Genomic DNA, 72,089 nt, shown 5'->3' on the forward strand with positions numbered 1-72,089 from the left:
GAGTTTGAGGAAATTAGAGGTGAACCAGGATTTGATTTCTGTGACGCAGAGTGTAAGGGAGGAGGTGGGAGAGTTGAGTTGGGCTTAATGGAAATGTAGAGCTGGGTGTCATCTGCAAAGCTGTGAAACTGGATATTGAATTTGCGGAAGATGTTGCCGATAGGGAGGAGATATACTATGAAGAGGAGGGGCCCCAGGTCAGAGCCCTGGGGCACACCTGACTTGACTGGGGAGGGTTCTGAGGTAAAGGATTTTAACTGGATGAACTGAGTGCGGCCAGTAAGGTAAGATTGAAACCAGTGGAGGGGGGTGTGAGTGATGCCTAACGCCGGGGACACACCGGCCGCGGAAGCGCCGCGAAGCGCCGAGAAGCGAATCGCTCACGAAATTCGGCCGCTGCTCGCCGCTCCTCAGTTCAGATCAGACGCGCCCCAGTCGAGGCGCGCCTCGGCTCAGCTGTAGTTTTTCTTTTAAACACTTGGTGTCCTCCATTTCCTCTCTGCCTTTTCTCAGCTCTTTTCCTACGTTTGAGTGTTTGTGCGCGTGCGCGCGCGAGCGTGTGTGTGTGTGTGTGTGTGTGTGTGTGTGTGAACCTATGGTATGAGTTGTTTCTGCCAGTTGAATCTCTTGGAACCCGCTCCAATTCTGCAGCTGTATCCTAGCAGTTTCTTCCGACATGGGTACGTAAACAATCATGTTTTTCGGGGGTCGTACAGCTCCTTGTGTTTCTCAACTTCCATAATTAATTTAAAGTCATCCATCCTAACTGCTTGCCTCAGACTTTCTGCCTCTCTGTCCTGTTTGCTCCGGTGAAAAGACACCCAAAACCACTCCCCCCTTCACGTGGTCACACACGCACACAAGTTCGATGTGTGTGTATGTGTGTGCGTGTTCGTGTGGTTTTTCTGCAGTGTCTGTTTACGAACACATTTGACTATTGCGGAATTTTATTTTGAAATGCTTTATTTTGTTAACTTTACCGGCCTGCCTCTTATGTCTATGTTTGACTTCCTGCCAGAATTGACGCGATTCACCCGCGGCTCGCGAAAAAAATAGAGCCAACGCCGAAATGATCGCTGCACGGCGCGGGCTGGAGCGCCGGCGCGCGCCGGCGCGAGGCGATTCGCGGCGCTTCGGCGGCCCATGTGGTCTATAGAATAGCTTAACAAGGGCGCCGAATGAAGGCGGTCCCATTTTCGCGGCGCTTCCGCGGCCAGTGTGTCCCCGGCCTAAGGAAGAGAGTCTATTGAGGAGGATGGGATGAGAAATGGTGTCAAAGGCCGCACTCAGATCGAGGAGAATGAGAATAGAGATTAAACCAGAATCAGCAGCAATGAGTAGGTCGTTAGTGAAAGGCAGACACTTTAGCCACAAAACTAAAAAGCCCAATGCAATGACTGAACTGCCTAATTTCATGCCGGAAGCATCGGCGGCGCGAAACGGCAGTGGAGCGGTTTACTCGTGAACTTTAAAGTGGTCCTATTATTTCCTTTTCACACCGGGAGGGTCTTGGCAGCGGAACAGCTTCACTGGACTCGCGAGATCACACGACCCCTCGATTTGATTTGCCTTTGATTTGTTAATGCGATCCACCATTAAACCAAAAGGAAGGAAATCACGTTTGATATCCCTGTTTGATGTCATATATGATGTTGTTCCTCTCTACTGCCAGGATTAAAGCCATGAAAACACACCGCTGCACTGCTGGAACGATGCTGTGACTGTTAGGCCACACCTTCGCTTCATATATATGAAATAGCATTGCTGCAGTACTTTTATTTTGAAATATACTGGTCATTTTACACTGAAACCGTGCGTGATTTCCTGTCTAGCCCTATGTTACCTGCAGAAATTGACACACCCCAAAAGTGTCACACAGCAAAAATAGATCCTGATCCTGTCTTTAGCGGCATGGCGTGGCGTGCTGCTTCTGGGACGCACCTGGAAATTGCTGCGTCGCTGCTGTTTTGAAACACTCCATAGATAATGGATTCTATTTGAAGCAGTGACCTTCCGCTGCAGTTCCCCGCCGCTGATGATTTTAGTGTGAAACCGGGTTTAGACGCTGTTGTAGGCACATTTTGTTGGAGCGGGCATGGGCGGAGCTTCACTGAATCAAACTATTTTATTCCCAGGTACAAATTCAAGCTGAGAAAAATGAACAAAAGTTACTCAAACACATTTTCCTGTTTACTCTTACTTTATAACACCACCTGCGCGCAGACCATTTAGCCTCCATAAGTTTGCCGTGACTGTGGATGGGGTGGGGGGCTGCTGGGGGGGTGGGGGGGATCTTTAGCATGGTACTAGAGGTGTGGCGTGAGATCTTGTGAACAAGCGTGTATCTCACGCTCAGTGCGTGAGAGTTGGCAGCCCCGTTTTAGCGTCCAGGAAACAACAAAAAATGTCTCGCTAGTAGAAGCTAATCGTTACCATTAGCAACTCCACCACACAGCAGAACTCCTCCAGCCTTGTGTTATTTGTGGAGCTTAAACATCAACGTTGCAGAGCAAACAAAGTCAGTGGTAGGGTCACGTTGCTGTTAGCCAGTCAGAGGTAAGATGTCCAAATATCAGGAAATAAGACTCCAAATCATCTTCAGCTCAACTCTGATCTTGCTCACTTCTAGTTCCTGAAACAGGCACCCTAGATTTTCTTCCCAGAGTATGACTTACATACAAGGCATTCATTCCTACTAGAGACCACTGCAAATGTATTACTAACATAAAGATTTCAAGTAAATGATAATTAATACACTATAACTTTTAAATATTGAATTTACTTAATCAAGATAGTCAACTGGGTCCACTTAATTGTTTGAAATTTAAAGTGTAAAATACAATTATTTACATTGGTATGTTAAAAGTAATTTTGTATAGTGCTTTACGTTTATGCATCTAGGTTAAGTGGAGCCAGTTAACATAACATAAAGTAAATTCAACATGTATTTGTTACAGTGTAGCCTTGTAGGCTGCTGTCAGTGTTGTATCCAGGCATCCACAAACAATAAATAACCATTTAATATCATTTATTTTACACTACTGCATTTTAAGTTTTTTTCCTATCACTGTCACTTTTGTTAAACATGTATATTTCCATAGCAATCATTATTATTTGCAAATGCAAACAGTCACAGCAACCAACTGTGGCACTCCTACTGCAGCCAGTGGCATTTAACGTGGAAATGTTATGCGTCATACATGGTTTAGAGCAGTTTTTACACCAGATTTGATCCTCTGTATAATGAAGCAGCGTTTGTTATTTCCTCAGTTTGTCCATTTGTTTAGTCAGCAGTAAACTTTGGTCTGGTTCATGTATTCAGACTAGCTTCTAATCTAAAGAGCTATCTACAACAGGTATAATACCGATCATTCATCAAAACTCACAGAGTCCCACTTAGAAGAAGGTGAGCTCTCCCTTTAACAGTTAATCATAAAATCCCAGCGTGATTTCGCTTGTAACAGGTCGTATCTATGTGCCTGGGCCTCCTACCTCCAAGAGTTTAATAAAACATTTCCTCAAGAAGTCCAGTTTTTCCTAGTTGCCACAGTGATTCTTGGATAAATCAGTAAGCATGCCAGCGGCGAGACGTACACAAAGCATTAAAAAGCAACTTTCTCTGAACGTATTTGATGAAAAAAATAATGTAGAAATGGGAGATTCTATTACAGATTCAAGAGGTTTTCCTATTTTCTTATGATGGTGAATAACAGCCCGAGGACTGCTGGAGAGTGAATCATCAACAAGTAATCATTGTGCGTGATGGGGTGTGCAGTTTTGGTCAGGAACAGCACGATGTGTGATAAGTGTTAGATCGGTCTTTATTGGCCTGTTGCTGCCAGACCCCCCCTCCTCCCCCTCCTCTCTTACATGGTGATTGATCCGGGCGGCACGGCTTATTCCGGCATTCTGGGGCAGCTCTTTGGATCATCAGCCTCTGTTACGCTAAGACCCAGTGATGAGAAAGTGTGGAGAGATTTTTTTCTTCCTCTCTTTCAGATGCAACGGAGAGCTAATATTGTATCCTGCGCTTTGTTCTGTTGTTTCCCTGAGAAAGGGTTTTCATTGACTCCGTGTCATCTCCTGCTCAGCTCCTTGGATTTTGAGAAGCAATTTTGACTCCTATTGACTCACAAAGCTCTGTGTTTATGTCTTGAATAAGAAGAAAGGAAAATTCTATATTAGGATTTCTACTGATGTGTTCTTTTTATTTTGCAAAGAAGATTATTCACAAATAGTGACAGCTATGTAAAGATATTTCGGTGGAAAAAATGAGTTCTTATTAGAAAATGTTCAACGATTGAATAAAATGTAGGTCATGTGATGTTCCAAAAACGTCTATCACCTTTTATTTCTACTCCTATATTTCATAATGATTCATGTTTGAAACATTTCAACGTACGGTGCTGCCCCCTACAGGTTTCTTTTGTTTTGTTGTATTTTCTATTGAGTATCAGTTGATCAAACTCATTAAATAATAATTGCAGGACCCCTGAGCATGAAAGTGCTGGCCACTGCTGCACAGCGCGTCAACCATGACTAGGACAGAAATTACCAGAGAATTAGTTAGATTTCTTTGGTTTCGCCACTTTGAGGATGATATGGGGCCGTGTGATGCAGTTGCCTGCACATCTCCCAAAAATGTCCCGGTACACTGAGAGTCAGTGGCGGCTGGCCAGTAGAGGGCGATAGGGCGCCACCCTCCCAGTTTCCCCACTGTTTTTAATTTTTATTTAAAAAAATAAATAAATAAAATTAACAATAATCACATATTCTACGTTAATTGTGTGTTTTGTAACAAAAATAAATGATATATATATATATCTATATTGGTCTCTGCCGATCTCTGCCGGTCTCTGCCGAGCGGTGGAGGCTGTGTGCTGTTTTTCAATCGCCCAAACAGGACGGGACCAGCTGTCCAATTGCTGACAAGAAAATCAAAGGGTAGGAATGGGAATGTATCCAATCAGCGTCGACGTTGTTTCAGAACGTTTCAGAAGCATGATGGGCGATAGAGCTACCGCCAAGGCTTTCGTTGGTGTTCGGTAGAACTCGGAGAGTCTCGACTCCAGCACGTTTTTGGTCATGACTCGTGACGCACATGGAGCAGACGCAGACATGGATGCCAGTGAGCCTACAACATGGACACCGGATCTCAGCAGCCACTGAATTCAGTTCGGTCTCTTCTCCAGTATCCGTTCGAGAGGAGAACTATGGTGGAAAAACTTAATGTCAAAGAGCTTGGACCAGATCAGCCCGACGTAAAGATAAGCCAGCAGGACAAGGAGAGAGGTAAACTGTACACACGTCGCTTCTCCCAAAATTGGTACACCAGGAAGCCGTGGCTAGCTGGATGCAATCACGCTAATGCGTTATTTTGCTTTCTGTGTTTGTTATTCAAAACGACTGGGATCCACAGAAGGTGGATGTGGAACTTGTGTCTCATTGGGGACTCCATTCATTCTCTGACTGAGGAATGCAGCGCATCAGTGCAGCAGCCAACAAAGAAACGGAGGACGTTTGGACAGGGAGAACAGCAGCTGGGTGCAGAGGTAAGCTGTACATTACATTTCTGTAAACAAGACAATCAGAATCAGAAATCCTTGGTTGTCCCACAAACTGGGACATTTGTTTAATAACATGTTTAATGTGCAATAACTGTAAAAACTCATTTCAACACACATACTTATTATCAGTGTTGGGAACGTTACTTTAAAAAAGTAATTAGTTATAGTTACTGATTACTTTGTCAAAAAAGTAACTCAGTTACTAACTGAGTTACAAGATCATAAAAGTAACTAATTACCAACAAAAGTAACTACTTAGTTACTTTTTTCATTAAAGAATGCAAGAATTACTACAATAGTGAAATATAAATGACTAATGACTGGAACATAATAAAATGTTTGTCCAAATGTTTTTTATAAACCTGAATAATTTCAATAAATAAGCACTTAACAGGAGGAACTACTAATAGGAACATTACACTAATCTAGACTATTAAAAGGTCACTGTGTGATATTTAACAAGACCCCAATCAGCTAACATTTAAAATTGCAAATAGAAACACCTGTAAAGGTTCCCAAGCCTTTAAATGGTCTCTCAGTCTAGTTAAATTACAGAAAGAAATGTAATTTTGCACAGTATTCAAATTTTTCCAGCTTCACATAATTTTGTGTTTTTAGCAGCATTTCTGTTGCTGGTAATCTAGTATCGGTTAAATAAATAAATAAAATCCTTTAAAATGACACTAGAAGAGGCACAAGCCTGATGGAGGACTTAAATGTACTAACTTGGGTCAGACCCACAGAAGAGCTGAAGCTGGGTGGTAAACACACACAGGTAGTTCTAATAACACCTGAGCTCAAGGCCGGATTAACCATATGGGCAACTGGGCAATTGCCCAGGGCCCTCAAACTCTAAAGGGCCCAGGGCAGCAAGGGCACGAGCAAATTACTGTATCGGTAATCTCCCGCTTTATATTAAACTAGCGTGACCGTACGTCCTGTTTTCCCCGGACATGTCCGCTTTTCACTCTGTCCGGGATGTCCGGGTTCTTGTATTGATGAAAATGTCCGGCTTTTCCTCCAGGAGCAGGGATGGGGGAGTATATCCTACACATATTACTATATTATCATTCATGGACTCTTTTCAGCAGAGAGCGGCAGAGCGATGATCGGTGCGCAGCGCTCCAGGCTGCTGCGTCCAGTGCACGGTCCATTCTCAAAGTGGCGCAACCAAAAAACTATAATTAACACACGATCGTTCATATCCGCACATGTTCTCTACTTTCTGTCTTATTTGTGCCTGAAGCGCTCTGCCGCTGCGGAGCTCATCACCTGTGCTGCGGTGATTTCACCTCACTGACGCACTGAAACGCGCTCTCCGCTTTGCGGTCAGGAGATTCCTTTGATCTGCTCAAAAGTAACTGATGAGGTGAAAAAGTAAGAATCCAGGCAGCAGATTTTTCTGGAGAGTTTAGAGGAGATGCAGGAAGATGAGAGACAGACAGGACAGGAAATAGTTAAATAAAAACAAGAAAACAAAAAGTGTTGAAAAGTAAAATGTAGGTAGATTTATCTCCACGACACGTTTTTACCTGTAAAACAATAAGTTATACACATGTAATATTTATACATCTGATACAATTCAGATCACCTTCAAAACTCAGTCACACACCCAGGGCCGTTTCAAGACATTTTGGGGGCCAAGGCAAAATGCCCCCCACCACCACCACCACCCCCACCACCCCACCCCCATAGCTGGGCTCCCCAGAAGCCTCTGTGTAATCCATACCCTCTCCAGTAGTATTAGTTATACAGTGTTTATAAAAGCCCCTCAGACATTACTGACATGTTCTAATATTATCAGATGAAAAACTAAATTATCAGACATGCTGTCTCATCTGCTGCTTTTCTAAACCTGCTAAAAGTAACAAAACCATCTGAAAGCCACTATTTGTGGATTCTCTGAAAGTTTCGATTGTGACAACTTATTTTTTCACTGATCCTATCGTCTAATCTCACAGCTGAAACAAGCATCCTTGATAATCTGTGCACAGGAAGCGTACCGATGCTGTAGTAAAACAAAAGTTATAATTTATTATTAATAAAACCTTGTTGCAGCACTAAAGCAGAAAAATGAGATTTTGCAGTAAATATGCTAAGTATTTATTGTTTTAGAGCCCTTTTATTGGCAGAATCTGATATTAATTTAGTTCTTACAAAAAATGGGTCCCAACATGGTTTGTGTGGTGTTGCCATAGTGTGACGTCATAGGCACAGATCCCCTGTCCTCTTGTTTGGAAATGGAAATATGGTCACCCTATATTAAACAAACTGTCCACCCGGGCTTTAGCGCTGCACAGAGACACTTCGCTGCCTACGACTGAACGTCAGTTGAGAGTCAGTCTCATGCAGACTGACCAATGAAGAGAGGGCCTCAAGTTAAGACCCTCTCCTCATTGGTCAGTCCACACGAGGTGGGTCAAAGGTTACCTTGAGCGGGTTACGTGCTGTCAGGCATTCAAGTATTGAGTATATTTACTGCATATTACAGTAAAATATTCTGTATGTGACCACATTATGGTGATCCTTGGGTCGTGATGATGGAGCCCTTGAATATTGTAGCCCAGGGTACAACAAAGTCTTAATCTGGCCCTGCCTGAGCTCCATGTCGTTTGAGACAGATGCATCAGTGTTACAGCGGGACTAAAGACATGATCAGGAACAGGTTACAGCTGGATGATCTAGGAAGGCAAAAGATCAGGACGTCTGAGCGGTGAACAGGTGAGCGGACCTTCGGGACATCCCGCTGTCACGCTAAGAAGGGCACGGCTGCACACCCGCAGATTCCCACCTGCAGCAGCGAATCTGCGGGGGGTCTGCAGCCGTATATTCATCACGTCTTCCTCGTTCTTCACGGGCCGTGATGCTCTTGGATGAAAACATCTACCTCTAGCTCCTGATCAGCTGATGACAGCTTCTACACACCGCGCTGCTTAACGCACGCATTTCCTTATCAGTAACAGAAACGATCGTTTTGACGTGGGCCGCTGCTGTAAAAAGTGAGGCGCGAACCGGAAAAGCTTCTGCCGATCACAATTCAACAACGGATTATGAAAGAACGGATAACGTTCGAAACACGCAGATTCTTCCTGATGTGCGAGGTGAGTCTCCACTTTGTTTTGGTTGTTTTGGCGTCGACATCATCCTAGCGCGCCGACACCTCTCATCACTCCCTGCTGCAGCTGAAGTGTGGTGGTCGGAAAGCCTGTTGCTCAACGTTCGACAAGCACATAGTAACGCACAACCTTCCGTCCCCAGTAACGGTAACGGCGTTGTAACGGCGGGAAAAGTAATTAATTAGATTATTCCGTTACCTATAAAAGAACGCCGTTAGAAACGCCGTTATACTTAAACGGCGTTACTCCCAACACTGCTTATTATACATATTTAATCATGTAAATGTGTATTTCAAGTAAATTTGTACATCAGTCTGATTCCATTTTACTTGTTACACTTCTGCTGCAGCAAACACATTTCCCAGCTTTTGGGACAATTAAACATTTCTGATTCTCAATGAGATGTTTTTACATTTGAAGTAAAAACATCTGATTGAGAACCAGAAATGTTTTATTGTCCCAAAAAGTGGGAAATATGACATTTGTAAGAGGATACTGATGACATTATTTCCTATGAAAGTGTTTCCACTTTCCATAAGTCCTAACAGTGTAAATTTCTGGCATTTTGTCTAAGTAGTGTTTACTACCATTACTGTAACAGTGACCTGCTCATAATTTTTCGTGTTCAATCAAATGTTGAAATTAAACAAAATGTTTTTGTTACTTGCCTCTTGCATTGCCTATTTACCATATATGGTCATGTTATTTTATGTGCAATTTAATGCAGTATTTTTCAACCTTGGTCCGCAAGGCAGCGTGCCAATAGTCAGACACACCTGGATGAATCAGTTTGTCCAATGATGTAAGACAGGAAATAAAAGAGCTGTGCTTAATTCAGGAAATAGTGAAGTTGTGCACAAAGCTCAGAAAGCACAAGTTTGTTAAAAAAAAAAATAGCACAGCCCCACCAAAAATATTTTTCACCAGCCGCCACTGCTGAGAGTCCATATAAATAATTAAAAACACTCTTACCCATGCTGTGGACACCTTGCTGTGGAGATATACCTACAGAAGATTTGTGCATGCACCACTCCCACCCCTCACACATCTCACGCACACCTTCCCCTTGACAGTTTTCCCGCAAGGGGGAGCAAAACATAAGATGCATCCTAGACGGGGCTTCATAGAAAGCTATTGAGAAACACTGATATAAATAATGTGATATCTGCTGAAATTGTATACTTTTCTGGGCTCCTCCTGGGTGTGTCAGTTCAGAGCTTCTAGGGGAGCCCAACACCCTTTCAGGGGAGCAGAGCTCCCCTTAGCACCCTCTTAATTCAAACCCTGGTAAAACACACTAGCCACAGGCATACCTAGTCACTGTCATACCTGTAAAATTAGGAATTCACTTCCAGAAAAATTGTCTGGCAACATAAGGTAAGATCAAATAAAAAAAAAAGCAACATAGGATTTACTGGATTTCAGCATCATAACAATGGTGAAGCATGGTGGTGGTAGCGTGATGGTCTGTGGCGATATTTGCTGCCGACTTACTGATGGACCCATGAATTCTGCTCCTCACCATTAAATCCTAGGAGAAGGCTGGACCTTTGACCTTAAACAGGTCATTTATGTAGGAAAACCCTCAAACGAGTTAGAATTAAAAAACAAAAATCTAAAATATTTCTCGCTGTAACTTTTTTAAACTGTCATGTTCTGTGTCCCTCTGGTCCCCAGCCCCCTCCTGTTCTCACTCCAGGTTCTGCCCTTGTTTCTCATTATGATCCCCAGCTCTCTCTAGGCTTCCCTCAGGTGTCCTCCTAATCACTCCCTGGTAATTCCCAGTTGGTTTTATATTAGTCCTCCTCATCCCTTTAGTTATTAGTTGTTTATATTTGCCCTCAGTCTTTAGGTTTGGTTTATCCGTGTTTTATACGTAAAGGTTTATCTGTACTCCTGCTTAGTTCTTTCCCCCATTTAGGTTATTGTACGCACCTGCCTTCCCTCCAGACTGCACTCCTCACACCTGTCACCTGTTCCCCTGATCACCTTCCTCTGTGTTTAAAAACCCTGTCTTGTCCTTCAGTGTTTGTCCGTCCTTTGTTTGTGTCTACATTGTTCTGTTCCCTCCCGAGTTTTGCCCGAGTCCGTGCTCAGTTGTGAGCTTCTGTTTTGTTTGTGGACCGCTGGATCAAGCCTACTCCTGTAAATAAAGGATTTACTTATTACATCCGCTCTTGTCTCGAGTGTTCTGCGTTTTTGGGTCCAAACCTCCCGCTCAGCGAGACATAAACAGCGTTTTACAATTACTCGACACAACTTTGTCTCGATGATTTTGAAATTTGTTTCCTAAAATGAAACCTTTAGGAGACCAAAAGACAACATAAAATCCATCTTTATGTTTCACATGTGAACAGATCCAGTGTAAGAAATGCCACCACTCGGGTCACGAGAGGTTTACTCCTGGTTCCATTTATCAAGCAGACAGAAAGAGATACCTCCCCTCATGCCGCAAGAAACCATAATTAATTTTTCATTTTAGTTACTTTTTAAATCTAACTCCAGCCTACAGGCCCTGGGCGATGCTTTGAATGTGCACATTAATGTATTTTTTTTCCTTTTTTGCTCTCCCTCACCACTGGCTATGATTTAATAACATCTTCCAGAGTGCTGTGTCCAAATCTTCATTCTCTTCTTTTTCTTCTTCTTTTTTTTAGCAACCCTTAATTAGTTGCAGCACAGAGCCTCCCGTCTTTATCTCTCCAGCCGCACCCTCTCTGGATACGTTTCTCCCAGCCTGGAGACACTGTCTGTCACACCCTTCCCTCTCTGTCCTCGTTTCCTGTTCACAACTTGTTTTTTTAGTCCTCCTCACACCCTCTAGTTACTCATAAGAAGTGACACCTCCCTGCCACGAGGTATTAAAGTCACACACTTTCATGTTTGTCTGTGTTGGAGTTAGTGTGTGTGTCGTTTTGCATAACCAATCTGATTTTCACACGTCCTTCCTTTACACCGTAGCACTCTTACTGCTGCACACACAAAAACCCACGTGATGCATCTGGTAAACAGAACGAGAGGCATTCATGGTCCACAGCAGCAAGATGTAAACAGGTGAGACATATTGTCCTCCAGCTCTTGTTCTTATCACAGGATGTGCTGAGCCTGCACCTTTTTATACACCTCATATTCAGGTAAGGGGTGTGTGTGTGTGTGTGTGTGTGTGTGTGTGTGTGTGTGTGTGTGTGTGTGTGTGTGTGTGTGTGTGTGTGTGTGGCGCAGCTGCAGATTAGAGTTAGTAATGGCACCATATTGTCGCTACAGAGGGAGTAAAGCTTTAAAGCAATATCGGCCTTGGAATGGAAAACAGAGCATTACACGTAGGTGTGAACGTGTGTGTGAGAGCAATGTACTAGTGTGTGTTTCCGTTGTCCACCCCATACACACATGATTCATTCATCACATGTTAAATAACCCTCCATCGACCCCCTCAAACACTCTCACAGTAATCAGGGGGAGTATCAGAGCGACCGGGTTCCCAGGCCACTTTGCTTTGACTTGATTGGGATCGTTTCAGATAATAAACTAACATACACACACACACACACACACACACACACACACACACACACACACACACACACACACACACACACACACACATGCACAGACAAACATGCGCTCATGTGCACGCACGACTGATTGCATCTTCTGGAAAACAATCACGCTCCCTAGCAGAGCCACTCGCTGCCCCTGGTAGAACAGAGAGAAAATTACAAGAGGGCAGTCAGTAATCTGGTGGTGGACAAAAGGCTTTGGGTCTAATTTGAAATAATTCTAATTTTATGGAGTCTTTTTCGGCAGTGTGTGGTTTCTGCTGCCATGCTATTGTGCCTGGAGAACACTCCACTAATCAGGATTTGAGTAAAGAGAGTTTCTGCCTGCACACAGCAGAGAGACCAAGCTCTTGCAGCCGACACAAATGGACCCTCAGCCCAAAAATTTGTATCGACTCCTTCAGGAAATCTGAATTTCCATGAAAGAGGCTGTTCTCTATAGTATAGAGTCTATACTATGGAGTTTATTTCAGCTGGACATTGTACTTTGAAAATGTGTTAGATCGTACAAATAGTTTCTTTCATTTTAAGAGGTTATAAAAAATTAGCATGTTTCCTGTTTTAGATAGCGGTAAGAACCACAGTTTGAAGAAATAGAGATGAAGTTATATGAGCTTGATAAACTAAGAACTAGTCACAGCAGAGGGGGATCCTGTTTCCCCCAGCGAGAGCAGCCATCTACGGCGCTCATCTACTGACTTACAACTTGACTTGAACTTGAAAGCCAATGACTTGCAACTTGAATCAACTTGCATCTATTAATTTGATGATGACTTGAGCAAATTTGACATTTTAGCACAAAAGTGGCACAACATGGACAAAAATCATAAATCATTTCTCGTTCTGGGTTTGATCTTGTTCTGCTGAATGCAGCAGCACTTTGTTTATAATCAGTTTCAGTTGCACTTCCTGCTTGTTTGAGCAAATAAATGAAGCTTTAAGAAGCTTTTATTCAGGAATTTATTTATTATCATCATCATTAAATTGACCTTGGACAGATGACTTGAATATGACTTGAAAATTCAAAGTTAAGGACTTGGACATTGAATTAATTGACTTTGGACTCGACTTAGAATTGGCTATCTTTGACTTGGACTTGACTCGAGACTTGACTGGAAAGACTTGTGACTTACTAGTGACTTGCAAAGCAGTGACTTGGTCACACCTCTGCTATTTCCATGTTCAGCTCGCATGAAAAACTCAAAGTGGCAGATTATGTTCAGAAATAATCATTTAAAAATGAATTTTCAGTGTTCCACAGCTTAAATGTTCTATAGAGGTGGTTGCAACGCATTTTAGCTTCTGACCCACAAAATAATCAATTGCAAAAATTTACAGCTCCTAATATTAAAATGACTGTGAGTATTTTCCCTGGCAATAGTAGGCGGTGTATACCTAAATCATTACAAGCAGGCAGTATTTTTGTCTTTGTGTAAAGCTTGGTTCATGCTTGACACATTTACTTTCCACTTGGTGATGCGGTTCGTGGATGGAACGCGCTTCACAACTTGCAGCGTTTATGGTTCATGCGGCTTGTCTCTGCGGTGAGCCAATATTCTCCCAAACTGTAGGGGGCAACATGGAGCTCTTAGGCATACATCCATACATAGGCATGCATCCAACACTACACCATAGTGGAAGTAGAAATTACTGTTTACAACATGGCATTCCAGCATTCTTAACAGCGTCCTCATCTTTTCCGACAGTGCGAGCTATTTCTCTCCAAGAATTATTAACAACATGTTGATCACAGTGATCTCTGAGAGCTGAATCATACAAATGTCTGTATTTACAAACCTCTGCCATACTAGTTCTTGCCGGTTCACCATGTTTTTCCGCGTCCGACCGTCTGCGTGGTTAGAAAATTTCCTAGGTGCGCGGTGCGGAAAATTTGGGCCGTGCGGAGGCGCGGTGGAGGGGTGTGGTTGTTTAAATGACGCAATTTTGCCGCGCGGAGCCGTGTGGACCTCGCGGACACGTCAAGCATGAACCAACCTTAAGACCTTACCAACGGAAGGCCATTAGGGCCACAAATACCCAGGAGTGCAATTTTCAATTGAGTACTTTGTCAGATTGTTAAGCCTGCAGTAAAATGAAAAGCACATCAGACTCCCTTTCATCACGAGCAAAGAGGTAAATGTGTAAAACACATTATGAATGGTGAAGGTTTTGTAATCACTTGTTACAAATAAGTAAATGTGATTTGTCCTCAGGGGCTCCCATAAAAGGAACCATTGCGGCTAATATGGCATCGCCCAGAGACTTAGATTCGCTCCCACATTTTTTAGATGTGATTTTTATGGTTATATGATACAAAGCTGCCAATATTTTTCAACAGCTGGGCATGATTTCATTCATTTTCAACTACATTTGAATGGATATTTCCAGAGATTAATGGTAAAAGCTACACATTGTTACTTTAATGCAACAAATATGTAGCTAACATGTTAAATAAACAATGTTACAACTGCTTCAACTCATTATTTGCGACTTAAATATATCCATAGATTTTATTTTTAGCTTTTACCTCAGCTATCGTACAGATATAATATTAGGAATTGTTTTTTAGTTAAACATGTAGCGTTATGAGAATGCTATTTTCTGCCCTTAACAGCTGCCCTTTGACACAGTGACAGTGTGCATAAATTGCCAAGGTCGTGTGCTTGCTTCTGATGTTTACATTCTAGCAAAGAAGACGGAAGAAGGACGAAGAACACTTTTCGTTAATCAAAGAACTTTATTTTTAATAAAGCTAATCAAAACAAATGTTGGTCACTAATAATCAGGTGACCGATCTGTGAAATCACAATGTATGATTTATGTGTTTAATGAATCACAGGACTAACTGAGCTAGACATCCTGACTCACATAAGGTAAACACATGTTGTCACTTTTCCAATCAGAACTTCCGTTCTGTTGCGGGGCAGAGTTCTGAGGTGTTTACTTAATCTGTCCACTCTGATTTGCTAAGAATTATAAACAACTGGGTTTAATAAAACAGAACAACGCCATTTTGGGTTAGTTCCATCGAGTTCCACCGCAAGTTTCAACTTAGTTCCAACGTGAGCTCGACCAGCTCTCAAATCCATCATCGCTAAGTGAATTGCAGACTGGCCAGCTGTATTTTCTACTTTAAGCTGAGAACTGTCAAGCTGGAAAAATTCTGTCGTTTCATCAACAAGACGACGCTTCCTTCAGAATAAAAGCTGAACTCGCTACTTGACACGGACATCTGCCGTTACTACCGGGAGTCTATCCGTAGACTGGTTTGTCGTGCTGCAGAAGCTGTGCTATCAGTTCGAGCACCGAAGGAGGGTCCGAGTCGACCTGGCATTCCTGATCTAACCACGGGAGTCTCCGAAACGGTACGTAGATCCGGCACAGATGGCGTCTCATGTCCGTGCTCCTGAAGTCCTCGTGGTTAGTTAGTCAAAACAACATCTTACACCCAGACTCGCCTGCATCAGCTGGAGATTCTGAACTGACACACACACACCAACACTTCGGCATCCAAATCCATATGCATCCATCATAGAGAGTTAGTCTTGGTGATTGTTTCGAATAATAATTATAAAATTAAATGTTCTTAAACGTCCCATCTCTCTCTTTTCTTGTCTCTAAGTCAATACAAAGTGTTTGAATAAAACTCCCTGAAGTAAAAACAACCTCTTCTGATTATAAGGGCCCAGCCCATAGATTAATCTCTGGATGTAATAAAAGTGTAAGAATATACCACCTATATTCTGCTACATTTAATGGCGAGCCTTAAGCCAGATATCTACACAGTTTTAAAACATTTTGTGTCGAGTTTGAGACATATTGGGACTTGTTGGGCCGTCTGTGTTAGACAAAACAATCTTCTCTCATTCAGCTAGTGTGAACATCAGCTTCACATAAGGGGGGGTTGCACAATAATCACCCTCCACAGGAGGCGCTGTTTCATCACACCACTCTGAGGCTGACGTGGCACGTAGCGGCCATTTTAAGGCCTTACACTGAAGGAATTTTCCTGCTTGGTACGTTGTATACTGTATGTTTTCTTGTTTGTCGCGTGTGTTTGTGACACTGTGTGCGATTGTTTGTGAAACCGGAGATAGAGATATCCCCGTCGGAAGTTACTTCCGTCCGATAGACGCTTGATCCCCGTCTACCGTCCCGGTCGACTCGCTAGCGTTAACCTAGCATTCAACCGCTAGCATTACTTTGCTAATAGCTGAAGTTAGACACGGAAGAGCGCCTCTGCACGCCAGAGTGCGGACGCTAAAATCCAGAAATTACCATGTCGCTAACGCACGTTCGGTTGCTCGGACTGGTCCGTTTGGACCTTTAAAGACCTGGTAGCTCCAGGCATTCGCTAGCTTAGCCAAAAGTGCTAACTAGCCACCCGGTGAGGCATACGGTGGCGCGTACCGACAAATTGTCAAGCTGTTTCGACGCAGCGATTCTGCGTCTCAAAATCCGCTACGCCTTCGTGTACTAGATACAGTCGGTTGCATTAGCGGTGGTTCTTTAAAACGCTCCGGTGTGAAGAATCGTATTTGGCTACGTGGATACACGCCAAATGACAGACAGCGCATGCGCAAACAATCCGCCATCTTGAGTGACCCAACTCGTAGCTCGACCGGCCATCTTGGGCAGGTCAACAGAGAGAGATATTTGTAGCATTACTTAACAGTTTTGCCTCAAATATTCATTTGAAAACCAAGCTTCCCTGTAACTAATTATTTAATAAGTCTACAGGTAAGAGTTGTTTCTGGGTAAGATTAGTAAATTAAAGAACTCATAACTAATTGGAAGATGGGCTCAGAGGAAACAATGCAATTGCCATCACAATTTCTGGCTGCGATGAAAAGCGATTTCCTGGCTTTGAAAGGCGATTTCCTAACGATGATGACTGGGATGAGTAACATGATCTGCACTCTACAGCAGGACGTCGAGGACGTCAAACATTTTGTGCGTGATTTTCAGGCGATGCGGGCAGCGACCCCGGGTTTGGCCAAAAAACCGCCAGATGAGACGAGGATGCTGCAGGCTGATGCTTTGAAAGGTTCTGACTCACAGGAAAACACCTGCATCTCGCCAATCGTTCCATCCGTGGTGATGATAAACGAAACACCCGTGGACGACGGCTCAGGTACCGCTATTGCCGTAGCTGAGAAAATACTGCTCGCACCTATGGACGTGCAAAAGGGGACTGGTAGACCCACAGTAAGGGTCACTGTACAACAGAGACATTGCTGTGACGCCTTGGTAGACACGGGTTCGGACATTACGATCATGAGCAAAAGTTTTTATAACGGCATCTGCGAGAATAGTGGGGAGGGCCTGCGCCCCCCACACTCATTCCGTGCTCGTTAACTGTCACCAATTTCTTTGGAATTCCAGTGATCTTGTCTTTGAAGACTGTGCTCCAGGTCTCGATAGGGCCCATGAGCTTCAAACACCACGTCTACATCGGTGAGACTATGAAAATGCCAGAGGTGGAAAGTAACAAATTACATTTACTCACGTTACTGTAATTGAGTAGCTTTTTTGTAAATTTATACTTTTTAAGTCATTTTTAAAAGTTGTACTTTTACTTTTACTTGAGTAAGTTTTTAAAAAAGAATTGTAATTCGCTACATTTTAAATCATATCCGTTACTGAGTAAAAATAAATGATAGGCTTAATAAATAAAAAATATTACGTGTAGCAGCGTCGGAACGGAAAGAGACACCTGCATGAGCGCCGCATCTAAACCGTGGGGGGGGGGGGGGGGGTTACACTTTAGCTCAAAGACATCAGTTCAGTTCCTCAACTCGCTGTTCACCTCCTCTCTCCTCTCCTGTGTGTTGGAACCCGCAGCTTCACGCACCGGTGTGACGTCATCAGAAATCTGCTCGGTTCGGTAGCCGGACTCGGTTCCGTGTTTGAATTGTGTTTCTCTACCGCTCCGCACGGAAGCAGCAAAATAACGTTTAGCGCTCCTAACAAGCGGATTCTCAGCGCTCTGCTCATAAAACAGAAGACCTGCAGGCCTCTGTGAGTTAAAACATCCTGATACTGTTCAGGTGTAAACATTGTGCTCCATCCCTGTGTCTAAACTCAGAAGATGCTCCTTGATGCCACAGATATGTGATGATTTAGCTTGTTTCTTTATTTTACTCCAGAATAAGAGATTAAATTATTACTAAAGCAGTTCAGTGTTGTTAAATTAGTCATTCAAAAGGTTCTAACATGCTGCAGTGCGTATGTGGGTGAGTGCATGTGTGTGTGTGTGTGTGTGTGTGTGTGTTACACATATAGGACTGCATGAGACAGCATGGTTTCATCAAATCCATGCAGTCCTATATCTTGGCTGAAGTAACAGCTCAGGAAAATAACATATTTCATAAATAACGACGTCTCTGCAGTGTCTATGATAATGTTTTATCTTATCTTTGGTCTGGGAGGTGTAACTTATCATGATACAAGCCTTTTAAAACATGTTAAAGTGCTACAAGAGGAGATAAATGCATGAATTTAAAGTTCATGTTTGGAGACCAACCTTCACAGTGTGGAGGCTCACGCTGGTGAGGAGACACCGTTAGTTCTAGTAACACCTGGGCTCCCAAGGCCTGTTCTGACAGGATGGACGTTACGGGACCCTTAAGGATTCCAGTTGGACGATTGGAGGATTATTTAGGAGGATTGGATTGAACAAACTGATTTCAGTGGTGAAGGGTTAAATGAGTGAGTGAACCCACTACCAAGGATGAACTCTGCTAACTTTAAACATCAGCTGCTCTAAATAAGCATGAAGGTCAGAGAGGAGCTCTAGGATGGACATGGATAAAGGAACTGTAATGTAGAGGTAAAGTAGGGCAGGGCCAATGTTAGCAGCTGTCATACGGTCCATCTGAAATGTTTGACTGCATTTAGCTTGTTATGTGTCAGGTTAGAGCACAGTCTCATGTTAGAGTTTTGTCATGAAAACATTGAGATACCTCACATACTGATGGCATCTTAAAAAAATATTTTTTCTCAAAATAAAGAATAATTTTAACCACAATTGAAACCTACAATCCTAGAAAAACCTCGTCCAATCAATGTGCACGTCCTGTTCTCACTGACTGGATAGAAATCCCTCCATCAAGCTGAGCGTGTGTGTATGTGTGCGCGCGCACACATACGAGCGAATTGTGACCTGCCGTTGTGATTTAGCACTACTTAGATGTAGCCATCCTTATGCTGACAAAAATGTAACTAAGTAACTTTTACTTTGAGTCCATTTTGTTTACGATACTTTTTACTTTTACTTAAGTAAAAATTTAGGCAAGTACTTTTACTTGTAATTGAGTAAAAAATTATCAAAGTATTGGTACTCGTACTTAAGTAGGAATTTTTAGTACTCTTTCCACCTGTGGAAAATGCCCATGTTAATAGGTATGGACTGTCTCCAGCGCCTTGACTCGTTCATCGGCTACGAGTCCAGAGAACTGTTTGCATGTGTGAGAAGGTCTAAACCGTACAATCCGCCGCCTGACACTGACTTACACTGTTTTGTGGCAAGTGTTCAGGAAGGGGGCAAGACAGCGGGCTCACCGCCACGCTCAAAGCCACCGGAGAAGCCCCCTGAAGTTCTGTCCCAGATTGAAAGAGTCGTAGACCAAGTGGATGCTCTTACCAACGAGGTTGAGCGAGACAAACTACGACAACTTTTGCTAAAGTACAAAGATTTTCTTTCATTTGACTCCTTGGACTGTGGTCTGACCACTATCCATGAAGTCAGGATTCCTACACCACCACATGCCCAGCCGACTTTTGTGCGGCAATACAAGATTACCCTGGCATCCCAAGGACCAGTCCAGGAAATCATTGACAGCCTCTTGGCTAAAGGGATCATTCGACCCTGCAACAGCACCTACTTGGCTCCGTTGTGGCCGGTAAAGAAGCCTAATGGTAAGTGGCGACTAACCATTGACTACCGACAACTCAACAAACAGGTTCCCTTGTCTAGGTGGCCAATGGCGCGCCTGGAGCAGGATCTTCCAAGAGTGAAAGATGTTAAGTACTTTTCCACACTTGACATTGCGTCCGGATTTTGGACGATTCCCGTCCACCAATCGGACCAACACAAACTTGCCTTCTCCTTTGCCAACCAACAGTACACCTTCACCTGGTGTCCTTTTGGTTATTTCAACTCACCTGCTGAGTTCAACATCTTCTTGAACAAAGCCTGCCCCAATGCTCGAGAGCGGGGGACCCTCATCTATGTCGACGACAGTCTTATTCGCAAGCGTACATTAGATGACCACCTGTCCGAGCTGGATCATGTCATGGGTCAGCTCGCGGCGGCAGGTGCAAAGATCTCTCTTGCCAAAGGACAGTGGTGCAGGTCGCAGGTTCAGTATGTTGGCCTCCTGGTGGGACCACAGGGAGTGCAGCCTCAACTTGGCAGAATTCAGGGCGTAGCCACCATCACACCTCCTACAAACGTCTCCGAACTTCGGAGCTTCCTGGGGGTCTGCAACTACTCGCGTCAGTTTGTAGAACATTACGCTGAGATAGCACGACCTCTGACTAATCTACTGAAGAAGGATGTGACATTTGAGTGGGCAGAGCAGCAGCAACAGGCAATGAATGACCTGAAGGCCACGTTGTGCTCGGCTCCGTGCTTGGCGCTCCCCGATTGTGACAAGGAGTTCCACCTTGAGGTTGGTTTCTCGGCTCACTGTTTGAGTGCTGGTCTCTACCAAGTTCATGACTGCGACAGGCGTGTGGTAGCCTATGCTAGTAAGCTCTTGTCTGGGCCTGAGTTGAAGTACTCGGACTGTGAAAAGGCTTTGCTTTCCAACATGTGGGCAGTTAAATACTTTGCTAACTACATTGGCGGCCAGAAAATCATTATTGAGACCCAGCACCAGCCAGTGACCTTCCTTAACAGTCAGCGCATCAGAGATGGTGTTGTGACCAATGCGCGAATCGCGTCATGGCTGCTGGCTCTTCAAAGCTTCGACATTGAGGTGCGCTACGCCCAGAACCGACGTAGCCCTCTTGGCATGGGTTTGGCTGCGTGCCAACACTGCTCGCATCGCGTCAGTCCTGCCAGCCAGCCCTCCTCAGACTCTTCTAAACCACAACCACCACTACTTCGACCAGTCATTCTGTGCGGACTTGCCAACCGTGTACGTCGATGGCAGCGCTTTTCGGCATGGTCCTGCGCCTAGAGCAGGCATAGGTGTCGTCTGGGTAGACGCTAACCAGAGGGAATCCCAATGTTACTCTCTGGGTGAAAAAACCTCACAGTTTGCTGAAGTAGCTGGGATCTTGATTGTGCTACGCCGCGCTAGGGACCGTGGCATCCGTGAGCTGGTGATTTGCACTGACTCGGACTACACGCGTCTCAGTTTCATATGTCATCTACCGTCTTGGAAGAGCAACGGGTTCCAGACCGCTAACCGGAAGCCCGTCAAACATCAGGAACTCTTCATGGCATGTGACGCCCTGGTGACTGCACTTGACATGCACGTTTACTGGCGTAAAGTCAAAGGACACTCTCGTGCACCCGGACCAGATAAGGAGTTGAATGACCTCGCAGACTCTCTGGCCAAACGGGGCACGGCCGATGGTACTCCCTGGGTTTTCAACCCCATGTGGCTAAAAGGGTGTGTGTGGCCTCTATCTGGTCCACCCCGCGTGTGTGTCGTGACTCGAGCTCAGGCCGCTAACGCGCCCACCTCGGAACCATCCAACGGTGCGGTGTCCGTTCAGCCTGTCTTTTCGGCTAACGATCTTGTCAGTCTTCAATCCCAGGACCCTACTATGAGCAGGATGATCAGGTACCTTTCTGATCCGAAAAACCAGCTACCGACTTCCATCGAGCTTGACTCCGTTCCTGAGCTTCGGTCTCTCTTTCGCGTTCGGGCCACGCTGAGGATGGTCGAAGGGTTGCTGATGCACGCCGCCAAGCCTCCTTTGCCGCCTGTCCTCATCGCGCCAAAACCACTAAGGGGGGAGATGATCACGCAGGCTCATGACTCTCCCTCCGCCGGACACAGAGGTGTCAAGGCCACGTTCGGTGCCCTGAGCCAGGTAGCTTATTGGCCATGGATGCGTCGCGACATCTCGGACCACGTCCAGCGTTGCTTCGTTTGTTGTCAGTTTCAGCCGTCCAACCCTACGCACAGAGCTCCCCTACAGGAAAGGGGGCCGACCACTCCATGGTCGGACTTGCAATTCGATTGGGTGGGGCCTCTGACCAGATCCAGCAGAGGAAATAAATACTTCTTGACGGTCACCTGTGCATTCACCAAATGGGTTGAATGTCTGCCAGCACCTGATGACTCGGCGAAGACGACAGCGATCCCCTTGATGAATCACGTTTTTGCCCGCTTCGGTCTGCCCACGCGGGTCGACTCGGACAGGGGTACTCATTTCACCTCTGAAGTGATGAAACATCTGTGGGAACTGTTGGGTGTGAAGGCTAAGTTCCACATTAGCCACCGCCCCCAGTCTTCTGGACAAGTTGAAAGGGTGAACCGCACGGTTATCGGCGTGTTGAAGAAGTACGTGTCAGCTAACCACCGAGACTGGGATGTGAAGCTTCCGTAGGTCCTCATGGCCATACGGGCTACTCCTCACGAGTCTACAGGTGTCTCCCCGTTTGAAATGATGACGGGTAGACAAATGACCCTACCGCTTCACCTGCTGTATCAGTCGGTTCAGTCCGAAACAGTCCCGGCTTATACGAGCGAACAATACTTACAGGACCTGAAAACCCACCTGCCTGCAGCATTCTCGTTTGCACAGGCATCTCTGGAGAAGTCGGCTGAAGGCAGGAAATCTTATTACGATAAGAAGGCCTCACATTCCGAACTCGACGTAGGCGATGAGGCCTGGTACTACATTTTTGCTCCCAAAACGGGTAACAATAAGGCGAACTCGGGGAAGCTGGCTAAGAAACTTTTGCCCAAATGGTCGGGTCCATACCTGATAACAGATAAGCTCTCTCCGGTCGTGTATCAGATCAAGATTACCTGCAAAAACAAGGCGCCCGTCTACAAATGGGTCTACAGCAGGGGTGTCAAACTCATTTTAGCTCAGGGGCCACATTGAGGGAAATCTAGTCCCAAGTGGGCCGGACCAGTAAATTAAATACAACTTCAGATTGTTTTCTTTGTTTTAAAACAATCAATATAAAAAAAGCTGGAGCCTGAGGACAGTGTATCCAAAATAGTACAAGTACAACACCTGAAGTGTACTTGAAAATTTGAAAAAAAAAAAAAATTAATAAATTAAAAAAAACATTCCTTAGTGATTCAGAGCTTACAGATCACATGGTAAGATCAGTTTCATGCAGCACTTAAAGTATATTTGACTCATTTTACTTAACATCTTTTAGCTTTCACCAGCACATCAACATCAGAAGTCACATCCTGAGTGGCGGCCATCTTCAGGATGTGATTCAAGTTCTTGTGTGAGCCTTGAGCGCAGCTTTGTTTTATTTATACTCATTACAGAGGAAACTTGCTCACAAAGATAAGTTTATTTTCACTCTACATTGTAAAGTATGAAAATGAAGTTTACACAACCGTCTCGCGGGCCGGATTGAACCCGCTTGCGGGCCGGAACCGGCCCGCGGGCCGCATATTTGACACCCCTGGTCTACAGGGACCATATCAAACTGCACAAGGGTTCCACAGATTTGGTCGATGCCAACAACAACAATTTAACGACTTCGAAAGGGGGGTGATAAATGCGCCTCGTTGGTCCACGATGTCGATCTCGGGTTACACAAATTTGTTTGTTTGTGAGTGTGCATGGTTGTCTTTCATGTTATACATCACGAGCAGACTTGGGGTGTGTTGAGTTGGACATGCTGTGGGCTCCTGGAGTCAGGTAAACGGCCAGGTAACAGTGAGTGGGTTAGGCCACATAGTACTGTTATCCAAATTATTATTTTTTTTATCTTTACTAATCATAATTCCTTATGGGTACATTAACATGAGAGTGATTACTAACTCTACTGATTTACATTTCTGCTTTTTATAGTGTCTTCGACAGGTTGATTGAAACGTGAACGTTATGATTTTCCACATTGATTTACCTTACAGGGCTATAACCAATTTTGCCTCTATCCTGTCAGCGTGTATTTCGTGTGAGGATTCACTAATACCAGACAGGGTTCTTTCATTTTCTGCTTTTCGCATCATCCTTTTTGCATCTCACACAGAGAGGGCTGCATCCATTTCTTCACTTAAAGGGTAATTCAGTAAAAACTTACACATAGTACAACAGGTACTCATAGAGTTAGGTTTTTATTTGTTTAAGGACATGAAACGCAATCTTGTCGTGTCTACATTGAAGTGCCTGCACTGTGCTCTCTCTCCTCTGCTGAGCTCGTGAGGATCCTGCTTCCTGGGGGTGGACCCGTGACTCGTCATCGGAATTAACTACTCCTGGTTGCTGCTCCGGCTCGTTGGCCCTGGACGTCCGTGGTCCTGGCATGGCTGCTGGGACAACTCGCTCGCTGGGATTACTGCCTACTACTCTTCCCTTTTGCTGGATTATGATAAGTGATGTTACAAAGATCAATATACTATTTGGAATAATTTGGAATAATTCCCTGCTCGTGGATACGTACAAGCTTTGCTCCTGCTTGACATTATTGCCCGTGGATATATAAAGTTGCTGTTGCTTCAATTATGGCTTCCATGGGGAATACCTAATATCCTGCTGCCTTGTGTGCTTCCCGAGGAGTATACGAGACTGTTCTTCGGCGTGGGGTTCGTACCTCACCACAGTTGGCTGTTCCAGTGGGATTGCACCCTGCTCGATTGTCAAGATGCTTCATAACTATGGTTTGTTCAACAACCAAGTGGTCTCCAGGTGGACCACATTGACCCTGAAAGGGGTGTGTGTGTAGCGTTATGAGAATCAGAACTCTGCCCCGCAACAGAACGGAAGTTCTGATTGGAAAAGTGACAATGTGTCATGTGTTTACCTTATGTGAGTCAGGATGTCTAGCTCAGTTAGTCCTGTGATTCATTAAACACATAAATCATAACATTGTGATTTCACAGATCGGTCACCTGATTATTATTGACCAACATTTGTTTTGATTAGCTTTATTAAAAATAAAGTTCTTTGATTAATAGGGCTGTAGCGAAGCCTCGACGAAGTCGACGGCTCGATTCTAAAAATTTGTCGACGTCAGATCCGGAAGTCAACGCACCGCGCCCACTTGTTGCATCCCCAGGAGTTTGTAAATAGAGGAAGAATCTGCCCGTTTTTCCTCTAGTTCGCCCTCTTCTCCGCCTTCACTAACATCTCCGCCAAATACCGAAGACCCGGAACAATGTCCGTCCACTACTAGATTATTTTCCTGTTTTGCCCGCCTTCGTCTCCCGGCAACGGACAACAACTTCCGGGGTCAGATGCGCTGCTTCGTGTCTACCGCAGATGTAGAACATCACCGGGAGCGCTTCTCCCTTCATTAAGGAGCTTCTTTCAGACATGAGGAGAGCTGTTTTGGTGGTAGCAGTCTCTCCTCCGTGCTGGTCTGTTTGCTGCTGGGTATTTTTGGTTTATTTAAACTTGGTAACTTGAACTTAACGTTGGTAAAGCTACTGTTAGCATCTTCGCTAACAGCTTCTTGCGTTGGGATAAGCTGTTACGTTTTGGTTTAGAGTTCATCTTTTTTGTGGTGTAGATCTCCCTTTTATTACATTTAGAGTGTTGTGGGTTTTCGGTTTAGTGTAAAATATCACCTTGAGTTTGGTTTAACCCGTAAGACCACTCGCCTCACGCACATAAGTGACCAAAACAAAGCAGCGTGGAGACACTCCATCTTCTACCACCTCTCAGGCAGCAGCCTGCACTCCCAAGTTCTACACGTCACCAGAACATAACCAACCGCAACACAATAAAAGCAGTGTTATACAAAATGGAAGGCCTGTAGTGTTTATTCTCTTACAGTAACAATTTATCAATTTTTTTGAGGAATTTATTTGAGATTTTCTGGTTTTTGTTAATTGTGCAATAGAAAAATAATCATTAGATTAATTTTCTAAATAGTCATTAGAATAGTCGACTATTCGATAAAATAATCGTCAGAATAATCGTTTTAAAAATAATCGTTTACCCCCAGCCCTATTGATTAACTAATGAAAAGCGTTCTTCGTCCTTCTTCTGTCTTCTTTGCTGTAATGTAAACATCAGAAGCTAGCACACGACCTTGGCAATTTATGCACACTGTCACTGTGTCAAAGGGCACAAAGCAGCTAAATAAATGTAAACTAATGTGAAGTCACCATATTTCCTGTGCTGGAACTGTGATGAGTTTTGGCGGGATTCTGACACCATAAAACTGGTGCAGCTCACCAATACAAAAGGAAAGCCAGTATTAGTTTTACTCTAATAAATGCTTCAAACCAATGACTGACTTGTGTATGCACGATTTTTAGATTGGTTTAGTTCTGGTTTCCTAATCTGAGGCAAGGTAGGTTTGGGTTCTAACCTTATTTTTTATCCTAGCCTCAGTAAACCACCAATTTTCTTTACCAGGCTCATCCATCAAATTCATACTGAGGTCAAAATCACCGAGGTATTCTGAGTTCTCCGCAATTAAAGTGTCAGAAATAAAAGCAGCCCTTCTGCAGGAAATTGGCCTGTGTCGCTAACATTTTTATACATCTGCATGACGTACAGCTGAGGTTGTAAAATGACTTTTTCTTTATTGAAAAATTGTGCTTTGCTCAATTGTGGCAAATTGGAACGTCTCTAATCAAAGGTTTTGCTTTCCAGGGAACAAAGCGGCCTGCTGCTTCTCGGGCCTTAAACACCGACAGGATATTCTACTCCTTCTGTTCTACAAACCCAACGATGAATACAGATGAAATCATTTAATTAACAATTCGGTGACTAGAGGAATCGTCCTTAGGTGTCCCCGTAGATATATTTGAGCTTAGTTCTAAAGTTCATTGAGGTTTAAGGTCATTTGCTCAAAAGGAACTCTCTTTAAAAGCAACAACTTTGCAAACAATTATTATAAATGTCTGTCTCAACGCTAAACGATGGAAGTAGTCAGAGAAGAACTTAAAATATTTCTCCTGAATCCTAAATCCTTAAATCTTTGCTGATATTTAGTCTCTTTGGCACCTAAATGACCCAGATCACTACACTGCTGCTGCTTTTACAGCAGCTCATGCATTCACTGATGATCAAAAGATTTTAAACAGCAGCGTCTGGTGACATGTTAAACGCTGGATTTGAATGAAAGCAGGAAAGATTAACGTTGTTTTTACACACATTACCTCAGCAGTTTGGCTTAAATCATGTTAAAGCTCAAGTCATGAGTTGTTCATGTGAGGGTGGATTTGTCCAACCTCAGGGAATAGAAAGGATGAGATCAATGGTTAACAAAGCTGGGGTCACGACCCCACTGTGGGTCATGAACCACCATAACCCTGTCATGACTCGAGGTAAGTGTCTAACCCAAGACATGCAGAATCAACACACGTAGTCCAAAGTAGTAAAGTAAAACGTCTTTATTATAAAAACGGGAACTGAAACCGCACAGGGAAGTCCTGTGGGATGAGCAATACGGCTCGAGTCTCTGAAGTGCTCAGGTTGATGAGAGGAAGCCAGGAAGGATGTTGGGCAGAGGGTGAGAAGTCCAGGAGAGGCGAGGTAGCAGAGGGAAGCCAAATAGGAGCAGCGGAGGAGGATGGGACGTGATGTGTGTTATCCAGGGAATGAAGACAGCGAGGGTGAGGAGATGAGGAGAGGATCCTGAGTGGAACAAAAACCAGGCGTGAGGGATAATCCAAATCGTAATCCAAAAACACAATCCGAGGTCATAAATCCAATGGTCAAACACGAGTCAAAAACACGAACAAACTTGATCAAGGTCAAAAGCTAGTGCTACCTAAACTGATGCAATCATCCGGCAAGGTGATGTGTCTCCATCCTCCTTTTGAACCCGCGTCCCTGATTGGGAAATCTCCTGCAGCTGCCGCTCCCCCTGCTCCTCACCTGTGGAGAATTAGCTTAGAGTCTGGTGAGAGGAGAAGGTGTGACTCACCTCTGCCCAGGAACATGACAAACCCTAACCCTTCGAAGAAAGTAATTAGTCATAGCTACTGAGTTTCTAACTGGCTTACAATATTTTAAAAGTAAGTAATTACTAGATAAAGTAACTATTGGGTTACTTTTTTGTAAAAATATGCAAGACAATTCAGATCCCACATACACAAATAATGATAATATATAAATCAATAAATGGATTTAAATGACTAAAATGCATGTCTAACTGTTTATTACAAAACTAAATAACTGAAATATATGCACACTTAACAGAAGTAGCAACACACAGGGTCCACAAAAATAAACCATAATAAACAAGAGTCTGCTTCTAGACCTGCAGAAAGAGACAAAAAAGGCAAAAGGACAAAAAAAGGGACACAACAACAATACAACAAGATCTAGCTATCACTGCGTCAACTTGATGAGGAAATATCTAATCAACATTGCTTAACTGAAGAATCACGATAATAAATCACAGTGCATTTAGTGCCCACCATAGTCTTAAGACCTGTGTTTAACGTTCCCAAGTCCATACTTTTGAGAGCACCATGTGAGCACCTGTGTGTGCACACGCGCTTGTTTATGTAAGGTTTCTCTATAGAGCTCCGGACCCCACGTGACTCTCAGTTAGTGGACGCCATTTTGGCATGCAAAAAAGGTAAACAAACACGGATGTAACCATGAACATGAACGGGATCCGCTTGGATTTTACTTCGTCGGAGTTTACTTCACACTTTAAAACAGAAGAAATTGTTTTATATAGTCAGAAATTAAATAGACTGAACATCTCCGACCCTTACCGTGCCCCTGGGATACTTTTTAAAAACGCCAGAAGCTGTCGGAGCAGACTTCTTACCGGCACAACACCGGACCTGGCCGGGGGAACCCCTTGGGATTCCCCCGGCCGGAGGAGCTGGGGAGAAGGTCTGGGACTCTCGACTCTACTGCCCGCTCCGACGCCAGAAGCTGTCGGAGCGGGCCTCTTACCGGCACAACACCGGACCTGACCGGGGAACCCCTTGGGATTTACCCGGAGGAGCTGGCTCCGGCGGCTGGGGAGAGGGAAGTCACGCTACTGCCCCCACAACCCGACTCCACATACGCGGATGAAAATGGATGGATGGACGGACAAATAACAGATTTACACGTAAGTAGTCTCGGTGACACAGATAATAGCAATCCAAAGTGCTTTTTATGTGTGATCTGACAATTGATCAACCATTGCTTAAAAATTAAATACAGCTTAGCCGGTTAATTGCTGTGATCATAAAACACGTAAACGGCAGCACGCAGAACTCACGAGGCAACGTTTTACGTGATGTTTACTTGCTGCTATGAGTAATAAGACAGAAAAAGCCACGCCAAAATAAGTTTAGGAAGCCCACTAAGAATCGTAATAAAAGCATTTAAAATAAATACCATACAAGGTTGAGGAAACGTTGGTTTAAGTACCTGATATGAAGCGGTCGCTGCGTAAGCAAAAACCTTTACTCTCGGGATCCCACAGCTTCATTTTTGCCCGGTCACTAGCGTGTTTTATTACAATGATCCAACGTTTGCGGCGCTCCGGATCTTGGGGAATCCTGTAGATGGCTCATTCCTTATGTCGTCCGCGTCTGTTCTGCATCCTGGGGCACAACAGGAATCTACCATATTTCCCGTTTGATTGAGTTTTCTGACAATAACAAATAGTCCAGCTGCCGGCTTCTGCATGCCAATATGGCGCCGTTTCGATTTGAACTGTTGCATGCCGGGAGAAGTGACGTCAACTCCCGGAGCTCTATAGGAGCGTCCAACAGAGAGTGTGAGGGACCACAGATCCGCCCCCCAAAGATGCGTAGGAGACGTGGGGAGCTCCAAGTCCCAGAGATCCAGGCGCTGCCCCAGAACACAGGAACCCCAAGGAGACTGCAACCAGAAAGGCCCCCGCCCCCCTCGAGAGGCACAGAGGATCGCTCCGGGGGGCCACAACCAGCAGCCGGCAGAGTCCCGGGAGATATCAGCGGCAAGCCAACAGGCCCGCCCGCAGCCTCCCACCCCCTAGCCGGCCGAGCCCGGGACCCAGCGACCCGGGACCCAGGGGCGACCACCCCCGCCGGGGACCCAGCATAGCCCAGGGACCCAGACCCCACCAGGCAGCCACCGGGATCTACCAGGCAGATGCCAAAATCTTAAACCCCCAGACCCGGTTGCCACGAACACTCAGGCAGACCAAGGCACAACCCCTCACACCAGGTGAAGCAGGAGGAGGGGAGACGAAGATCTATATCATCAGGGCAAATACCTCCAACCAATAAATACATCAGAAAAACAATAGCAGTGATAAACGTAGAAACTAAAATCATGAGTATAAACAAAGTGAAGGTGTGAACCCGAACAAAACCATCTTTTAGAACATTTAGGGAGGGAAAGCCTGGAGGAAGAGGTGAGTTTTTAGATGATTTTTAAAGACCCCTACAGTGTTAGAGAGACGGAGATTTGAAGGCAGACTGTTCCAAATTCTGGGGGCAATAGTCTGAAAGGCCCTGTCCCCTTTGGTTTTCAGTCTGGTTCGAGGAACAGCCAGGAGGTTTTCAGATGTGGATCTGAGGTTCCGAGAGGTGGTGTGTGGGGATAAAAGCTCAGATAGGTAGCTTGGAGCCTGGTTGTTAAGAGCTCTATAGGTCAGGACTAAAACTTTAAACTGTATTCTATATTCTACCGGGAGCCAGTGGAGGGACTGTAAAACTGGAGTGATGTGAGCTTGTCTGCTGGATTTGGTTAGGAGGCTGGCTGCTGCATTTTGGATGGCTTGAAGGCGTGAGAGGGAGGTTTTGCTGAGACCAGTAAAAAGAGCGTTACAGTAGTCTAAGCGTGATGACACAAAGGCATGGATGATTTTTTCCAGATCTGCAGTAGAAATCAGTTTACGGACTTTTGAAATGTTTCTTGGTTGGAAGAAACAAGAGCGGGAGATGGTTTTGACGTGTGAGTCTAAACTTAAAGCTGGATCAAAAATAACTCCCAGGTTTCTAATGTTAGCCTTGGCTGATGGGCAAAAGGAGGCAATTTCCTGCTAGATTTCTGGCTGAAGTTCCGGGGGTGCAGAGATCAGGGTCTCTGTCTTGTTAGCATTGAGGACAAGAAAGTTGCTGGACAGCCAGTTAATGATCTGGGTCAGGCAGAGCACAAGGGTGGCCAGCCTGTCCAACTGGTGTGGCATAAAGGACATATAGAGCTGCATATCGTCAGCATAGACGTGGTAGGAGATGTCTGGGAAAGACTGAATGATGCCAGCTAGTGGAAGAATATAGAATGCAAATAGTAGAGGCCCTGGAAATGAACCTTGTGGGACCCCGCATGTTAGAGAGGCAGTGTCTGAGGAGAAGGTTTCTGACTTCACTGTGAATGTTCTGTTAGTGAGATAAGAAGAGAGCCAGTCTAGAGCAGAACCTGAAATCCCAGCCAGGGCCTTTAACCTGTTTAGTAGAACGTTGTGGTCTACAGTGTCAAAAGCTGCACTGAGGTCAAGCAGGACCATGACAAAGCATTTCCCAGCATCAGCAGTCATCAGGAGGTCATTATGCACCCTTACTAGAGCAGTCTCAGTTGAGTGCTGCTTCAGAATGCCAGATTGGAAGGGGTCAGAGATCTTTGACTTAGAAAACCAGGACCTGAGTTGGGTTTCAACAACCTTCTCAAGTACTTTGCTGATGAAAGGTAGCTTAGAAATGGGCCTAAAGTTATTGGTGGAGCTGGCGTCAAGGTTGGGTTTCTTTAAGAGAGGAGTCACCACTGCATTTTTAATGTAAGATGGAACACAGCCTTGGCTCAGTGAGCTGTTGATTATAGTCAACAGAGATGGACTGATAGAGGCAAGGGACCCGACTAATGGGCTTGACACACGGGAGGCGACAAATGACCGCGATCAGCGAAATTTGTCGCCGTTGATTTTATTACCTGACACACGGGAGGCGATCCGCGGCAGCGGCCAGCGGCAAAGCCGTCTACGCGTTCTGTTCCATGGCGAAATCGAAATTTCCGTTGTTTTATTTGGCTGTGTCAGGTTGGAGGGAATTAAGGTTATTTAAGCGGTTCAGAGGTAATAAAGCTGTAGATATGATGTTTCACAAGGTGCTGCTAGAGTTATGTGAAATCTTACTTCTGATTTTACTATAAAACATAATAATAATCAACTTCTCCTTCATGTTTGCTCGGAGATGTACGGAGCATCCTGTCCGCTCATTGGTCAGTGAATGAAACCTCCGTTGATTGGTCCTCGTCTGAGCGACAGCGATGAAAAGTTGAAAATGTTTCAACTTTCTGAGATTGTGTCGCTGGGTCGTCCGTGCACGGCACGTGCACGAGAGCAAATTTCACACGCACGTTTTTCGCGTTTCGCTTAGTAGGAGGGAGACCCTCGATTATCGCTTTGTCGCACATGTCTCATTGAAAATGAATGGAGGAGAGGCGATGTCGCCTCCCGTGTGTCGAGCCCATAAAACAGAGGGAGTTAAGATACCTGATGAGCATGATGAGAGTTTCATCTGACTGATTACTGAGGTTAAATCATTTAGTGTAATTGGGGAGAAGGAGGTGAAAGACTCGGAGCACTGAGGGGCCTCCCCTCTTGGGGGGGGGGGGTCTGGTGGAATGCTGGATCTCAGATTCAACACCTTGTTTGCAAAAAAGTGGAGAAAGGTGTTACAGTTATCAGCTGAAGATAGCTGAGCCTGCTGCGGAGGAGAAGACACGATGCTGGAGATGGTATCAAACAAAACCTTAGGATTATTCTTATTTTGACATATGAGGTTGCTGAAGAAAGAAGACCTGGCATTTTCTACAGCTTCGTTGTATTACTCGAGAAGTTCTTTAAAATATTCGCGATGAACAACCAGACCTGTCCTCTTCCACCGTCGTTCCGCTTTTCTGTAGGAGTGTCTAAGTTCAAGAATCTGGTTGTTCAGCCAGGGTGAACTGGAGGCACTGGAACTGCGGCTGGTTTTGTAAGGGGCGACCTGATCTAGAATTTTGAGGCAGTGATCATTAAATGAGTTGGTAAGGAGCTCTACGTCATCAGAGGAAGGAGGTACAAAGTCAAAGAGGGAGGAGAAATTTAAAATGGTAGAACTGTTGATAATACGTCGTTGCTTAGCAGAGTCTGGTAAAAGAGATTCAGAATTTAAGTTAATATGAAAAGAAACTGACTTATGGTCACTGAACACAACATCATGTATCTGCAGCTTATCAACAAGAAGTCCGTAGGAAAAGACCAGATCCAGGGTGTGGCCTGCTCTGTGAGTGGGACCAGACACGTGTTGAGAGAAGTTAAAAGAGTTCATCATGTTTAGGAACTCCCTAGTGGAGCTGTTAGATAGATCCTCAGCGTGGATGTTGAAATCTCCAACAATGATTATCCTGTCTAGTTTAATAGTTGAAGATAGGAGATCCTGAAAGTCAGACAGGAAGGATGAAGTAGATCCAGGTGGGCGATAGACCAGAATTCCATAAATTGGTTGAACTCGACCAATTTTAATCATGAACATCTCGAATGAGCTGTAGGAGTTTGAGGATATAATTTGGCACGAAAAGTGTTTCTTAAAGATAACAGCTGTTCCTCCACCGTGGCCTGTGGTTCGTGGGGCAGAGAAGAAAGAGCAGTCTTGAGGACAGAGTTCACAGAGATGAGTGATGTCATTTTCGCTCTGCCACGACTCAGAAATCCACAAAAAGTTTAATTTTTTGGTACGGAACAGATCGTTGAGGATGTGAGAGTTGTTGGCGATGGAGCGCGCGCTAATTAACGTCATTTTCGCGGAGGAATCTGGCGATGTGTGTGCCGCGGGCTCCATAATAGCGGGCAGCTGGCGGGCTAAGCTACGTAGCGACTCCGGGCTACGCCCGCGGAGGTTCTTTGTCTCCCACGCCTTCAGGTAGCGTCCTGCATCAGGGGCTCCATTGAGCAGCGAGATCAGCCCAACTCCGTTAAGTTTCTGTTGGATCCGCCACAACACAGCCGCGGAGCAGCGATCAGGAAGAGCTTCGCCTCTCAGGATCTTTCGAAGCTGAACGAAGAAGCCAGCTCTCTTCCCCGTTTCCTCTTCCATGGCCTCCGGGGCAGCGGCAGGCCGACAGGTAACAGAGGGCCGAGACCTGGGTTAACGCCAGTTTCCATAGGCGGTGGGAAAGCGGGTCCGGTATCGGAGTTCTGGAGGTTGATCATCACGGACCTGATCGACAACAGTAAGTCTCGATCATATGTTAGCAGGGACTTGGCACCAGATAAAGAAGAAACAATAAAAAACACCAAATAACCAAAAAAAGATCAGGAGCCTAGCAAACTCACAACCACTCATGGGCGCCATCTTGCCTGGTCCACGAGCAAGAGCAACACAAGGGGCTTAATGGTAGGTTTTGAGTTTAGAAACCACCTTTTTTGAACTTAAGGCAGTGTTTCTCACTTAGTGGAGCCCACCCCACTAATTGAAGTTGTCTGGGCGAGCACAAGATGCATGAGAATCCATTATTATTTTGCAGATTTTTCCTCTGACTAATCAACAGGCTGCCTGTTTGAATTGACGATTTTTATTGGCCATTAGGGTCAGAAATGCCTAGCAGTGCAATTTTTGAACGAGTACTTCATCAGATTGTTTAGCCTTCAGCAAAATGACGAGCACATCTTACTCCCTTTCACCACTGCTAACAAGTGAAGAGGTAAATGTGTAAAAACATTTATGAATGGTGAAAGTTTTGACCGCTCGTTACAAATCAGTAAATGCATTTTGTCCTCGCAGGCTTCCGTAGAAGAAAACCAGGTATCTGATATGGTGTCACCCAGAGACTTAGACCCCCTTCCAAGTATTTTAGACTTGATTTTTATGGTTATATGTTGCAAAGCTGCCAATATTTTTCATCACTGAATTCATTTTCAACAACATTTCGATGGATATTGCCAGAGACTTATGGTAAATACTACACATTGTATCTTTAAAGTAACATAAAATACTTTTTTTTTTACTTTAAGCTAGAGCTTTAACATTGATCTCAGTGATTGTTGGGTTAGAAACTTGACCAGTTTCATATTTGACACCATTCTGCAGCCCTCTGTTGGTCAGATACTAAACTTAACAGGTGTGTGGAGAGGGTAGGTGTTCTAGGGGGCTCTCTTGCACCTGCATTACAGCTGCTAGTTGTTTTCTGAGCAGTTAGCTTTTTCCGTTTGCTGATCATCAATGACAAACACAAGAAGAAAGAAGACGTTTGCTTTTCTGTTGGCATCAAGGCAGAGTCTTGATGTAAAAGTAGGAGAGTGATGTCTTAGGAGACAAAGCAGTGAGCTAAAACATCACAGCATCCTACACTAGTTTGAGTTAGCTGAAGGAGGCTAGACAATCATGCTGCTGGGCTTGTAAGTAATAATAATTTTGTTCAACAGTGTGGATCTTTTTGCTTTGTGGCCTATTTATTATCAGTTGGCTCACATTAGCTATTTGTTAGCGCTAGCCACAGCAGGCTACGTAAGGGGGTTTCCGAGAGTTTTAATTTCACCTTCAACCATAGACTGTACATACTGGACAAAACGATTCCATAGGCTCCAATAACACATTTTTTGTCTATAATGGGAGGTGGCCACCACCGCCATTTTGACCGTGTCACAGGTTCCTTCCAGCCCAGACAATTCCATAAAAGGGAAGAGAGGAGGAGCTGAGGGTGGGGCTGTAAGGCTGGGATCGAGTGACGACACCCGGGCGAACTAGCTACGAGCTAACCCTGAATAACCCAAAGCTAACGCAGAGGTGGGAGCCGAGCTAACGGATGTAGCCACCTAGCTTCAACCCTACCGGAGCTAACTGTGGAACACCCATGAAGCTGAACCTAACACGAAGTCTAGGTGGAGGTTTTCGGCGCCTGTTCGTGAAAAGTACCTGGATTAAAAAAGTATTAAATCGGTAAGTTTATAATTTATTTCCGTAATGAAAACATTTTGCTTTGAGCAAGTTTTCAGTACCGTATTCTCCGGGCTATCGCTCCTGAGTCGCACCAGCCATTAAATGTATAATGAAGAAGAGAAAATATATTTAAGTCGTATTTTGGGGGGACGTTTTATTTATTTTTTTTACAAAATCTGAGACCAAGCGTTTCACATCGCAAGACAAGCACCGGTAACCATAACAGAAAGAACAACAGCACACCATGGTCTCCAGCCAGCAGAGGAGAGGATGGCGGTGTTTCAAACCCTCCCGGCCGGCGAGGGGAGCTCATTCCTGGGCTGGAGCTGGCCCTCAGCACCCCGCCACAGGCTCCAACAGATGCTGGCGGTGTTTGAAACCCTCCCAGCGTTACAGGGGAAGTCATTCTTGGGTAGGGTTAGGTAGGGAATTATCATGAGAACCAGAACAAGAGAGCCTGATAACAGTTATGTGAAAATAACAGTTAAAAAGTATGTATGTGTAATAGAAATAAAAATATATTAGAATTAGTGTAACTCACTGTGATCCAAACAATAAATCAGCCATAGCTGATTAGTAAATATGACATGAGATCTGGGAGTTTTTAAGTTTCATTCTTTTATTAAATTTTCTTCTTAGATCTGTTTAAAGGTCACCATGGCAGCCTGTGTGTCTCCAACATCAGCTACACAAAGCAGCAAGTGTAAGTTCCACATACCTGTCTTGACCACTTCATGTATGGTTTTGTACTTTAAACAATTATGACAAACCTGTTATTTTTTCTCCATAGCCATTTGGATCATTGGAGACAGCTACGTGAGGCGTGGTGCCCAGAGAGCTGCAGAGACCGTCGGAGACAACCTTTTAATATTTTACGTTTTTTTTTTAATGTGTCAACACTTTGTGCCCTGTTGTTTTATAAATGTAGTGTAAAAAATAAATGTTTTTGCTCAATTAATGGAATTTCTTTGGTTAAGACTACAAAGTGAGGAATAATCATTTACAAGTTATTTGTACAACAGGAACATTTTAAATCCCAACAGTTTCTTAGCAGCCAATAGAAATGTGTTCTTTACTAACTTTACTTGGTTTAAAAATCTTACTAAAATAAACAGAGTGTAGTAAACATTAGCTTTGTAGATATTTGTGTGCAACAAAAACCAAACTTAAATAATTTGTCATTCTTTATTGAAAAACAACAAAATACAGGTAAACAGAAAGTGTGGGAAAATGATAACGTGAAAGTATTGCTCTTTAAATGAAACACTTCTTATTTTTAAATAGAAAAACTAAAAATGTCCTGTACAGCAACATGACAGAAGAATGGTGGTCTGTCTGTCAGAATGTGCTGAACAGATTTGCTCTATCAAGAGGAGCCTTAATGTGTACGAGGTTCCCCTTGAGTAATATTGTTTTGGGTTATGTATCGCCACATCAGCATGTAAACGCTGAACCAATCTGGAATAAAGACTGCTGATAGAGGATAAACAAGTAAATAATAGAAAAATTAATACAACTAGGAAACCAACATAAAAACAGCAACCAGCAGCTGCACCTGTGAAGAAACATTTCTAAGAGTCATCAAGAAAACGTGGGATGAACAACTATAAACATGTAAACCATGAACCACAAACATCATGAACAACAAACATCGACAAGCATGTGTTCGTGCGTGTGCTGGGATATGAAGTGTTAGACCGCCAAGGATCAAGTGCACTCTGGAACGGCCACAAGCGCCAGAAAACCTTGCTACAGAGAACTCAGCAAGGTCACATCCAGAACCGGGCTGACACAGGTCATGGGCCACAGGACACAGGATTCACACAGCATTTCCACCTGAAACAGAATCATTAAAATTAGAATCAAATACAACAGTTGTTCAGTATGACATCAAATGGATTTTTAAAGAAGGCAATTGGACTTCTTAGGTTTCATGAATATAGGAGGGTTGATCTTAAGCCCGATTCATGCTTCTCATCCAGCTTCATGCTGGATTTTATCCAGAATCGAGACTTTGAAAATATATAGTTTAATTATAGTTTGATTTATTTGACATCTGTATAATGTTTATTATTTTGTTTTTTCCCCCAAATGCCTAACGTTTTAGCTTAACATGAATATTTGTCATTCATCCAAATACATAAAGTTACTCATTAAAGACTGTCCAAAAATTAAATTGTTTCTCTGAGTAATTAACCATAGAATTAGATGGAAATTAATAACATGATTGTTTCCCATCTAAACAGCCCTAGTCACACAATTCAAGGGTGGGGAAGATTTTCTTCTAGGTACACAGCAATGTAACGTCGGTATGTTATACAGCTAATGCTTCAATTTTTTAAATCTCAACCAAAATATGAAGTAATGTGTTTGTACCCTGGCGTCCGTGGTGAAGTGATGACTCTCAAAGTGTTCACTGCACAAGTGGGAGAATGAATTGGGAGTCCAGCACTCTCTTCTTTGGTTGCTCACCCAAAGGTCAAGCCTCTCTGGATCACCTAGAGGAAAACGTCATACAAAGAACTAATTAAGTATATGGCTTTAAAATACTTACCGGAAATTACTGACTCGTGCGTACTGCAATATAAGCCTCACCCCCCCAAAAAAAAGAGCCAGTTTATCTGATGGCATACAGACTTCTAACATCAAGCACTATCTACCAACTCACCGAGCTGCAGTATATCTGTGGTCAGGTCCGGCTTGGGGAGAAAATATGACACGCCTTTCAGGATGGACTTCATCTTTGGTAGCTGGCGAAGCCGGGAAAAGCAGGATCTAACCACCTGGCTAATGTGGGAGTCCATCCGCATCTCTGGGTCCAAAACCACCCCAGGTTAGTGATGGTTGGCTTCACCAAGCTGCAAAAACAGGGTTGCAGGACAGGACTAACTGCAGTGGGAAAGGGAGGAACAAATATTCCAGTTATAAATATTAAATATTTTAACAAATAAATATTTGTTAAAAGGAAGAAACTGATGATGACTTTAAGATTAGAGGAATGTTCTAGAACGGGTGTGGAACCAACGATGGCCCTTTGGATCAAATTTGGATTAAAAAAATAGCTCATGATTTTATTTATGGATGGAATAAAAATACAGGTTTTAAGCATCTTCTCAGTATCTTCATGTTGCACGACTTTCCACAGCAGAAGGACACAAAAACTGGCAGAATTATGATTAGATAGATTTACGTTTTAATCTCAGAATCCCAACTTTTCCCAGAATCCTCACATTATTCTATGAATTCAGAGAAAATATACATTTTTCAGAGGTCTCGCTCCCCTGCTGTGGATATTTCTCAAAATTCAACCATTTTTTCTTTTCAAAAGCTTTAGTGAGAGTTTGGACTCTAAACAAGTTTTACTTTGCAGACTGCTTGTCTACACCTTCATCAGATCTGCTCATAATAAAACATTTGGGTTATATTTAATGTCTAGAGAAGATGCTCTTCCTGGGCATTAAGTTATCAAAAACAGATAAAAGTTTTTTTTAACCATAATTTTAACTGCTATCAGCTGATAAAAATAATAAAAACAGCCTGATCATTAAAGGGGTGTAAGTGAAACCGCACGGATCACACAAACCATCATGCTGTCTATATGACTCTGAGTGAAGGAAACATCACGGCGTTCCCTTCCCAACACTTTGGAGAGGCTGTCTAGATTGTGACAAAGCCTTTGAAGGGATTAAGGAACATTAACCCTTAACAAATCTATAGCATCCCTGTGGAAACACCTTGTGTTTACATGCTCTGAGCCTCCAGTCTGGATGATTTAACCTCCTTAATGTGAGGATTCACTCACTGCCACAGAACACCTGCAGTCTCAACCAGGAAAACAGCTGCTGGAATGGGATTAGAGGCTGGGATTAGGGAACGTCAGACAAAAATGGATGATGAACCTATAAACAGACCTCTTAATGGACGATCATAGCAACACCTAAAGAAGCAGCTGGACCAGAAGCAGACCAGAACTCCTGAAACAGCCCCTCACCTGATCTATATGGTGGATATCTACATGGAGGACCAGTGTCTGATGTTAGGAACAACATTCGGGCACCAATGGCTGCATGGTGTCACAGTTGTTAGCACTGTTGCCTCGCAGCATGAAAGTTGCAGGTTTGAAACTCGGCTGCGGCCTTTCTGCGTGGAGTTGCGTGTTCTCCCCATGCATGCGTGGGTTTCCTCCGGGTACTCCGGTTTCCCCCACGGTCAGATCTGTCTCAGAGTCCGAGAGCTATACGAGCGGTCAGCCCGCGCAGAAGCTAGCCGCCGCATCGGTCAGGCTGCCCGGCCTGACCACAGCGGAGTACCGGATGGAACAATGGAACACAGAAGTGTCCCTCCCAAGCGCTCCGTCATATTTCAACCCATTTTTATCTTAAATGCACTGGGGTTTGCCCTTTTACCCATCGAAATATGCCCTATTAATTATTTTACCGTATTTTACATTTAAATTTCATGGTTAAGAAGTACATGCTACATGCTAAAATGATAGTTAGCTAGCTACTTCGGTAAACTCAGCTAGTTTAAAGGCGGCAGTGACATAAAATACAAATATAGATTTTAACTTACCGAAAAAAATGAAGTGGAGACTCCTTGGATGCTCTATTAGTGCAATTAATACCACAGTCAGTCATTTTGTCCAACAATTGCACAAATAATATCCAAAACAGAATTCACAAGCACAGAGACTCAAAATCCCCACACAGTTTCCAGGAGAGAACGAGGCTGTACTGAGGCCTTTCCACGGAGCTAGCTCTGTGGTCACGTGGGTCTGATGCTCATTAATTATACAGAATTTTAGGCTTTCAACACACTTAAACAGAAGAGTGAGAAAAAAATTCACCCCCCTCATAGTTGTCATGAGTATAAACTAGATAATTTAGACAAAAAACATGTTCTGGTACCAGGCTGTAAACATGTTTATTTCTGCTGTGAAATTGGCATTTTTAACATGGGAGTCAATGAGGATTTGCTCGCTTCTGACACCAGCCCCTAGTGGATGAGGGTGGAACTGCAATTTTGGTACTTCCGGGTTGGGACCATTATTAGAGCCGCATTGTGGGGGCTTGCCTTCAACCAGTAGAAGGGAGAAGCATGAAGCATATTAAGGTGAATAGATTGAATCACTAAATTGTTAAAAAGTATATTACAAGTCTTCTATACTTTCTTTGGTGTTGGTTGTTCTTCATGTCTCTAATGAGATTCTCACACACTTCTTTTTATGTGCTCATCTCTTCATGTTCTCAGCGGTCACAGGTGCAGCTTAAATGTTAGCAGTTCCTTTGTTCTACCGCCGAGAGTCCCATGTGTGTCATTAATCACTGTTCCTCATTACTCCCCATTCATTAAGTAGGTTCAACCCCCCCCCCCCCCCCCACCCCCACCCCCACCCACACACACACACCTTCATCTCTGGCCAAAACTGTTGCAGCCATGGTCATTTTGACCTACTTCTAGACAATACCAGCTATGCTCCTCTCCACTTTTTTTTTACTTTTTCACATACAACGGGGGCTCTCTTTGCAGACAGAGTTAGCTCTGAGGAGAAAACACTCATGGGGGAGTTAGTGCTCCCTTGTGTGAGAATGCTTGAGCAGTAACCTATTTAGGGAGCACAGTGGAAAAGGAAAAGATTGTGGGGTGAATATCAATTCAATTCCAGTGAATTTTCTTGTTACTGGGTAAAAAATTCCTCCCTATATGTGTTTGGAAAAATATACAGTAAGCAGAGATTAGTTCATAGGGTTGGGTGTGACGTTCTCTTTCCTTTGCTTTGGTAGGTCAGGAGGTGTGGAAGCTTTCTGAACTAACAGGAAAATCAATAATAGAACATGGATACAAAAAGTCCCTAAAGAAAATGCAAAAGCAAAGAAAGAAAGAGAATTCTTACTCCTGTGTTCTGACAGTTATCAAGTTAGGGCTGCATAATGGTGCAGTTGCCTTGTAGTGAAAATGTTGCAGGTTTGAATCCTGGAGTTGGCCTTTCTGCACAGAGTTAGTGTACTCTCCTTATGCATGCATGGGTTTCCTTCAGGTGCTCCAATTTGCTCCTGCAACCCTACTGAGGGGGTAATTCACAATTTACATTATCTTGCCTTTACAAGTGAGGTTGTAGAGCAGTGACTGCTCTGGTCGATGACTGGATTCTGCTCATTTTCTGCCTGAACTGAAGCAAGAAGGAAAGGGATAGACAAAGTGAAAGAGAGAAAGAGAGAAACACTACAAGCAAATAAGTAAAAAAAAAACATGGTTTGTTGTTTAAAAAAACTATTTTAAAAAACTGAAACATTCTGTTGATCACATCTTCAACCTGGTCTGACCAATCACATCCAAACATCACAGATGAAGTGAAACAGTTCATGCATAAAACAGCAAAAATACTTCAGAGGCAACAAAAACACACAAATAGATACGTATCAAGCTATTTTAAACCTTCGATAACAAAGTGAGTCACAATGTATGATTAAAATATTACCATTGGCACTATTGAGGTGTCATTTATCTTAAATATGAGTCATTTTCATCAACCTGAATTTATACCTGGGGATAAAACACTTTGTTTCATTGACACCTTCAGTAGCATCTTAGGCCAGTTGGTTTCTGTATTTCAATGGTAGTCTAGAGGTGAAAACATCTGTTTGACATGTGCTAATATTGGTTCAAATCCCGGTGGGGTTGGAATATTTCATGTTTTTATATTTTGGCTTTATTGCTTATTTTCTGCAAAACAATTTGTGTCTCTAAACATCTTTAGAATTTGGTCATTTCCTTTATTTTATTTTTTTTAACCGTGTCCTGGCTGTGAAGCAAACAGAATTGATGTCTGAATGCTGGTAACAAGCCTTACTGTCATGGGTAATTCTGCAGGTTGAGTGCTTTGCAGTCTTGTTTCTGGTTTTATTGTATTTTTGGTACTTCCTGTTTTATTTTGTGCATTCACTTCCTGTCTCATTACAGGCAGCTTCACGACATGAGGCTCCTCACTAATCTGCCTCATGTCTTGCACCTGGGTCCTGGCTTCTCCATTTAAGCGTCTTTGCAACAGTTTCCTTTGCCAGTTTGTCTTCTTTAGGCCTAGTCCACATGTAGCCGGGGTTTTTTAAAAACGAATATCCGCCCCTCCAAAAACTTGCATCCACACCACCGCGTTTAAAAAAAAAACTCTGTCCACACGTACCCAGATAAATACGTTGTCAAGGACATGCCAGACCTGTAGGCGGCAGTACTTCCCCCGTTCTTAACCTCGTCCTTCGTTTGTGGTCTTCCGCAAGGAGCAGTAATTCCTCTTGCAAAAACAAACAAGCAGAAAGCGCTTGGACAATTGATGGATCGGGTAGTGACAGAGCGCAGCTCTGAAGGCTTCCATGTCGGCTAGTGTAAACACAGGTCGTACACGTGATGTCAGCATTTTTTTGTCGCGGAAAGTGACGTTGCGGACCTTAAAACTCCGGTTTTGTCCGTCCACACGCAGACACCCAAAACGGAGAAAACGCAGATCTTCACTTTGGCCGGAGTTTTTAAAAAGATCCGTTTTCGTGTGAAAAAACTCCGTTTTCGTGTGGATGACAGGCCAAAACGTAGGAAAATATCTACGTTTTGGCAGATCCCCGGCTACGTGTGGACAGGGCCTCAGTTGAGTACTGTGAACCTGCTCTCAGTAACACCTTGTGAGAGTGTATTTAGTTAGTTTTGGACTTGTTCAGTTGTGCTGTACTGCCAGGAATCCCTTCTGCTGATTAAAACTGTGTGAGCTCTGCATTTGAGTCCTCTTTGTGCTCTGATACTTACAGATTTACTCTCAGGTGGAGCATCAAAGCGTCTGCTTTAAATGTCACGCCTGATACTTAAATCTTTATTGTTATTGTTTTTGAATGCTTTGTAATTCTGACCAGACACGGAGACAGAGGTGAAAGAGAAAGGAAAAGACAAAAGGTTGGAGGGGGGAGGGGGTCCACAAAAATAAACAATAATGATCAAGAGTCTGCTTCTAGACCTGCAGAAAGAGAAAGAATAGAAAAAAATGGGACACACAACAATACATCAGGAGCAAGCTATCACTGTGTCAGCCCGATGATGAAATATAAAATCAACATTGTTTAACTGAACAATCACACGATAATAAATCACAGTGCATTTAGTGCCAACCACAGCCTTAAGACCTGTGTTTAACGTGCCCAAGTCCATACTTATGAGAGCACCATGTGAGCACCTGTGTGTGTACACGCGCTTGTTTATGTAAGGTTTCTCTATAGGAGCGTCCAATAGAGAGTGTGAGGGGCCACAGATCTGCCCCCCAAAGATAGGTAGGAGACGGAGGGAGCTCCAAGTCCCAGAGATCCAGGCGCTGCCCCAGAGCGCAGGAACCCCAAGGAGACTGCAACCAGAAAGGCCCCCGCCCCCTTGAGAGGCACAGAGGGTCGCCCCGGGGGGCCACAACCAGCAGCCGGCAGAGTCCCGGGACCCAGCGACCCGGGACCCAGGGGCGACCACCCCCGCCGGGGACCCAGCAGAGCCCAGGGACCCAGACCCCACCAGACAGCCACCGGGATTGATCAGGCAGATGCCAAAAATCTTAAACTCCCTGACCCAGGTGCCATGAACACTCAAATCAAATCAAAGCTTTATTTATAAAGCGCCTTCCGCAACCCTGTCAGGCAGCCCAAGGCACCACACTCCACACCAGGTGTGGCAGGGGGAGGGGAGATGAAGATCTATATCATCAAAAGAAATCCCAGGAGAGGGGAGGAGTCAAAGGCCCCACCTGACATATACAGTCATACACAAACACAGTCACACACTCCCTCCCTCATGCTCACACATACACACACAACCTAAGACTTACAAAAATGCATGCCGGACACCCACTCATGCTCCCCATACACACCCTATTCACTCTGGTCCCGGTACTGCTGCACACTGGGTACAACCATTACCTGCTGATGAGCAGGCTCCCCCGCCCAACGCTGAGCACAGCAACCCACCACCCCAGACCCCAACCAGACGGCCAGATTTCCCTCCTAGCCTCCAGCCCCAGGAAGCCTAGCAACAACAGAATTTGGTCATTTCCAAGCAGCATTTTAGTTGATTTTTACTCTGCTCACCTCACATGGACTCACACTGGCTAAATAAACAAAGAAAGTTAAAGAATACAAAAAAGAAGCATGTTGGTCCTTAAAATTTAAACAGTTTACCAATAAAGGATTGAAAACATCATACTGGCAAGTGCAGCTAAAGAAGAAGAAAATAGTTACTGCTGAGACCAGGATGTGAAGCTATGCAAAACTGCATGCCAGCCCAGCACAATAACCACTAGACTGAGTTTGGTACATTACACTTGTTGCCTTTGTCACAAACCAAAAGCTGCACAGGGGAGACAGGTTTCAGACCAGAGACTAGCTTCCAGGGGAGGAGCAGGGCCTGATGTTGGGAGCAGGAAGATGGAGTGACGTACAGCTTATACATTAGGCCGTTTCGGGAATAAAAAAAAACATTTATAAATTTGCAACTGAAACAGGAAAATGCAAGAACGCAGCCAAAACAAGCTTGGGGGTATTCTTCCATGAGGAAACAACATTACATGCTAAAAAGTTCCAAAAAGTGGATTTTCCATTATCCCTTTAACGTAGTCATCCCCTCACATATTATTGGTAAATTAGACGATAAATGGGTCTAAAATGAACACACACACACAAGGTTTATTCATATGTCAGTTACTTTTAGAGCCAAAGCCACATGCTACATGGACTTGCCATGGTGATAATATCACAAAATTTGAGCATCATTCAATTGCACGAATATCACCATCACATCTGCCTATTGTGCTTTTTTGATCAATTATTTGCTCATTTTATTCATTAACAAAAAACAACAACAAAAAATACTTGTGTTTCTTCATCCCTTCCCTTATCTGTTCAGAAATATAACTGAATAAAAGAAGCAGTAAAGTGTTTTAAATAACCACACCCGCTAAAATCCTCTTAACTGAGTGCACATGAAGTAAATGATCTAAGAGCCAAGTTTGACAGTTCCATATGTGTGCGAGTTCCAGATCTTTGCTCGAAATAATTTCCTTTCAGCAGACCTTTCTGAATTTTAAATACCTCTGCAGTGTGGCCGAGCAGGGGTGTAAAAGCCAAGCTGACAAAGAGCAGAAGGCAGCACACAATGTGAACGGATCAGAGCCAAAACATAACAGAACTATATTAAAAAATTGCTTACACTTGAAAGTAAATGCTTGCTTGGACCAGAAAAAGACACTAAAATAAATGTACATTGCATTTTAAAGATAGTAAACATGTCAAAAATAACCTCATTTTGATCACAAAATAAGAAATTTCATCCGTCCATCTTCAAGGTCTCTCTCCTCAGCCACTTGGGCCAGCTCTTCCGGGTGACTATTACGGCCACCTGAAAAACATGGTCCCTCCAACATATCCTGGGATTTCCCTTAGGTCTCCTCCTGGTTGGGCGTTCCAGAAAACCTCACTAGAGAGGCATCCAGAGGGCTTTCTAACCAGATGCCTGAGCCACTTCAAATGGCTCCTCTTGTTGAGTAGGAGCTGTGGCAAAGGACAACACTGTTTTTGTGTTTGATTTCCTGGCTTGATTTAAACTGCAGAGTTTGACGTGTTTTAGAAGCATAGCGCGTCAAAAATAGACTCGAAACTTAATGATAGCATGCCCTTGCTTCTGGGGCGCGTCCAAAATGTCGTTCTTCTTCTGGAAAGGAACTCATCCACTACGACGGCAGCTAATTGCTGCGTGGTACGTTTTGCGGCCTTTTTGCGACGCTTTGACGTGCAGTGGACAGAAGTGGTTAAGCCACCAAAATGGATCCCCTCAACACCTTGGCTGTGCCTAGAAATACTGTCCATAAAAGTTATGAAGATAATCTGTGACTAAGGACAGTCTTGGTCCAAATTTCACCAGGAATGAGCCCGACTTACTGCCAACAATCTAAGTAAGTAAGTAAAGTTTATTTATATAGCGCCTTTCACAGATATAAATCACAAAGCGCTGAACAACATGAGTAAAATCAGGGCAAATACCTCAAACCAATAAAAACATCATAAAAACAATAGCAGTGACAACAATAGTAACCAAAATCAGGAGTAAAAACAAAGTCAAGGTGTGAACAAGAACAAAGCCATCTTTTAGAATATTTAGCGGGGGAAAGCCTGGATGAAAAGGTGAGTTTTAAGATGTTTTTTGAAGACCTCTACAGATTTCAAGAGATGGAGATTTGAAGGCAGACTGTTCCAAAGTCTGGGGGCAATAGACTGAAAGGCCCTGTCCCCTTTGGTTTTTAGTCTGGCTCGAGGAACAGTCAGGAGGTTTTCAAATGTGGATCTAAGGTTCCGAGAGGTGGTGTGTGGGGATAAAAGCTCAGATAGGTAGCTTGGAGCCTGGTTGTTAAGAGCTCTATAGGTCAGTACTAAAACTTTAAACTGTATTCTATATTCTACCGGGAGCCAGTGGAGGGACTGTAACACTGGAGTGATGTGAGCTCGTCTGCTGGATTTGGTTAGGAGGCTGGCTGCTGCATTTTGGATGGCTTGAAGGCGTGAGAGGGAGGTTTTGCTGAGACCAGTAAAAAGAGCGTTACAGTAGTCTAAGTGTGATGACACAAAGGCATGGATGATTTTTTCCAGATCTGCAGTAGAAATCAGTTTACGGACTTTTGAAATGTTTCTCAGTTGAAAGAAACAAGAGCGGGAGACGGTTTTGACGTGTGAGTCTAAACTTTTTTTTTTTTTTTACCGTGTCCTGTCTGGCTGTGAAGAAAACAGAATTGATGTCTGAATGCTGGTAACAAGCCTTACAGATTTACTCTCAGGTGGAGCATCAAAGCGTCTGCTTTTAATGTCATGCCTGATACTTAAAACTTTATTGTTATTGTTTTTGAATGCTTTGTAATTCCGACCAGACACGGAGTCAGAGGTGAAAGAGAAAGGAAGAGACAAAAGGTGGGGAGAGAGGGTGGGGTGGGGTGGGGGGGGGGGTTTCCACAAAAATAAACAATAATGAACAACAGTCTGCTTCTAGACCTGCAGAAAGAGACAACAAGCAAAAGGACAAAAAAAATGGGACACAACAACAATACAACAAGATCTAGCTATCACTGCGTCAACTTGATGAAGAAATATATAATCAACATTGCTTAACTGAAGAATCACGATAATAAATCACAGTGCATTTAGTGCCCACCACAGTCTTAAGACCTGTGTTTAACGTTCCCAAGCCCATACTTTTGAGAGCACCATGTGAGCACCTGTGTGTGTACACGTGCTTGTTTATGTAAGGTTTATCTATAGGAGCGTCCAACAGAGAGTGTGAGGGACCACAGATCCACCCCCAAAGATGCGCAGGAGACGGGGGGAGCTCCAAGTCCCAGAGATCCAGGCGCTGCCCCAGAACACAGGAACCCCAAGGAGACTGCAACCAGAAAGGCCCCAGATCTGCAGTAGAAACCAGTTTACGGACTTTTGAAATGTTTCTTGGTTGGAAGAAACAAGAGCGGGAGATGGTCTTGACGTGTGAGTCTAAACTTAAAACTGGATCAAAAATAACTCCCAGCTTTCTAATGTTGGCCTTGGCTGATGGGCAAAAAGACGCAATTTCTTGCTCGATTTTTGGCTGACGTTCCGGGGGTGCAGAGATCAGGGTCTCTGTCTTGTTAGCATTGAGGACAAGAAAGTTGCTGGACAGCCAGTTACTGATCTGGGTCAGGCAGAGTACAAGTGTGGCCAGCCTGTCCAGCTGGTGTGGCATAAAGGACATATAGAGCTGAATATCATCAGCGTAGACGTGGTAGGAGATGTCTGGGAAAGACTGAAAGATGCCAGCTAGGGGAAGAATATAGAATGCAAATAGTAGAGGCCCTAGAACTGAACCTTGTGGGACCCCGCATGTTAGAGAGGCAGTATCTGAAGAGAAGGTTTCGGACTTCACTGTGAATGTTCTGTTAGTGAGATAGGAAGAGAGCCAGTCTAGAGCAGAACCTGAAATCCCAGCCAGGGCCTTTAACCTGTTTAGTAGAACGTTGTGGTCTACAGTGTCAAAAGCTGCACTGAAGTCAAGCAGGACCATGACAAAGCATTTCCCAGCATCAGCAGTCATCAGGAGGTCATTATGCACCCTTACTAGAGCAGTCTCAGTTGAGTGCTGCTTCAGAATGCCAGATTGGAAGGGGTCAGAGATCTTTGACTTGGAAAACCAGGATCTGAGTTGGGTTTCAACAACCTTCTCAAGTACTTTACTGATGAAAGGTAGTTTAGAAATGGGCCTAAAGTTACTGGTGGAGCTGGCGTCAAGGTTGGGTTTCTTTGAGAGAGGAGTCACTACTGCATTTTTAAAGTAAGATGGAACACAGCCTTGTCTCAGTGAGCTGTTGATTATAGTCAACAGAGATGGACTGATAGAGGCAAGGGACCCGACTAAATCAGAATCAGAATCAGATTAGGTTTTTTGCCATTTTCAGTGAACAAACAATTCACAAACTAGGAACTTGCTTCGGTACTAACATGCTACATATAACATGAATAATATAATTAAAAATAGAATAAAGTAGAATAAAATATAATAAACTAGCATAAAGCTTTGCTATAAAAAGGCAGGTAATGGTAATATGGGCGATAACGTGACGTTATGTCAAGTACAGCAGACGAGCATGGTTGTGTGTTTATAATCTATTCACAAGTCTAACGGCAGATGGAAAGAAGCTGTTCTTATGGCGAGAGGTTCTGGTCTGGATTGACCGTAACCTTCTGCCTGAGGGAAGCGGCTCAAAAAGTCTGTGTCCCGGGTGAGAAGGGTCAGCTGCTATCCGACCTGCACGCCCCCGAGTTCTGGAGACGTACAGGTCCTGGAGAGATGGAAGGCTGCAGCCAATCACATTCTCAGCAGAGCGCACAATGCGCTGCAGTCTATGTTTGTCCCTCACTGTGGCTCCAGCGTACCACACAGCGATGGAGGAGGTGAGGATGGACTCAATGATGGCCGTGTAAAACTGCACCATCATCTGGGCCGGCAGCTTGGCCTTTTTCAACTGCCGCAGAAAGTACATCCTCTGCTGGGCCTTTTTGATCAGGGAGCTGATGGATGGCTCCCACCTAAGGTCATGTGTGATGGTGGTTCCGAGGAAGCGGAAGGAGTCCACATTGGTGACGGGGGTGTCCGTCAGGACGAGGGGGAGAGATGGGGCTGTGACTTTCCTGAAGTCCACAATCATCTCCACTGTCTTCTGAGCATTGAGCTCCAGGTTGTTGCTGCTGCACCAGTACACCAGCCGTTCCACCTCCCTCCTGTAGGCAGACTCGTCACCGTCAGAGATGAGCACGATGAGGGTGGTGTCGTCCACAAACTTGATCAGTTTAACGGAGTCATGGCTCGAGGTGCAGCAGTTTGTGTACAGGGAGAAGAGCAGAGGAGAAAGTACACAGCCCTGTGGAGATCCTGTGCCAATTGTCTGAATGGTGGAAACACCAAACCCTAAGGCACGTACTGCCTTCGGTCCGTCAGGAAGTCAGTGATCCACCTGCAGGTGGAGTTGGGAACGTTGAGCATGGAGAGCTTGTCCTGGAGCAGAGCAGGGAGGATGGTGTTGAACGCAGACCTGAAGTCCACAAACAGGATCCTAGCGTAGGTTGCCGGGGAGTCCAGGTGCTGCAGGATGAAGTTGGAGGGCCAGGTTGATGGTGTCGTCTACAGACCTATTAGCTCTGTATGCGAACTGCAGAGGGTCCAGGTGGGGGGAGGTGAAGGACGTGAGATGAGGGAGGACCAGGCGCTCAAAAGACTTCATGACTACAGACGTCAGCGCCACAGCCCTGTAATCATTCAGTCCAGTGATACGGGGTTTCTTAGGGACAGGGACAATGGTGGACAGCTTAAAGCAGGCTGGAACATGGCAGGTCTCCAAGGAGATGGTAAAGATGTCCGTGAAGATTGGAGACAGTACCTCTGCGCAGTGTCTCAGGGTAGCGGGGGAGACACCGTCCGGCCCGGGGATTTCCGTGTGTTTTGCTTACGGAAAACCCTGAGCACTTCCTCTTTTGTCACTGAGATGGTAATGGAGGGGGAGGGGTGGTCAGTGGGGACTGTACTATTCACAGTGGTGGAGGTGGTGGGGGAGGCATGTGACACCAGAGTGGCTGAAGAAACCTGTGCAGTAGGGGTGGGGTGGGGGATGGGTGTTGCACTTCAAACCTTGCATAAAAGGAGTTGAGTTGTTCAGCCAGTTGTAGATCATCAGCAGCATGTTGGGCTCTGGGCTTGTAGTTGGTGATTTGCCTGAGCCCTCTCCAGACAGAGGAGGTGTCATTGTTAGAGAACTGCTCCTTTAGTCGCTTGTTGTACAGAGATCTCGCCTTCTTCAACTCTTTTGAGAACCTGTACTTAGCGCCCTTATAGCTTTCTCTGTCCTCGGCTCTGTGGGCTGCTTCTTTCTCCCTCCTCAGCTGTCTCAGTCTGGGTGTGAACCAGGGCTTATCGTTGTTAAAAGTGCCCTGATTTTTGTTGGAATAATGCTGTCCTCACAGAATTTTATGTATGACGTCACAGTGTCTGTATATTCATCCAAGTTGTCTGTGGCAGATCCAAACATGTTGCAGTCTGTTGTGTCCAGACACACGCGAAGCTCCTCCACAGCCTCGCAGGTCAACTTCTTAGTAGTCCTCACTGCAGGCTTGGAGAGCTTCAGCCTCTGCCTATATGAGGGGATGAGGTGAATCATGGCGTGGTCTGAGAAGCCGAGAGCAGTTTGCTGCACGGCTCGATAAGCTCCACTAACTGTGGTGTAGCAGTGGTCCAGCGTGTTCTGCTCTCTTGTCGGGCATTTAACAAACTGTCTGTACTTAGGCCATTCCTGGCTCAGATTTGCCTTGTTAAAGTCGCCGAGGATAATAACCTGAGAGTCCGGAAAGGTCTGTTCCACACTTAGGATCTGCTCCGCGAGCGCACGTTGAGCCTCGTGCACGTCCGCGCACGGCGGGATGTAACAGCAGCCAGAATGAATGAAGCGAACTCACGTGGGAAGTAGAATGGCTTACAGTTTATGAAGAGGAATTCCAGAGAAGGAGAACAGTGCTGAGAGATCACAGTCACATCCGAACACCAGGTATTGTTGATGTAGAAGCAGACATCTCCACCTTTTGTCTTTCCTCCGGATAAGTCCCGCTGTCTGTCTGCGCGGAGGAGCTGGAATCCCTCTACATGGAGCGCGCAGTCCGGGATTTGCTCGCTGAGCCATGTCTCCGTGAAGCACAAGACAGAAGAGGCAAAAAACGTCTCTGTTCCGTCTCATCAGCAACGCCAGTTCATCCGTCTTGTTACTAAGTGAGCGGACATTGGAGAGGAAAATCCCAGGTAAGGGTGTGCATGAGCCGCGTCTTCGTAGACGCACGAGCACTCCTACACGTTTTCCTCTTCTACGGCGTCTCACTTTCTTAATAAAAAAGTGGACCAAATCCGCCCCACCCACTAAAAAAACTGGCAATAGGTCCGTCGGCATTGATGTTCTGACGTTTAGAAGCTCTTCACGGGTGTAAGAGCACACTGACACACAATTTACAGACATAAACAAAAAAAAAAACACGCTGCATGTCAGCACCAGGGCGACCATCCTCGGCGCCATCTTGGATAAACTCCAAGATAGAAACAGAGGGAGGTAAGATACCTGATGAGAGCTTCATCTGACTGATTATTGAGGCTAAGTCATTTAGTGTAATTGGGGAGAAGGAGGTGAAAGACTCGGAGCACTGGGGGGCCTCCCCTCCTGGGGGGGGGGGGGGGGGGGTGCTGGTGGAATGCTGGATCTCAGATTCAGCACCTTGTTGGCAAAAAGTGGAGAAAGGTGTTACAGTTATCAGCTGAAGATAGCTGAGTCTGCTGCGGAGGAGAAGATACGATGCTGGAGATGGTATCAAACAAAACCTTGGGACTATTCTTAGTTTGACATATGAGGTTGCTGAAGAAAGAGGACCTGGCATTTTCTACAGCTTTGTTGTGTGACTCGAGAAGTTCTTTAAAATATTTGCGATGAACAATGCGGCAGAATTTCACGTAAAAAGAAATTTGCATGAATAAAAGCAGAAAAAGAATTTAAGGGAAGTCAAGCTCTGCAGAAAATGGGTTGACAGTTAACAGAAAACTGTGAACTGTATAAGAAAGAGCCACTAAAATGACTGTGGAGACTCGTGCGTTGTGCTGAAGTTATACTAACGCCCAAATATAGTGATTCCCACAAGCTGGTTCAGAAACACTGAAGACCTAACAGTAAAACATTTGGAGGTAAAGCAGAATAAATCTGTAGCTAGTAAAAATTAAAGTAAATAATAAACATCGGCTGTGTCTCAATTCAGGGTCTGCATCCTTCGAAGGACCCAGCCCACCCGGCCGACGTGGGCTGCGTCCTCCGTCGGCCGGGTAGACCGGATGTTAACGGCTGTGAATTTGGACAGGCCTAGCCTTCATGAACTCCTTCGCGAACGTTCCGTTGCCTAGCAACCGTGGAACCGCTGGCCGAAGGGAGAAGGAACTTTAAACGATGGAGCTCGAAGTTTTATTTAGCTTTTTAACCCCCAGAAACCCAAATTTAGAAAACAACTGCAAAATCTTTTTTTAACCTTTCACATGTTGTTCTAGGAGGCCAGATAAACGGGCCTATTTACACATTTTAACAGCCAATAGTGTTGCAGAACCAAACAATAGGACCTATTAGCAATGTAAATGTGGTTTTAAAAAGAAAAAAATGGGGAAGGTTTATTCTTGTAGACTTAAATCTGATGTTGTAATATTACAACCGTGGGTTTCTGGGGGTTAATCATTTCCTTGACTGTTGGAGAGCTAATTCAGAGAAAATACTTTAGACAAGCTGAGCCTGAGCAAAGATGTGATAATAGTTTTTAATACTTTCTAAGGGTCTTCATTTGACCAAAACCGATTTATCACCTTTTAAGACTTTTCAAGACCCAGCGGATACCCTCTAGTAAACAATTCTCATTTGTAAACAAAAATAAAATCCAAGAGTTTAATGCAGAACTGATTTTATTTAGATATTTCTTTTATATGTACATGTTTAATCTTCCTTAACCATTTTTTTCTAGCAAAGTAAAAAGCTGTCAAAGTTCTCCCTTCTCTCCTGTGCCCTCTGCTGCTCTGCCTCCCTCTGCAGCCTCAAGTCCTCCCTGATCAGCTCCAGAAGCTGGTCATCGCTGGCACCTTCCCCTGGATGCCCATTTTCTCCAGAATAGTCTTAACAAACATGTAAGAAAAGAAACAGATAGAGAAAAGAGGACAACGGGTTATTCCTTTCATGTTTTCGCAGAAAAAAATAAACTCAAACGAGTTTTTTAAAATATGAGATGTTATTGTACCTCCATGCCACAGCCGCCGAATATATATATATATATCCGGTGATCATGTGGTCCATCTCCGCCCTAAGCTTAATAAATTCCCTGGTTTTCTCTTTTGTTCCTAAAATACAAACTTCTATTAAAATCAGGGGGAAACGTAGCGGGAGAAGTACGACACCGAGCGGCCGAACATACGAGCCGAGACCGCAATACAAGCACTTTCACTGTAACATTTCTAACTAAAATAACGTTCATGTATCACAAAAAGTCCTTAACCTAACAGTTTTCAAGTTTATACTGACATTTATAAGCGCAATCCTCTCCGACAGCTCCCGCTTCACTGTCCGCCATTGTTTTTAAGTTTTTCTGCCGGCCGGCCCGCAAGGCATCTTGGGAAATGCTACCTATTGAAGGATACACCCGACCCATCCTTCATTCAGGTGAAAAGAAGGCCGCATTCGTCGACCACATTTGAAGGAGTCTTCGAATTGGGACAGGCCTAGTCGCGGCGCTGTGAAGTAAACGGCCGACGAATCCGGCCAACGTAGGATGCAGACCCTGAATTGAGACACAGCCATCAACTTCACCTTGGTTTCCTGTTAAACTACGAAAATAAGATCAGATTGTTTTTATACTTTAGAAAAAGACCTCCAGTGGATGCCATCCAGGCATCACTATGTTTTCAGATAAAAAATAAAGGTATCCAGATGTATTTCTGTTCGATCTCATGGTTACTGGAGGTTCTTAAGCCTCTGCTGTATTTATTATTTGGCACCAAAATGACTTCACCCTGCTACATCCTAACACAAGTTTGATTGGATTTTTCATTCCTTGCGCTGATAAAGTGTGTATTGGGTGATTTCATCCATTCAGGGATGGAGTGGACTATTTCGATTTTCTCGACTCACACCTATCTGCAGCTGTGTTCTTGAGAGGCAAAACACTGGGAAAGAAAAAAATCCTGCAGTCTGTCACCTAATTTAACTGCAATCTTTGGCCCATGCTGAAGCACGCAGCAACCCTTAGGTGACTTAGAATCTCAAAATGTTGAAATGTTGCCTTTGGTGGGTTGATTTTACTCTTACTTAGTCTAACAGCACCCGTGTCTTCAACACGTGTGTTTCATGCACACATCCCCCCGTCACACACGCCGTCTCAACCTGGCAACGTGTCCTTTTCCATCATTTACATTTCAAAGTAAGACACATTTCCAGAAACACACATGAACACCATCTGTTTTTTTCGGGTTTATCTCACACCCACCTTTGAGTTCGTACTTAGCAGCGGGCTAAGTCTATTCAAAAGCTGTTGCTAATGCACGTTGGAGTGCTGCACCGCGAGCGAACATTTCAGCATGTGTTCCTTTTTAAATTACGGTCGTTCAGCTCTGGGTTTTGCTTGCCACAACCCGTGGCTACATACGTGCGTGTCTGTTTACACTTCATGCACATCCAGCAGTGTGTGTCGCAAGCTCTTTTTCGTGTGCTCTGAATATGCATGTGGGTGTTACACGGGCCTGTGAGTGTGTGTTGGCTCACGGTAGAGGCTGTAGCATTGAGGAGGCCTTATCTGTCATGTTCAGAGACGTTCTGTGGCGCTCACAGGAGATAGAGCTCTCAGCCGGAAGCATGGGTGCTACTCAATAGACAAACGCAGCTCTGGCTCAGACAGCGGAGGAATGCATCGAAGCAATAACGGTATAAATACCAAGAAACAAATGTCCTATTGAGGGATAGGGGTGCAAATGACTGTTTTAACCTTTGTAACATGTGAATTTCATGTATGATTCTTGTCAAAATGTCTAAAGTTATGAAACAGAATGACTGTTTCATGTTTTTTTTCAAAAGCAGGAAATTGGAGTGACAGCTGCAACTGATATCAGTAAATAAGACTCACAGGCCAAGAACTCACCATCTCAGACTGACCCCAGTGGAGCCCAGAGTCGCAGGACTTACAAGAAGCCCAGGAGCAAAACCTCAGTATGGTGTTAATTAGGCTCCTGAGCTGGTTTGGTTGCAGGCAGATTCGTAGATGGCACACACTGGAAGGAATAATTAATAAACTACAACAACAATCCCTCTACATCAGACGGGAATGTCAGTGTTCCAACAGAAATATTATCCAAAACATATCAAACCTGAATTCACTGAAGTCAAATGACAACATATGTTGACAGAAATAGTCTTGATGTTAGCCTCATCAATTTTACTGTGTGTAAAGGTTAGGGTTAAGGATGAAGTGAGGACTTCATTCTTGGAATTTTTCCATATTTTTTCCAGAGAAGTCTGGAGAAAGATGCTCCCTCTTGGTTGGGAATGAGTCCCTGTCTAACAGTTTTCTCATTAGTGACACCTAACGCCCAAGAGGAAAACTGCAATCCTTTTGCACCAAACACTGAAAACACAAATAAAAATAAATAAATAAACGCACTAAAATATGTTAGTGTTAATAACAGAAAATTTATTTTGCAGCATTTGTTTCAGATAAATCTGTTGCCTAGAAAGGCTCTTTTTATTTTTATTTCATTTTTATTTTCTGTTAAAAGTGTTAAGTAAATGAAAAAAGCTGGTTTGTCAAATCAAATCAAATCAAAGATACTTTATTAATCCCAGAGGGAAATTAGAGTTTCAGTACACACAATTCAGGGATCAGACATACATGGGCAAGACACATGACAAGAATTGGTGACTGTGGTCATTCGCAACCCTGAGTCGCTCTACCTTAATAAAGATAAGATGGTTGCATGAGGATTGGTTCAGGTGGAGGATAAAAAGGCACTTCAGAGTTACCCTCCACCGGGACGGCAGCTTTGCTCTGCAAAAAAAAAACACCTCAACAGATATGCAACAGACTTCAGACAACACAACATAACATGAGACTCCAATAGGAAGGTGAGGGCGGGGGGCGGGGGGGGGGGGGGGGGTAATGAAAGACCTTCCAGCCCCTATCGCTCCCTATGGCCAGAATATTCCACTTGCAGTTTCAGACTGTCGCTCTGTTGGGTTCCTGACATACATGCAGCTCCAGTCTGCCTCCAGCAGGTCTCCTGCATATTTTAGATCAAGAACACAGCTGATTTGTTTAATTTAGTGATAAATCACTCCTGTAGACACTAATGAAGGCTAGGGAGACATTTCAGCTGTAGATTAATATGAAAAGACAAACGCACAGAGAGAAGAAACGGACATTAGGGGGCGCTTAAAGCAAGTCAAAACTGCTTAGTTTCCCTTTAGTCTCAGTACGTTGATATAAAACTCAAAATGAAGAATTGTGCAGGTGCTGAGATGCATGGCCTGTATTTGATATAGCACATTCTAGAGTCCTAAAACCCCCCAAGGTGCTTTACAACACAATCAGTCATTCACCCATGCACACACATGCACGCCCTAGTGGCGATGAGATGCATTGCATCAATTTGGCCTTACTCTCTTATCTTTCTTTCACATTTGTGTCGCCTCAGATGGGAGACGCTCTGCCCCAGTAGGATTTAATTCTGAGCACAAACCTTTGTTATTTCAAGATTTTGGATTTTCTTTGTAACTACCCTTCCATCGGGAAGGTCTTCAGAGGTGATAATAGCATATTTATCGCCCAATCAGTGAACAAGAGCATTTACATTTGTCTTTGCCTGCCTGCATCGGCACACATCTCTGGGGTGTCCATAAGGTTGTGAGCCTCGGTTAATGTGGTAACTCCCGATCAGGCTCAGCAGCTCTCACTCTATTAAACTGTCCTCCGTGTGGGAACAGATGAGAATTACTGTATCAAAGTCCTCCGTTAATGACCACTAATCTCCTCCCACTGAGACAAAAGTGAGAAAGAGAGAGGAGACAGACATGAGAGGACTAAGTTCTAAAATGTGAAAAGAAATTAATGGAAATTTAAAGAAGAAAAATGTGACTAAATGCAGATATTTACATTTTAATATCTACCGCTCAATGACCTCTCCATCTTCTCTCTGTTTTTGGTTTCAGCCTCCTCACACAAACACACACCTCCCTTCGCTGCTCCTTCTCCTTCATTTCTTCATGTGGAGATTAGGGGGGGGGGGGGGGGGGGAAGAAGTGTGAATGCATTAGTGCCATCATCATCATCAGGGGACCCCAGGCTTCATCTGTCATTATTCTGTGACTGCTAGGGCCATTTCTGCTCAAGCAAGGCTATTACTCTCTATTATGGACCACACACATGTTCACACACACACACACACACACACAGTGGGATGGGTAATGATGGGGCGCGTCAGTGGTCACATGCTCCGAAATCTTATATTTAATGTTTTTTCATCACTGTCTGGTTATAAATGTATACATCGATTTCTCATCCAAAATACAGCTCAATGCCCCCCCCCCCCCCCCAAAAAAAAAAATGAATTCAAACTTTCTCTGAACTCTAAAATGAAATTGTTTTCCCTCTGCAGTTACTGTTACCAGCTGGATGGTGACAAATCTACACACTCAAAGATGACGATGAGGGTGAAATGGGGTAGAAAGGCGCCGAGGAGAAGATGAGAGCGTGAGCACGGGGAGATTTTTCAGCACCCAGTGGGATCAATAATTCTCCATTCTTGGTTTTATTGGAGCAGCTCAGAAACAATCTTCTGTTAGACCTCACTCAGGCTGGAATAAAATCTTTTTTGCTCTCTTTAACTCAGGCTTTATTTCTGACTCTCCCTCAGAGGTCACAGTTGAAAAATTGTTCCCACTGGTTAAAGTGATTGTTACCAATATGTTCCTGTAAAGATGTCTCAACCCTCCATCACTTATGTGCCCATAGACACAAAGTTTTAATATTTTTACAACTCACTGAACATCTGTGATACCATAAAAACTCACAGTGTTTTTGAATGATTAGTGACTCAAAGCCCTCCCCTCACCACGTCCACCGGAATCGAAAACCCGCATTGCCAGAGGAAACGAGAGAGCTCCAAACACCAGTCGCCATTTTCTAGTTCTAAACGTCTTTTGTTAGCCCATGGTTTCAAATGGTGTTTTTCTTTTTGAGACTCTGGTAGTTTGTTCTAAAGTGGTAGCAGCTGGCTGGTTCTCCTTCTCTGATATTATTCAGCGGAGAACTTCTCACACCAGTGGTGTTCTGTTGCTAAATGCCCAAGTTTGTAATGAATGGAGGACCCGGGGAAGTGTGGAAGCGGCGGTTTGGTGAGACAGACAACTGCATGGTCCGATAGTTGCTTTCGGTCTGAAACGTGTTATTGTTGGAAGTTTTTATACAAAAGCAAGATAACCACTTTTTAAACCACAAAATATTCATATCTATGGTATGTTAGACCGTTGTTAATAAGCATGAAACATTTTTTGCTTTAGCAGTTTTAAAACACTGAAAAATGCAGACATTGTACAGATGTTACAGAAATATAGAAATCACCCAGCCTTTCCACTGGATCGGAAGTGGCGGGTAATGTAGCAGACACGTTTTAATGGAGAACTCCCTTTGCAATTGCAGCATTTCAGAAGGGAACTGGCAGCAAAAGCGTTTCACACTGCTGAACCTGCGTGATCACAAAATCACTGGAGAATTGCAAGACCATGTGTGAATTACCCCGGTTTCACACTGAAAGCATCAGCGGCGCGGAACGGCAGCGGAACATCGCTCCTTCAAATAGAATCCATTATAGTCTATGGAGTGTTTCAAACCAGCGGCAATTTCCAGGTGCTTCCCAGAAACGCCACATCACGCCACGCTGCAAAAGATATGATTGTATTTTTGCCACGTGCCGCTTGTGGGATGCGTCAATTTTCACATTTAACTTAGGGCTAGACAGGAAATCACACACGGTTTCAGTGTAAAATCACAGATACATTTCAAAATAAAAGTACTGCAGCGACGCTATTTCATAGATATGAAGCGTACGTGTGACCCAACAACTTATTTATTCACAGCATCGTTCCAGAAGTGCAGCGGTGTGTTTTCATGGCTTTAATCCTGGCAGTTGAGAGGAATAACATCATGTATGACATCAAACAGCGATATGAAACGTGATTTATTTCTTTTTGGTTTAATTGCGGATTGCATAAACAAACCATGACCTGAAGTCTCAAGGAATCTTGTGATCTCGCAAGTCCAGCGAAGAGCACAGCGAGGAAGCTGTGCCGTTGCCAAGACTCTCCCGATGTGAAAAGGATCACTTTGAAGTCTGTGAGTAAACCGTTCTGCTGCCGTTTAACGCCGCTGATGCTTCCAGTGTGAAACCGGTGTTAGTCTGTTCACGCATTAATGAGCTAGGCAAAGGACGGCAGCTTGAATCTAAAAAGGTCTGTGATTAGTTTTCAGTAATCAATCAATCAATCAAATTTATTTATAGCCCCTTCTACAAGCTTAACAGAGGCCCAAGTTTATGTAAAAACTATTTTTTAAATGTGCTTCTCCATGGTGGGTGGCAATGCCCCATCAACTACGACGGCGGGTCATATCTGCATACTTCACTTCTTGTAATTTGACGAATGCATCTGGTGAAAAGGCAGGGTCAGACCTAAATTTTAATGCGTTTAGCCCCCGGAAGAGCAGCACTTCGGTGTAAAAAGTAACGCTGACTTTATGAAACCCAACATAGAAAATAAAACAATTGATCTTAATGTAATTTATGTTTGTGAGAACATTAAAAGCAAACATTTATTCTACCTAACAAATGGCATCATTTTTCCTGGTAAATATAGCACAATATTACAGCGTAACAAAATAATGTAAAGAGTCAGATTTTGAGTGTAGGCTTTTATGCATTTAGTATAAATATTGAGAGACTTATGAATGTTTGTGGGAAGATGATAAACAGCCTTACAAGTTCTTTTAGCAGCTTTAGTCTGGAGAATCAGAGATTCATTCTGACCAAACTGAGGACACAGATGCTATTGAGATGAAGTGAACACTGTCAGTTGATGGCGGCCCTTGACTAGACAGCCTTAGGTTCGGGTACAAACACAACACATGGTCATGTGACTGAACCCAAGCGACTGGAGTGGCAGTCCTAGGATTGTCATTTGTGAGTCCAACTGCAGAAGTGAAGAAACTGTTCTTGTGGTGAGAGGTTCTGGTCCGAATGGATTGGAACCTCCTGCCAGATGGGAGCAAGTCAGAGAGACTGTGTCCAGGGTGTCAGCTGTTATCCGACCTGCACGCCTCAATGTCCTGGAGGTGTACAGGTCCTGTATGGAGGAGAAGGTAGGTCAACTGGAATTCCACCAAAATGTTGCTTTCCTCTGATCTTTTGTTCTGTTTAATCCTTCCAATGTTTTAATTCTTTTCAAAACACAGCGTAGTAGTAGATTTGTTTTTACTTCTTTTTACTGACAAGTTTCAGCTAACACTGTAGCCTTCCTCAGAGCTGTGCCGATGTTGGTGGCGTTATTTCCTTCTCCGTTTATCTGCAGGCAGCAGACATCGTCCAGGTTTCCCTGTAAACAAAGAGAGGGGGAAGTTGGTACCCCAAAATTCCTGGACAGGTGGGCAGGACCACAGTGCATGAATGTAATTGTCAGGAACGTTGTTTGTGCAGTGTGTACAGGTGTCAGACGACACAAACCCCATCTTGAACATCCGATGACCTGTATAGTGTACTCTGTGTAGAATTTTGTACTGAATTAATTGTAAATTGGGGTGTCTGATCATTTTAAAAGTTTTTAAACAAGTTTGGGACCAGAAGTTCTGGTCAAAGCTAACTGATAGATCCACCTCCCATTTTTCAATAGGGATTGCAATTTTATTGTCTATTTTGGACAGTGTCTTATATACTTTAGACAGTAGTTTGGGGGGTTTGAGATTATAAAAGTCTAATACCCTTGGTGGTGTTTGTAATTCTATTTTATTGAGCTTAAATTTTTGTTTGACTACAGATTTAATTTGGTGATATTCTAAAAAGCTATTCTTATCCATTCCAAATTGGGAGACTATTTGATTAAATGGGATGAAGTCCAATCCTTCATATATGTGTTCCAGGTATAGGATTCCTTTATTTTTCCAGTCCGGAAGGTTCATCATTTTGTTGTTTTGCAAAATGTCAGGATTGTTCCAGATAGGTGTGCGTCTGCATGGTACTAGTGAAGACTCGGTCATTTTTTAAGCTAATTCGTGGAGGTTTATCCTGCCAAAGGAATTTAGTAATTGAGGAGTCCAGAGATTTAAACCAGTCAGCTGGTGGTTTGTTTGGGATCATCGAGAATAAGTAATTTATTCTGGGTAAGACCATCATTTTAATTGTAGCCACTCTCCCCATGAGTGATATTGGTAAGGATTTCCATCTTGCAAGATCATCTTCCACTTTCCTTAAAAGTGGGATGTAATTCAGTTTGGTTAGATCTGCTAACTTGGGAGAGATATTAATTCCCAGGTATGTGATATTCCCTGACTCCAATTGTGTATTAAGCAAACTGACAAATGAGAAATTAATTGGTAGAACTGTGGATTTTAACCAGTTTATAGAGTAATCTGAAACTCTTGAAAAAGAGTTTATCAGTTCTATTGATTGGGAGAGAGAGGATTGAGAATTCCGGAGAAAGAGTAAAACATCATCTGCATAAAGACTGATCTTATGTTCTATTTTCTTACACTTTATCCCTTTAATATCTGTTGTTTGCCTAATTGCTGCTGCTAGTGGTTCAATAAAGATGGCAAACAGTGAGGGGGGAGTGGGCATCCCTGCCTGGTCCCCCTCTGAAGACAGAAGCTAGCTGATATTTGGTCGTTCGTCCTGACACGTGCTGTTGGTGAACTGTATAATGTTTGTAGCCAGTTTATGAAGAAGTTCCCAAAACCAAATTTATGTAAAGTTGCAAATAAGAACTTCCAGTTAACTCTATCAAAAGCTTTTTCTGCATCTAGAGATAATATACTAGTTTCTATGTTTCTACTGTAAGAGAAATCTATCAAATTAAGTAATCTACGTGAGTTTGTGGATGACTGTCTACCCTTAATGAAACCAGTTTGGTCAGGGTGTATTATGAAGGGGGTTACCTTCTCTAATCTTTTGGCCAGGGCTTTACAAATTATTTTGAGATCAACATTAAGAAGAGAAATTGGGCGATAGCTGGTAGGAAATGCAGGGTCTTTGCCTGGTTTTAACAAGAGACTAATATTGGCTGAATTCATGTTTGGCTGTAATCTGCCGCTCTCTTCGATTTCCCTCACCATTCTGAAAATGTTGGAGCCAGAATGATCCAGAATTCTTTGTAGAATTCTACTGGGAACCCGTCTGGACCTGGAGCTTTCCTATTAGTCATGGATTTAAGGGCCTCCTGGAGCTCCGCTGATGTTAGTGGCGAGTCCAGGACTGTAACTTGGCTGTCTGATAATTTAGGAAGTGTTATCCTGTCAAGGAACTCATTGATCTCATTATCTGATGGGTTCAGGGTTTGTGGATGTTTGTTAATGAGCTGCCATCAGCTTCAAACGCTGCCGTGTATCCGGTGATCGGCCGTCAGCGCATGCTCACACCTATTGTAATCCTGGAATGTCAAATCTTTTTTTCAGACTTTCTACAAATATAGCTCAAGAAGCAAACCCTGTTATTGATTTTCATGCATTTTCCAGACATTTATGAGACTGCACTGATGTCTGTAAGTCTATTTTTTCAGTATTGTGATGCAAAACAAGCAAAAACTTAAAGTATTGTAATATAAAATCAGCTCTGTTCATGAAACAATGATTTCAATCAATACAAAGAACAGAGACAAGAAGTTACATAAGAATCGCTCAAATTAAACCTCCTCCTGCAGCTGGCTGGAGCACAGAGCATGTAATTTACTTGCTACGCTCCAGTGGGGAAGTTGGTTTCTGATGTATCTGCATCACTGTGAACAATCGCTAACATTTTATTTTTACAATACTTTTAAAAACACATTTCACTGGACTGAAGTGCAGATTAATACAAGCAACGGTTCAACAATTCGCTGCTTTGATTAAGCTGTTGACAAGTTGGTGTGAGACTTCCCCAGCACCTCGTGTCACCAGCTTTTTGTCCTGAACAGTGAAGACAAATGAGCATGGGCCTTTATGAAGCAGAAGTCGTACCTGAATCAGTTTCGTACACTAGTGTGTAACAACACATAGCCTTGTAATCGTCCCGTTCACTGTCTGAACCTCTTCAAAGAGTCAGAGGAGCAGAGAGGAAGTGGTATGTGTGTTTTAAGCCCCGTGGCTAGTGCGCTAATCCAACCAGTGCTTCCCTCAGCTTTTCTCATGGACCATGAGCAGAGCAGGAAGATGCAATGAGCTCACAACGCAGCAGCCGCAGGAAACATTTACCCCTAATCTCACAAACGTACCGGTGTGGAACCTCTCCTGGCCGACAAAATTACACTCAAATGTGATTTCTGATCTGCAGTTCCGAGATTAGTGTTTGAATGGATAGCAGAGGAAGGGGGAGGCAGAGGAAACTTGAACTTGAGCCGTTTGTGCCTTGATATTTTTGCATGTGTGTGTGTGTGTGTGTGTGTGTGTGTGTGTGTGTGTGTGTGTGTGGGTGTGAGCGAGGGAGACAAAACGACTGATAGAAAAAGACAAAGATAGGAGGGGAAAAGTGGCTGCAGTGGTGCGTGACAGGTGGGTTATTACAATAATGAGGATGGATGTGTTTATCATGAGTTGTGTTTCTCATTCCAGTCCTTTCCTCCATCCTCTTCTCCTCCTCTGGTTCACTTGAGTAGCTACGTCTGCATTTGGCAGAGCAGGACCTCAACTTGATGCTCTGGCTCCGACTGTTTTGCGTTTCTCCAACAGGATGTGTGTTTCACCGTCTTCTGCCCCTCTTCCACCCAGAGCCATCCATCCACCTTTGTGGCCAAGGCCAGAGGTAATGGGGTGTTGAGGTTTTGCAGGAGAAAATAGAACAACTCCACAATTCAGTGCTTTCTGAGCCTGAGCCCCTACTGATAACCTTCATTTCCACCGCTTTCTCAATTCACCCTTCTTTTTTTCTCCCTGTTGTTTTTAGCCCCTTTTCCCTAAAAGGCAGATGCGAGAAAATTTCAATTTTCAGGGCAATGTCTCTCATGCATCCTTGTGCACTTCTGTCAGTCTGTCCATCCACTTCTCAGACCGAGACTGCGAGATTTCTTCTTCACAAGTCATCGCACCTGATGAGGATTAGGACGTCTGTGACAAAAAACACCACAAAAAAGCCTCCAGTATGAGATTGAAGTTGTAATGGTGTGCCAGAATTTCATTCTGAGAGAATTAAAACTTTTTTCCCTTCAGGGGATTTGCAAACGCTCCCAAAAACACATCTAATGAAAAATCATTTCTGAAAACTCCCAGATTTGCTTTCATTTTTAGGATCAAACGAATCATCCCACCCAGCGTCTGACTCCGAAACGCTCTGCTAAACTTCACCCTGGATGTGCCGTGTGGATTTAATGATGGCTGTTGAACTCATTTGAATGAAGTATGGTGGGGTTGGCTGGCATGGATCGGAAATGGAGGAGAAATCTAAACAGAGAGAGAGAGACACTCGGAGAGATTCTTCAATGTTAATTAATGTTAATTAATTAAATAACAGAGGCTAGCTAAAGGAGGAGGCTTGAAATCTAAGGGTCAACAGATCAATGCAGAGCAAGTCCTTTTTGCAATCAACCTGTCACTTATCCCCACTTCCTTCTCTATGCAAGAACTTAGTTTTTGTCAAAGTGCAGAAGAGTCATTTGCCCAGGAGAGATGTAAATCAATCACATAGAATTTGTTTTGGTTTTTTTAATGAAAAAATATATTTCTTATTTATGACACTGAAAGCTAGTTTACATTTCTCTGTAAGCAAGTTTGTGCTGAAACGCTTTTACAGAGACGTGTCCTTTTATACTTCTCCATTGGTGCATTGTAAAGCATCTCTCCACCAAAACAGCAGAGGGCGCAGTGCTTTTCTTGGGTATCCTTCAATGCAGTCACGTCTCAAGTGTGTTTACTTATTTCAGAGACTTTTTAAAGAGACTGTGCAGTTTTTACCGTTAATCTCAAGAAACATTCATAAAAATGCTGAAAATGAAATAAATGATGCCCAGTTGATGAAAAATATTGGAGACTTTGTAATAAATAATAAAAACCAGGTCTAAAATGCATGGTAGCGGGTTTAAGGGCCATGATTTACTTGCTGTTTGCGTGTTTAAAATGTCTGCCACGTTGATTTGAAGCGTTGTTTGTGCGCATCTCCCGAAATTACACAACACGACGCGTCCGAACGCTGCAATATACAGATTAACCAGAGTTGACAAAACAAACAAGACACACTCACCATGGTGACTCCGTCTCTGGTTTAAAGGTCTTTCACACCATCTATGATACCGCTGCTGTCCTTTTTTCGGTTGTGATCTCAAAATGAACCAGTAAGTGAGGTCTTTTATTAACGCCGTGTTTGTTTGGTTGTACGCACAAGCCCAGCTCTCGCTCCAATCTGAGTTCTTCTCTAGTGCGCCCCCTAATGGAACACTCCAGTACTACGTGCAGTTCAGTGGCAAGTAGGTAAACAAACACGCAGCCAGTGGCGGTTTTGCCATTAGGCATAGGTTGGTGGCCGCCTGGGGCCCCCTTATATTGGGGGGCCCCCTAGCCCTGACTGTTGGCACCCCTCTGTTAATACCATAATAGACTATTCCTTTAAGACGCCGATGCACAAACGGGAAGTGATTGGTAGTCATTCCACTCCAATCCAGTTGGTGGCAGTAATGCACAAAATTGTTGTTTGCTAAGTGCCATAAGACCACACATAAGAAGAAGAAGAGAAAGCAGACAAAGAAAAAGAGAGGCGGGAGCGTTCGTAACAAACTCGAAGGGATAGTCAAAACATTAAGCATGAAATGGAGTTATCCTAGTGGCTCCAATAAGAGAAAGAAGCAGCTTGCTTTAAAAAAAAGCTTTTATCTTCACTTCCAAAAGTGACGTTGATTTCCATGTAAACATCAAAAGGAAGCAGAAAGGAAAGACAATGGAAAATGTTTAAAGGGAGGAAAACATAGACCATAATGGAAAATAGAAGGGAAAAAAAGACAAAAGCACAGGAGCACTGACAGGAAGAAGAGAGCACTCAAAGGGAGACGAAGACAGGAAAAACAAGCAGGAGTAATAAAAAGTGAAAATAACTCATGTCAGAAGAGGGGAGAGTTTCACAAATCCAGTTAAAGATAAGATTGTCGAAAATTTTGTGTAAAGGGGCCTCGTGTCTGTGTTCGCCTTGGGCCCCCAAAGTGCAAAATCCGCCACTGGACGCAGCCTGCTACTTGCACCACTGCGAGGTTAAACAGCAAGTATATCCCAGGCCTAAGTCGCTGGGTGACGCCATATTAGACATAATGTTTCCTTCTACGTGAGCCTGTGAGGACAGAGCCTTTACAGATTTGTAACAAGCGGTTACAAAACTTTCACCATTCATACACATTGTTTTACACATTTACACAGTGTGCTTGTTGGTTTCCTGGAGGTTGAACAATCTGATAAAGTAGTCGTTCAAAACCTGCACTCCCAGGAATTTTTGACCCTAATGGCCATCCATTGGTAAGGTCTTACTTGAACACAAAAATACTGCTTGCTTGCAATGATTTAGGTATGTACTACCCCTATCACCAGGGAAATAACACACTATCACCGTAACACAGACAAATCTGTCCTCCAACTCTTGATCCAGTCACCACCTCTAAACTCACATTTTCCATAATTTCCTGACAAAAATAAAGTTTGCTGCATAACTTTTTGCTTTTTCTGTCACGGGTGTATTAACGTTTTTATCTTCTGACTTTTTCCGAGAAGTTCTTCAATCTGCTCCATGCCTGCAGCTAGATATGTTCGGCTCTTGTTTTCTTCTTTTGAGGGGGAATGACGGTGCTGTTGGCAAGGTTAAAGGAACCAGTGTTCTGACCAATCACGGGCTTGCAGTCTCCGCTGTTTGTGACTAGGGTAGTCACGGTGTGAAAATTTAACCTCACGGACGGTTATTGTGACCAACATTATCACGGTTTTCGGTATTATCACGGTATTTTTTTTTAAAGTGTTACATTTTCAGACAACTAAACAAACCCTGTATATCAGGAAAATATTGTCCTCAGTTTGTGTCCTTCACAGATTTGGGAAAATGTCATCAGGCAGTAATCATTGTTAAATTCATAATAATTCTCGGAGAGAGACCAACTCTTATCTGCCCCTGGGAGCCCCGTAATGCATGGCGTCATTTCAACATGGAGGTGTCCGTGACACGGTTTATATCCAATCCAATCCAATCCAATTTTATTTATGAAGCGCATTCACAAGGCATTACAACCAAACAAGGCGCTGTACACTAAAAATGTTAGTTAATCAAACCGGCGTTATACAAACATGTCGAACACAGATAAAAGATAAAAAGGAAATACAACAAAATTCCCAAAAACTAACAGCTAAAAATCAATAAGACACAGGGTGAATAAAAAATTAGAAAAACATTTAAAAAAAGAACCTCAATAGTACGGAAGTTGATAATTGTGGAGTCCATTTATAAACAGTGCAGATGTCAGTGAGGTTCATAATTATGTGGTATAAGCTAGGTTGAAGTAGTGAGTTTTCATGCGTGATTTAAAAATGCTAGCTGTTGGAGCTAGCCTCACTAGCAGTGGTAATGCGTTCCACAGCTTGGGTGCACAGACAGAGAAAGCCCTTTCTCCACGGCTTTTTAAACGTGCATTGGGAACAGCTAGGAGGAGCTTATCTTCAGACCTGAGAGCACGCGGCGGGTTGTAGTAATGGACAAGTTCACACCGATATGGAGGAGCTTGATGGTTCAAGGATTTGTAAGTCAGAAGCATAATTTTGAAGTTTATCCTGAACTGCACGGGCAACCAGTGGAGAGATTTCAGAATTGGAGAAATGTGTTGTCTTCTGTCAGCTCCAGTCAGCAACCTAGCTGCTGAATTCTGGACCAGCTGAAGTCTAGAAAGAGTTGCTTTACTGATGCCATTTAAGCAGGAGTTGGAGTAATCCAGCCTTGAGGTGATGAAAGTGTGGACCACCGATTTCAGAAGACGGACACTCAGGATGTGCTTTAGTTTCGAGATGCATCTTAGTTGGTAAAAACATGATTTAACTGTGTTATTGACCTGGGCATCCATCTTCAGAGCCTGGTCCATTTTTACTCCAAGGTTGGAGATTACAGAGGATACATTAGGTGAGAGATAGTTGAGGTCAGGTAGTGGTAGGTATATGCAGGTACTGGCACTGCGGCTGCTTTATATAGCGACTCGTTGCAATCTCCCTCAACCCAAATCCTCGGATCACGCATTTTAGCTAAAACGCTAACGTTAGCTTGCCTTGCGTTGACTGTAGAGTTGTGGGTGTTGGTCACGCAGATGTGTCATGAGATTTGAAGCGTTGCTGTCTTTCCCTCTGCACGTGCTGCAAACAGGATAGCCGTCTTCTATCAGCTGTCCCTCGGCATTCTTCAGATATCCAAAAGATGCCCGTACTTCCCACTTTGTCTTCTTTGAGGGATAATAAATGTCCTGAGTGCTGCCGTCTCCTCCTCTGGCCATTATTTAAGCTTTAGCTTCAAGAAAGTTTTGGTTGTAAACAACAAAGTGCGCATGTGCCGCTGGCAACCCTAACCCTAACCCTAACCGCAGCCACGGTAATCCACCGAGAGAATTTTTTTGAAAGAAGACGGTTATTATTATTGTCAACTTTTTTTTTAACCAGGGTTTACCACTACAGCAGTTACCGTGACAACCCTATTTGTAACAAATAGCTATTTGACCCTCAGTTGCTTGTTGGGTGAGCTTTTGTTGCAGCCAGACTTTAGAGCCCCCTTCAGACAGGCCATGAAAAACGGAAATGTTCCGGACTCTGTCCGTAAGACCTTTGTGTCTGAATGCAAACATCCGGATAACGTTTTCCGTAATTTAACCGGACGACGCCCCTAGTAACAGGTCCGGACTTGTTACGGACAAGGTGGCTGCTTCAGACTGGTGAGGTCGAGTTCCGGACAGGGAGGAGGGGGAGGAGGAGGGGACCGGGGGACGCTGTGCGCACCCAGATTACGTATACAGGTGCTGGCCAGTAAATTAGAATATCATCAAAAGGTTGAAAATATTTCAGTAATTCCATTCAAAACGTGAAACTTGTACATTATATTCATGCAATGCACACAGACCAATGTATTTCCAATGTTCATTACATTTAAATTTGATATTCATAAGTGACAACTAATGAAAACTCCAAATTTGGTATCTCAAAAAATTAGAATATTCTGAAAAGGCTGAATATAGAAGACACCTGCTGCCACTCTAATCAGCTGATTTACTCAAAACACCTGCAAAGGCCTTTAAAAGGTCCCTCAGTCTTGTTTTGAAGGCACCACAATCATGGGGAAGACGTCTGACTTAACAGCTGTCCAAAAGACAATCATTGACACCTTGCACAAGGAGGGCAAGACACAAAAGGTGATTGCTAAAGAAGCTGGCTGTTCGCAGAGCTCTGTGTCCAAGCACATTAACAGACAGGCGAAGGGACGGAAAAAATGTGGTAGAAAAAAGTGTACAAGCTCTAGGGATAACCGCACCCTGCAGAGAATTGTGACGACAAACCCATTCAAAAATGTGGGGGAGATCCACAAAGAGTGGACTGCAGCTGGAGTCAGCGCTTCAAGAACCACCACGAGGAGACTCATGAAAGACATGGGATTCAGGTGTCGCATTCCGTGTGTCAAGCCACTCTTGAACATGAAACAGCGCAAGAAGCGTCTCGCCTGGGCCAAGGACAAAAAGGACTGGACTGATGCTGAGTGGTCCAAAGTTATGTTTTCTGATGAAAGCAAGTTCTGCATTTCCTTTGGAAATCAAGGACCCAGAGTCTGGAGGAAGAGCGGAGAAGCACAGAATCCACGTTGCATGAGGTCCAGTGTAAAGTTTCCACCGTCAGTGATGGTGTGGGGTGCCATGTCATCTGCCGGTGTTGGCCCACTCTGTTTCCTGAGGTCCAGGGTCAATGCAGCCGTCTACCAGGAAGTTTTAGAGCACTTCATGCTTCCTGCTGCTGACCAACTTTATGGGGATGCAGACTTCACCTTTCAACAGGACTTGGCACCTGCACACAGTGCCAAAACCACCAGCACCTGGTTCAAGGACCATGGTATCCCTGTCCTTGATTGGCCAGCAAACTCGCCTGACCTTAACCCCATAGAAAATCTATGGGGTATTGTGAAGCGGAGGATGCAATACGCTAGACCCAACAATGCAGAGGAGCTGAAGACGACTATCAGAGCAACCTGGGCTCTCATAACACCTGAGCAGTGCCACAGACTGATCGAGTCCATGCCACGCCGCATTACTGCAGTTATTGAGGCAAAAGGAGCCCCGACTAAGTATTGAGTGCTATACATGCACATTCTTTTCATGTTCATTCTTTTCAGTTGGCCAACATTAGAGAAACAAACATTTTTTCATTGGCCTTTAGAATATTCTAATTTTCTGAGATACCAGATTTGATGTTTTCATTGGTTGTCACTTATAAATATCAAAATTAAACGTAATAAACATCGGAAATACATTGGTCTGTGTGCATT

The 72,089-nt window shown here is 43.9% G+C and overlaps 1 protein-coding gene across 1 annotated transcript; it reads left to right on the forward strand.

Annotated features, from left to right (window-relative positions):
* Positions 1–22,821: 22,821 nt before the first annotated feature.
* Positions 22,822–41,026, forward strand: LOC139069011 (proline-rich protein HaeIII subfamily 1-like). Its single transcript, XM_070549980.1, has 3 exons — positions 22,822–36,215; positions 36,855–36,918; positions 37,006–41,026. Exon 1 carries the CDS (start codon positions 30,007–30,009, stop codon positions 30,397–30,399), a length of 393 nt encoding a protein of 130 aa, XP_070406081.1. The 5' UTR covers positions 22,822–30,006; the 3' UTR covers positions 30,400–36,215; positions 36,855–36,918; positions 37,006–41,026.
* The last annotated feature ends 31,063 nt before the right edge of the window (positions 41,027–72,089 follow it).

The sequence above is a fragment of the Nothobranchius furzeri genome, chromosome 3, assembly GCF_043380555.1.
Source record: "Nothobranchius furzeri strain GRZ-AD chromosome 3, NfurGRZ-RIMD1, whole genome shotgun sequence".
NCBI lineage: Eukaryota > Metazoa > Chordata > Actinopteri > Cyprinodontiformes > Nothobranchiidae > Nothobranchius > Nothobranchius furzeri.

What these genes read in the sequence shown, in the direction of transcription:
- LOC139069011 (XM_070549980.1), top strand. Translation starts at nt 30,007, where the DNA reads ATGGCGCCGTTTCGATTTGAACTGTTGCATGCCGGGAGAAGTGACGTC.